Raw genomic sequence first — 72,089 nt, 5'->3', positions numbered from 1 at the left:
AGAAAGAAATAGTTGTGGTAACCAAGAGAAAAATTTAGCAATGCATTTCACATTTTACTGAGGATAATGACAACCATGGTAACAGTACACACAGGTCACATGTTATCTTCCTTCAGGAATAAACAGAGAGTCCCACAAGTCCAGCCCAAATCCAAACCCCATGGACCCAGAAACATCATTGCTTCTGCATAAAACCCCCTAGTCTCTTGACACACCTAGTCACTAGTCCTGGAAAAGCTATGACTAGACAATGGATTTTTGCCTTATAGAATACAGAAATAGGTCTCTATTTTTCTGAGTTTACGACACTTAAGGAAATTGTATTATATTTTATTTTATTTTCTTCTCAAAAGCAGACAAACATTACTAGAAGTTAGGAGATCATAAACTAATCTAATTGTAACATCTCTGTAGAAATATTTTCAATCGTCTACTAATGTCTCCTATCTCTATCTTTAATGTTAATAGTTCCAGATTTATTCTCACTGGTTTTCCTGGCCTGGAAGTTCACTATCTCTGGATCTCCATCCCTTTCTCCTCCATCTATGCCACGGTTTTCCTGGGAAACTGCATGGTGCTGCATGTGATCCGGACAGAGCCCAGCCTGCACCAGCCCATGTTCTACTTCCTGGCCATGCTGGCCCTCACTGATCTGTGCATGGGGCTGTCTACCATGTACACGGTGCTGGGGATCCTGTGGGGATTCGTTCGTGAGATCAGCCTAGATTCCTGCATTGCCCAGTCCTACTTCATCCATGGTTTGTCCTTCATGGAATCCTCTGTCCTCCTTGCTATGGCTTTTGACCGTTACATTGCCATTTGCAACCCACTACGCTATTCTTCCATCCTAACTAATGACAAAATCATGAAAATTGGGGTGACAATCTTATGTAGGAGTTCTTTACTCATACCTCCAGTCATCATTCGCCTAAAGTTCTTAAATTATTGCCGCCCCCACATCCTTTCTCACTCTTTCTGCCTGCACCAAGACTTAATTAGAATGGCCTGTTCAGACATCCGTTTCAACAGCATTTATGGTCTTGCCCTGGTAATTAGCAACCTGTTGTTGGATGCAGTGCTCATACTTATCTCCTATATTATGATCTTGCATGCAGTCTTAGCTATTGCATCACGGGAAGAGAGAATCAAGTCCTTGCAGACCTGTGTATCTCACATCTGTGCTGTTTCTGTTTTCTACATCCCAATCATTGGTCTGACTATGGTGCATCGCTTTGGGAAACACCTCTCACCATGGGTACATGTCCTCCTGGGCAACACCTATATCCTTTTCCCACCCTTGATGAACCCCATTATTTACAGTATCAAGACCCAACAAATACGAAGAAGAGTCCAGAGATTGTTTAATTTCAAAAAATTTTAAGTCTTGAGATCAAATGCGAATTTATTTAAAAGTCGACAAGTGGAGATCAAAAGGGGAAGGGTGAGTAAATAATTATAAATATATTTAATGACTTCTATTTGTATGTTTTCTATGTTACTCCCTCTCCATTTTCCCCACAACCATCGTAAGTCAGTGAAACTGATATGGGTTATATTGTGATCAGTTTTATAAATTGGAAAGTATATATAAATGGGCTGAGAATCATATTAATGAATAAGGCAGATTCACTATTAAAATGTATATCTCACTATATCCAATTGAGTGAAGATGGTTTGGCATCCACTCATTACAGAAAACATAAATTTTACTTAAGTAGTTTAATTACTAAAAGATCAACAATGATCTTAGTCCACTTCCACTACTCTAGGCAACATTCTTGTTTATTATTTAGACATTCTACCTGCTATACAGTTTAGCCACTGTACAATATATGGTCATGTAATTGGATCATGTAGAAAAGTAGTGAGGCAAACAGCAAAAAAACTAATCTTGGTGCCAGGTTATCTGCCAGCCAAACAGTCTTTCCCTACTCCCTTCCTACAATCAGTAACTGAACTAGGGATACTGACAAATAGTAAATACCAGGGTAGAAATAGACTTTTGTGATTAGTTTCTTTAATCATATAATATAAAACAAGTACCATTTGAAAATCATTTGAAAATGATTCCTATGAGTCCATATCTCATTTAAATTTCCTGTACTAGTTAAAAAAAAAAAGAGAAGGAAAGCATACAGTGTCACTATGGCCAAGTGATATAAATATGTTTCTAAGGTATCTCACCATCAAGAACCTATGGTAGACACTATTTTTGTTACATATATGAATAGTTTAAAACATATAAAAGTTAAATGATATGGAAGTAGTAGGTGATGGGATTTGCATATATTCTCTTGTTTTAGTTCAAAACACATGACATTTTTATTCTTATATTCTTTCTGTACTTTTTAATATGAAGTTTACTAAATGGTTATGCAGCCAACATAAAAATATTTATCTCATAATAAAAGTAGAAAGATCACCAAAGTAAATCATGGATGGTAAATAAAGTGTACATATTTGGACTGTTGGTATGTGTACATTTCCCCAAAATATTGTTGCTACCATTGTGTTTATACAATCTACTTAATATATGTAAGGTAAGTTTTTTTGAGGTATACTTACAAACAGTAATTCGCTGTTTTGATGTGCATGTGCAGTTTGAGGAGTTCTGAAAAACACTTCTAGTCATGTAACCACCACAATCAAGATGTGGAATATTACTGTCACTCACAAAAATTCCCTTTAATCTCTTTGTGTTCACTCTTTACCCACAACCCCAGGTTCTGGAAATCACTAAGTTGATCTGTCATTCAGTTTGTCTTTAAGAGAAGATCATGTAAATTAATGATAAACAATGTAATCTTTATGTCTGGATTCTTTCACTTGCAAAAATCCTCTTGAGATTCCCTCTTGTTATCTGTATGCACAGTTTACTTTTATTGTTGATTCTTACTCCATTTTATCACAGATAATAAGCTGTTTATTCATTTATTTGCAGATGGACATTTTAGTGTTTTACAGATTTGATTTTGAATAAAGCTACTATGAACATGTATTTTCCCAAAGTTAGACTTTATTTTTGATGCTTGCATCTTTACGTTGAATAATACAACACTCATCACAGTAATAATCGTTATCATAATCACCATAAAAATAATATTTAGTTTATATTTACCAGATGCCTATTTTATGCTGGGCACCATGGACACACTGCCTTCATAGTCATTCTCATTATTGATCTTCAGAGTCAATCTACAGGGTAGACCATAATTATTCAATTTTGCAGATAAGCAACTTAAATAAAGGCATTTTAATTTACTAGGAGATAACAGTAGGGAGAAATAGTTTCACACCACTTTTACCTCTATTATTTCAATTTCATTTGACATCACACTTATTTTTTTACTTGTTTTATTTTTTATTTTTTTTTAATTTACATCCAAATTAGTTAGCATATAGTGCAATGATGATTTCAGGAGTAGATTCCTTAGTGACCCTTACCCATTTAGCCCATCCTCCCTCCCCCAACTCCTCCTATAACCCTCAGTTTATTCTCCATATTTATGAGTCTCTTCTGTTTTGTCCCCCTCCCTGTTTTTAATATTATTTTTGTTTCCCTTCCCTTATGTTCATCTATTTTGTCTCTTAAAGTACTCATATGAGTGAAATCATAAGATTTTTGTCTTTCTCTGACTAATTTCACTTAGCATAATACTCTTCAGTTCCATCCACATAGTTGCAAATGGCAAGATTTCATTCTTTTTGACTGCCGAGGAATACTCCAATGTGTATATATATATATATATATATATATATATATATATCCATTCATCCATCAATGGACATTTGGGCCCTTTACATACTTTGGCTATTGTTAATAGTGCTGCTATAAACATGGGGGTGCATGTGTCCCTTCGAAACAGCCCACCTGTATCCCGTGGATAAATGCCTAGTAGTGCAATTGCTGGGTCATAGGGTAGTTCTATTTTTAGGTTTTTGAGCAACCTTCAAAACCTTGAAGGTTTTGAGGAACTTTCATACTGTTTTCCAGAGAGGCTGCACCAGCTTTCATTCCCACCAACAATGCAAAAGAGATCCTCTTTCTCTGCATCTTCACCAACATCTGTTTTTGCCTGACTTGTTAATGTGAGCCATTCTGACAGATGTAAGGTGATATCTCATTGTGGTTTTGACTTGTATTTCCCTGATGATGAGTGATGTTGAGCATTTTTTCATGTGTCGGTTGGCCATCTGGATGTCTTCCTTAGAGAAATGTCTATTCATGTCTTTTGCCCATTTCTTCACTGGATTATTTGTTTCTTGGGTGTTGAGTTTGGTAAATTCTTTGTAAAATTTGGATACTAACCCTTTATCTGATATGTCACTTGCAAACATCTTCTCCCATTCTGTCAGTTGTCTTTTAGTTTTGCTGATTGTTTCCTTTGCTGTGCAGAAGCTTTTTATTTTGGTGAGGTCTCACTAGTTCATTTTTGCTTTTGTTTCCCTTGCCTCTGGAGACATGTTGAGTAAGAAGTTTCTATGGCCAAGATCAAAGAGGTTTTTGCCTGCTTTCTCCTTGAGGATTTTGATGGCTTCCTGTCTCACATTTAGGTCTTTCATCCATTTTGAGTTTATTTTTCTGAATGGGGTAAGAAAGTGGTCCAGGTTCATTCATCTGCGTATTGCTGTCCAGTTTCCCCAGCACCACTTCCTAAAGAGAGTGTCTTTACTCCACTGGATATTCTTTCCTGCTTTGTCAAAGATTAGTTGGCCATACGTTTGTGGGTCCATTTCTGGGTTCTCTCTTCTGTTCCATTGATCTGAGTGTCTGCTCTTGTACCAGTACCATACTGTCTTGATGATTACAGCTTGGTAGTATAGCTTGAAGTCTGGAATTGTGGTGTCTCCTGCTTTGGTTTTCTTTTTCAAGATCGCTTTGGCTATTCAAAGTCTTTTCTGTTTCCATACAAATTTTAGTATTATTTGTTCTAGCTCTGTGAAAAATTCTGGTGTTATTTTGATAGGGATAGCATTGAATATGTAGATTGCTTTGGGTAGTATCGACATTTTAACAATATTTGTTCTTCCTATCCAGGAGCATGAAATCTTTTTCCATTTTTTTTTGTGTCTTCTTCAATCTCTTTCACAAGTTTTCTATAGTTTTCAGTATATAGATTTTTCACCTCTTTGGTTAGATTTATTCCTAGGTATTGTATGTTTTTGTGTGCAACTGTAAATGGGATCAATTCCTTAATTTCTCCTTCTTTCATTTCATTGTTGGTGTATAGGAATGCAACTGATTTCTGTGCATTGATTTTATATCCTTCAACTTTGCTGAATTCATGAATCAATTCTAGAAGTTTTTTTGTAGAATCTTTTGGGTTTTCCATATAGAGTATCATGTCATCTGCAAAGACTGAAAGTTTGACCTCCTCCTGGACGATTCGGATGCCTTGCATTTCTTTGTGTTGTCTGATTGCAGAGGCTAAGACTTCCAACACTATGTTTAATAACAGTGGTGAGAGTGGACATCCCTGTCTTGTTCCTGACTTTAGGGGGAAAGCTCTCAGTTTTTCTCCATTGAGGATGATATTATCATTGGGTTGCTCGTATATGGCTTTTATCATCTCGAGGTATGCTCCTTCTATCCCTACTTTTTTGAGGGTTTTTATGAAGAAAGGATGCTGTATTTTGTCAAATGCTTTCTCTGCATCTATTGAGAGGATCATATGGTTCTTGTCCTTTCTTTTATTGATGTGATGAATCACGTTAACTGTTTTGCAGATATTGAACCAGCCCTTCATCCCAGGTGTAAATCCCACTTGGTTGTGGTGAATAATTTTTTTAATGTATTGTTGGAGCCAGTTGGCTAATATCTTGTTAAGGATTTTTGCATCCATGTTCATCAGGGAAATTTGTCTATAGTTCTCCTTTTTAGTGGAGTCTCTGTCTGGTTTTGGAACCCAGGTAATGCTGCCCTCATAAAAAGAGTTTGGAAGTTTTCCTTCCATTTCTATTTTTTGGAACAGTTTCAAGAGAATAGGTGTTAACTCTTCCTTAAATGTTTGGTAGAATTCCCCTGGAAAGCCATCTGGCCCTGGACTCTTATTTTTTTGGCAGATTTTTGATTATTATTTCGATTTCCTTACTGGTTATGGGTCTGTTCAAATTTTCTATTTCTTCCTGTTTCCATTTTGGTAATGTATATGTTTCTAGGAATTTGTCCATTTCTTCCCAATTACCCATTTTGATGGCATATGATTGCTCATAATATTCTCTTATTATTGTTTTTATTTCTGCTGTGTTGGTTGTGATCTCTCGTCTTTCATTCCTGATTTTATTTATTTGGGTCCTTTCCTTTTTCTTCTTGATCAAACTGGCTAGTGGTTTATCAATTCTGTTAATTCTTTCAGAGAACCAGCTTCTGGTTTCATTAATCCGTTCTACTGTTTTTTTGGTTTCAATAGCATTAATTTCTGCTCCAATCTTTATTATTTCCTGTCTTCTGCTGGTTTTGGGTTTTATTTGCCATTTTTTTTCCAGCTCCTTAAGGCATAAGTTTAGGTGGTGTATCTGAGATCTTTCTTCCTTCTTTAGGAAGTCCTGGATTGCTATATACTTTCTTCTCATGACTGCCTTTGCTGTGTCTCAGAGGTTTTAGGTTGTGGTGTTATCATTTTCAGTGACTTCCATATACTTTTTGATTTCCTCTTTAACTGCTTGGTTAGCCCATTCATTCTTTAGTAAGATGTTCTTTAGTCTCCAAGTATTTGTTACCTTTCCAAATTTTTCTTGTGGTTGATTTTGAGTTTCATAGCACTGTGGTCTGAAAATATGCATGGTATGATCTCAATCTTTTTGTACTTACTTAGGGCTGATTTGTGTCCCAGTATATGTTCTATTCTGGAGAATGTTCAATGTGCACTGGAGAAGAATGTATATTCTGCTGCTTTAGGATGAAATGTTCTGAATATACCTGTTAAGTCCATCTGGTCCAGTGTGTCATTCAAAGCCATTGTTTCCTTGTGGTTTTTTTTGTTAGATGATCTGTCCATTGCTGTGAGTGGGGTGTTGAAGTCTCCTACTATTATGGTATTACTATCAATGAGTTTTTTTATGTTTTTGATTAATTGATTTGTATATTTGGGTGCTTCCACCTTTGGCACATAAGTGTTTACAATTGCTAGGTCTTCTTGGTGGATAGACCCCTTGATTATGATATAATGTGCTTCTGCATCTCTTGATACAGTCTTTATTTTAAAGTCTAGATTGTCTGATAGAAGTATGGCTACTCTATCTTTCTTTTGTTGACAATTATCCTGATAGATGGTTCTACATCCCCTTATTTTCAATCTGTAGGTGTCTTTAGGTCTAAAGTGGGTCTCTTGTAAACAGCATATAGATGGGTCTTGTTTTCTTATCTATTCTGTTACCCTATGTCTTTTGATTGGAGCATTGAGACCATTGACATTTAGAGTGAGTACTGAAAGATATGGATTTATTGCCTTTATGATGCTTGTGGGGTTGGAGTTTCTGGTGGTTTTCTCTGGTCCTTTCTAATCTTTGTTGCTCTTGGTCTTTATTTATTCATTTTTTTTTATAATGTCATCTTTCTCCCCTCAGAGAGCCCCCCTTAAAGTTTCTTGCAGGGCTGGTTTAGTGGTCACAAACTCCTTTAATTTTTGTTTGTCTGGGAGACTTTTTATCTCTCTTTCTCTTTTGAATGACAGCCTTGCTGGATAAAGAATTCTTGGCTGCATATTTTTCTGATTCAGCACATTGAATATATCCTGCAACTCCTTCCTGGCCTGCCAAGTTTCTGTGGATAGGTCTGCTGTAAACCTGATCTGTGTTTTCTCGTAGGTTAAGGACTTTTTCTCCCCCTTGTTGCTTTTACGATTCTCTCCTTGCCTGAGTATTTTGTGAATTTGACTATGATATGCCTTGTTGATGGTCGGTTTTTGTTGAGTCTCATGGGGTCCTCTGTGCTTCCTGGATTTTGATGTCTGTGTCTTTCCTCAGGTTAGGAAAGTTTTCTGCTATGATTTGCTCACATAACCCTTCTACCCCTATTTGTCTCTCTTCCTCTTCTGGGACCCCTATGATTCTGATGTTGTTCCTCTTGAATGAGTCACTGATTTCTCTAATTCTTAAATCGTGCTCTTTTGCCTTAATCTCCCTCTTTTTTTCTGCTTCATTATTCTCTATAAGTTCGTCCTCTATATTGCTGATTCTCTGTTCTGCCTCATCCATCCTTGCTGCTGCTGCATCCACCCATAATTGCAGCTCAGTTATAGCATTTTTAATTTCATTCTGGCTATTTTTTATTTCTTTTATCTCTGCAGAAAGGGATTCTAATCTATTTTCAACTCCAGCTAGTATTCTTATTTTTGTTATTCTAAATTCTGGTTCAGACATCTTGCATGTACCTGTGTTGGTTAAATCCCTGGCTCTTGTTTCTTCGTGCTCTTCCTTTTGGGGTGAATTCCTTCGTTTTGTCATTTTGAAGGGAGAAAAGGAATTAATGAGGTAGAAAAATTAAAGTTAAAAAAATTAAAATAAAAAAATATTAAAATTAAAAAATTAAAACATATACACACAAATCTAATAAATGATGCTAGATCCTAGGTGTGTTTTGGTCTGCATGTTGAGAATGGCTTGACAGAGTAGAGGAAAAAAAGGGGGGGGGGAATTAAATCATTTGAGAATTTGAAAAAATGAATACACTGAATTAGACTAAAATGAGATGATGGGAGTAAAATAGAATTTGAAAAAAAATTACACAAAAGTAAGAATATAGTAGAAAAAATTAAAGAAAAATGTTTTTAATAAAAATTAAAAATAAAAATGTATTTTTCTCATTCTTTATTCAAGAAAGAGAAAAGTTGTGTAAAAGGAAAAAAAAAGATAGAAAATTGAATAGATGGACCTGCTAAGAGATTGAAATACAACTGAAATTACTGTTTTCTCCTAGAAGTCAGACTATGTAGTGCTTTATAGTTAATAAACGAAGTAGGTGGTGAGACTTGTGCTCAAGAGCGAGATTGGCTCAGTTGGGCAGGGCTCAGTGTAACGGCTGTTCTCCAGTAGATGGTGCTGATAGCCTACTGGGGTGAATTGTTGCGGCACTTGTAGGTGCATATGCACATGCCTGGGATTGTTGAAAATGGTGTCACCCAGGTACCCTGTCTCTAGTATCGGAACTCAGTTCTCCTGGATCAGCAATCACGCACTGTCCTCTGTCTTCAGCTTTCGTCCACTCCACTTCTTCACTGTCCATGACCAAGCCCCAGGCAGCACCTCTTTCCCCAGTTTTGTCTCAGATGTGGCTGCTTTCCCTGGCCCCTTACTTCTGAGGGACTGTGGCTTTGACCTGTTCTTCAGGGTCTCACTGAGCAATGGCTGGATGAGCAAGGGCTGAATGTCAGCTACACCCGGGAATGCTTGCTGGACCCTGCTGCTGCCGGTGCCCAAGACTGCAGCCAGGTGCCAGGCCACCCCAGAAAAAGTTCACAAGATAGCATACTAGCAGCTTTTCAGGGATTATAGAAAAATCACAACACACATCTGGCACCAGTCTTCACCTTTAACCACCTTGTTCCAGCACCAGTGAATATGGCCATTTTCTGGGGTCTGCTGGGACCAAGTGGCTTCAACAGTCTCCACCAAATGTCCTTCCAGCAGTGGAACTGCTTTTCCCTGTGTGGCCTGAGAACCTCCTGGACACCACTCTGCTCCTGGGGTTCCACCCTTCTCGCCAGAGCACCACCAGGTATCGAGCTGCAGGGTTTCAGACACTGCCTGCCCCCTGTTTAAAGTCTGCATGGAATTTAAACCCTCTCCTTTCTCCTTTCTCCCTTTTTAGTTTAGTCCCTGTGGCTGTTTCCAATTTTCTGCTTTCTCTCCAGCTGCTTTTGGGAGGGGTGCTTTTCCCGTATTCTGCCCCCTTCCCCTAGTCTCCGTCCTCTCTCTGCCTGCAAAAGCAGCTCCCTGCCTGCCGCCAGCTTCTCACTCCCCAAGTTCACCTCTCCCTGCCACATACCTGCTGAATTCTGTGGTTCAGGTTGTGCAGATTGTTATATCAATCTTCCAATCAGTTTTCTAGATGTGTAGGATGGTTTAGTGTTGGTCTGGCTTTATTTCATGGATGCAAGACACACAAAAAACTTCCATGCTGTTCTGCCATCTTGGCTCCTCTTGACATCACACTTGTATCTCCATTGTTCAACTTGTTTTTGTTGGTGGTCATGTTCATGACATGGGTTAAGAATTCTAAATAGTACATCAATGTAAATTTAGGTTTTCAAACAATTTACCAGTTAAAACAATTATTTAATAGGCTGTTCTTTCTCAGCCAGTTTTGATACACAAAATCTTATGCAATAGGCTTTGTCTTGATACTCAAAAAGTCCAATGGTTATCTGAAACTCCAACTTCCCACTTACAGGTCAATTAAAGTTTTTGAGTTTAAGAAATATGCTTTCTGTGGCATCATGTAATCTGTCAGTAATTTTTCTGTCAATTTGAAATTGATATTCTCCCACACAATTCCCTTATCATCTGTTTTCAAGGGGAAGTCAACAATCCAGACAACACTGAGGGACTGGATGTGAGAACTGGATGGGCCCCTGGTCTATGTCTGTGTACTTAGCTGAGCCTTGTTGAATGAACCTTATCCTACCTCTTCACTCTGTGTAGGCCTCTATCCTTTCCGCAGCCTTTGCTGAAATTTGATTATTGTCTCTTGGATCCCACTTAACGAGGCATCTGAAATGTTGGATCTAATCAACAAGCCTTGAAACCTGACCCATTTTCTCTTACTTTGCTGACTCTAACATTTGTGTCTATGGCTCTTGGCTATGGAGCCACTTTTCCCTTAGCCAAAGCCTCTCCCTTTTCAACTTCATGAGTCAGCATTCACCATGATCTTTGTGTTTCCCACAGTGCCGTAAAGAACTCCTACATTCATCTGTTGCTTCTGTGGAACAAGAGGAAACCAGTTCACTGACTGAACATGCCACATGGTCATTTTTACTCTAATGCTGTTCTCCCATGTGGCATGAGACAATTTGTTAAGAAATCTCCCTCAGATACTTAAGTAGGAAATAAGGTATTCCTCTTCCACTGCTTTTCACTTTCTTCTCTAAATTCATTGGGTTTCTATCTTTTTATTTTGTATGCCCTGATACTTTGAATGAATACCGAGAATGTGCAGCTGAAACTTGGACTGTATCTTCCTTTTTCTCCATTCCTATCTGTGTCTCTCCCCCATCTCATGCTGTAAGGGGTTCTGCTACTCCTTTTTTGTTTCCAAAAGGAACTTCCTCTGCAGTCAAACCTTCTTCCTTACCATGTTCTACTGGTACTTTTTAACAGAAGCATTTAATGACAGTAGACTCTAGTGGAAGAAAATAAAAACCTATAGTTTTCAAAAGGAATTTTTGTGGTATTTCATATATATATATATATATATATATATATATATATATATGGGATATATTTCAATGTGTGTTATGCACAGTTTAGAAGCTTTGTGTAAATCATCTTATTTAATACTTTCAACAACCTTATAAAATATGAAATATTTTAAGCTCAATATAAAGCTAAAGAAACCCAGAGAGGGTAAATACTCTTTACAAAGATGAGACATCTAAAATTCAAATCTTGAACTTAGAGCCCAACTACTCAACTGATAGATCACAATGCTAAATATATAAGTATTATTTTATCTGAAATACAAAGATAATATAGGAAAATAGGCTGAAGACCTGTTAAGTTGATTTAGCAATTTGTTTTTTCTATTTTTTTAGTGGGTGGGTTGTGTTCTTACTTTTCCTGTTTTTCTGTATCAATATGAAATTGAAGATAACTATTGAGTTATTGTGTTTTAAGTCTGTTGTAACTGAGCTCACATTTACACAGAATCTAAAATGCCCTTGGTCTGATACTGTCCTGAACAAAAGCAGCAATTAATTAATTAATTAATTATGATGTAAAATTATCTCAAAAATTTACTGTTCTCATTCTACCCTAATGCTGGCATGATATAAGATGTCTGATATAATTTTAAGTACTCTTCAATTAGTTACATAGAAAAATGAAAAATTGAGCTGGATAGTCTGCATCAGCAGAATTTATTGCTCACAGAAAAGACATGGACAAACTTCTCCTGAACTTTCTTGGTCTTAACTCCATAAATGATGGGATTGAGAGTGGGTGGTACCACCACATAAAGATTGGCAAGGAGGATATGTACATGGAGTGGTATATGGTGGCCCCCAAATCGGTGAGCAAAGAATGAAAAAAAGGCTGGAGTATAGAACAGTAGGATAACACAGACATGGGAGCCACAAGTACCCAGGGTCTTGAGTCGGGCATCTTGGGAAGGAATTCTAAAAACAGTACAGAGTATAACGGCATAGGAGACAATGATAAACACCACATCCAGGCATGTAGAAAATAGGGCCACAATCACCCCATAGTAGATGTTGATTTTGATGCTATCACAGGCTAGCCTGGCAATGCCCATATGTTCACAATATGAGTGATGAATAATATTCCTCCCACAGTAAGCAAGCCGATAAACCAGAAAAACCAAGGGGAAGCAGATGAAGAAACTCCTGATCACAGAGGCAATGCCCATTTTTCCAATGACTGAGGGGGTTAGAATTGTAGTATATCTTAGTGGATGGCAGATGGCTACATAGCGGTCAAATGCCATGGCCAGCAATATGGCAGACTCTGCCACAAAGATGAAGTGGAGAAAAAACATTTGGGACACACAGCAACCGAAAGAAATACCCCCATCTTGGAACCAGAAGATTGCTAGCATCTTTGGTGTGGTGACTGTGGAGAGAAAGATATCTGCCAGGGCTAACATGGACAAGAAAAGGTACATGGGTTCATGAAGACTGCGTTCAGTGAAGATCAGGAATAATAAGAAGGTGTTGCCTAAAACAGAAACTATGTACGTGAAACAGATGGGAATGGAGATCCATATGTGTGCATATTCCAGTCCTGGGATCCCAGTCATGGTATACCAAATATCTCTAAGGTTGGTGTGGTTTGAAGAGATTGTCATCTTTTACTCTGTCCTCTGACACTGGACACTGGAATGGAAAAAGAGAGAGACAGAGTGAAAAATCATAGTTATTTCATCTGGTTTGAGTATGAATCTTGGCATTGCAATACAGTTGTTGCTTTAAGAAGGGATTGATAGTAAGTAATGGTTCAAAGATGACAAGCCAGCTAGGCTTCATTGACATGAAAGTTACCATGATCTTATAGAACTGATGCTACTGGTAATGCTAATGGTTTTAACTATAAGAACAACAACAGTAATGACAATAAACATTTTATAGGTTTATAATTTTGTCTAGACACTGTGGCAGATACATTGTACTTATTGACTTAGCATCATACATGAAAGTCTCTTATATGCTCTTGCACATCATGGTTTTCCTTCTTATATGACTGGTCATTTCCAGTGTTAATCACAGTTTCTTTCTGGTGATTAATTGCACACTCCAGTAACAAAGTGTCCAGAATATTGGTATGACCTTTTGAGAATTCAAATCTGTAACAACCATTGTTTCTGTAATTTAAAGACTTTAGCTTTTCATCACCAAGTGAAAATAACTTGGAGAGAAAGAGAAATAGAAGTCTAGGGAGTCCTTGCTTTGCGTAGTGCTGTATTCACTTAATACTGTGCATATTAAAAACATGTTCTTCCAACATGCACAGTATTAATACAGCACTGTGCAAAGCAAGGACTCATATAACATCATTCTAACTCAGCAGACCATGTGTCCTATCTTCCACATATGTTACATTCCTCCCTTCATTCTCTCTAGTCTCCACTGCCTTTTTCTCCAATTTATTCCTTCCAGCTTGTGTTCAAATATTTGTCTTTTCCTTCCCTTCTTTTTTTTCTTTTTCTGCTCAAACTTGCATACCATTACTGGAGAAAAGAGAAAGGCATCTCATAGGTAATGAAATAACCACAATAATAAAAAATGAGTTGCAGACACATGCAAGATTTAAATAAGTTAATGAATATTTCTTTAAGTACATTCTGTGATTAATACTATGCTAAAGAAGGAATTAAATATAAACTATACATATCCTCTATTTCAAGGATCTCCTACCCTTGTGAGGATCATGGGACATAGACACAAGTAAGCATCCTCTCAAAGCAGATCAAGATAAGAATGATGGGAGACATGCAGTCACGTGTGTATAATGTGAAAGAGACATTACTTTAACTAGGGGATGATACAAAGATTCATTGAAGTGTTGTCAGTAGATGTGTTTATCAGAAAGCCTTTGGCTTTCAAGAGACTATCATTGGAAAAAAAGAACCAAGACAAGTAAAAACCTAAAACAAGGACTGTAAGTCACTATAAAAATCAAATTATGTAGTGCATCAAAGGCTTAGAGACATGAGAAATATGACTGGACAAATAAATTGTGTCTTGAAGATTCAAAGTTTTAAAAGTCAAGCTAAAGACTTTAGGTTTAGGTCTCTTATACTGAGAATTGATTTCTTATTCAACAATACTTACTGAATCTCTAATATTTTACCACAGTTTTAAGGAGAACATAATGGGATCAAAATTTAAGATTTACCCTTTCAGAGAGGTCTTTGCTGATGGGCAATATGCTTATTTTTTATTCTCTACTTCCCAATAGCACACCGATACAATTCCTAATGAATAGTTTGTAATATTTTTCACCAATCTTTCTTAAGTTTCATGATGGCTATGAGTATATATTCAACATCTAACATAATATATTTTTGTTGAGTAAATATGGTTTAAAAGGCAGAAAGATAGATTGACGAGGGTGGAGGATTTACCTGATTTACTGTAGGAAGCTTTTCCAACAAACCAAAGTAGAACTAGGAACATAGTTTAAACAGTGAAAAAAGGGGATAGAGAAGAAGTGTGGGGCTTTTAAATGTTTATTTGTTTATTTTGAGAAAGGGAAAGTGAGTAAGAGCAGGAGAGATGCAGAAAGAGAGAGAGAGAGAGAGAGAGAGAGAGAGAGAGAGAGAGAATCCCAAGCAGGCTTCATGCCGTTAGCACAGAGCCCAGCTTAAGGTTCCATTCCACGAACTGTGAGATCATGACCTGAGCCGAAATCAAGAGTCAGACTCTCAACTGAGCAACCCAGGCACCTTGACAAAATGTGTTTAAAAATAAATAAATAAAATAGAGAATTCCAGGTGATAGGTTATATGAGGCAAAATGAAAGGCAATAGGACATTTTGAGACACACTGTCTAGAAAAATGCGATGCCACTAATCAACATAAGGAATAAAGGAGGAGATTTATTTTTCAGAGAAAGTTAAAACAATTGTTTTAAATTATATTAGTTTATGGCATGTCTATGGAACCACTAAGGAAAGAAATCTGGCAGACTATCTCAAACCTGTATAGTGCAAGGGAAAGAAAAGTGGACGAAGCATGAGGTTCTAGCCTGAACTGAACTGTAGTCTCAGCTATGCCATGAACCAACTGGGACCTTGGTAGAAACATTTCATCACTCCAAATTCTCTGTCCATATAGGTTGTAATGGAACTAGCTCATAGCTACTTCTCTTCTAGATACAAAAGACTAACATCCAATCATGGACCTAGACCTCAAAGCAAAAATACATACATATCAAGCTGTATATTTCAGTTTAGTTTACTATAAGTTATTCTATTAGTTTTAAAAAAGAAAGACCTAAGAAGAGAAGTTCTGGTATTAAATCTCTTCCCTAACTGTATCTCTAACATGTAGTTTATTTAATCACAGTGACAGCCCTCAAATAACACATTTTAGTCCCCACATTATTTATACTGTTCAACTAATTTTGAGTATTTACCATGAGTTATATCCTGTGTTAACCACTTATCTATAATTTAATGGTCACAAAATACCATTCAATTGCAATAAGAACCAACAGAATGACAGCTAGTATGGTCCACTTCACACTTTAGGACACTATGGCATGAGTGGTTTGAATAATTTGTCTAAGCTAGTATCTAACCAATTAGAGATTCAAACTCAAATTCTCTTGCTTAAAAAACCCATGTTTTTAACATATTGTTTCATTTGCCACTAGTGAGCAATCCCTTCTTCAAGCTTTCTTCTCATTCATTTGCCTTGATTTCATTACAGTCCTGTCTACCTACTACAATTTTCACAGTTCTGAGTCATTTTTTCAATGCTATTTTTTTTTTATTATTTCCAGTTTGGTGGTGGTGGTGGTGATGATGATCATGATCATGATTTATTGCCACTTCCCAGTTGTTGTGTTGAGAGTAGGATGTAGAATAAAAGTATTAGACTTTGGGACACCTAGGTGGCTCAGTTGGTTGAGTGCCCAACTTCGGCTCAGGTCATGATCTCGTGGTTCGTGAGTTTGAGCCCCACATCAGGCTCACTGCTTTCAGCCTGTCAGTGTACAGCCTGCTTCAGATCCTCTGTCCCCTCTCTCTGCCCCTACCTCACTTACTTTCTCTTAAAAACAATAAAAATAAACATTAAAAAATGTTAGACCTTCACTAGCATCTAGTGAAAAATATTAGACTTTCATTAGTGTCTAGTACAATTTCAAGGAATTGATGAGGGTGAAGTCTGATTCCAGATTGAAAGGCACTGGGTATAAAATAGCTGAGAATTCCAGTTCTGAACAACTGTTAAGAAGGTAGGCACTAAAGGAAAGGAAAACAGTAACTGGAAGGAGCAAAAGGTATTGGGAAATGTTCTTTGGAACATAAGAGACGAAAATGGCAGTTTATGTCAGAGGAGTTTGGTAGTAAAGAAGAATTTGAAGCAAGAAAGTGAACAATTTTGGGGATTAAGTACCCATGATTACAAAAGATAATTCAATCAGTTATTATATAGGTGTTCTGCTTCTTCCACTGAGGCAAAAGTAGTCAGAAAAATATTAAGGGATATATGGAAGATTTTCAAAAGACTCACATGATCCAGATCTTTGCAATAAAATAAAAAGCAATAATTATTCGAGTTAATGCCAAAGCTCATGTGGGAAAAAAAGGAGAAATCTGGAAGAGATACTATTTAAAAAAGATGTGGAGAACAGAAAATAAGAATGAAAAAACAATTGCCCAACAGTAGTGAAGGCTAGCGAGGTGAGAATAAAGAAAGATTTTATAGTAGATTTAAGGGTCTCCTGGCAGAAGAAGCCATACAGGAACAGAGGCTCAACTGATTTTTCACCAGGAAAGTTCAAATTTCATGATCAAGAATACTCAAACAGAGGCATGGGATCAAATGACAGGAAGGGCAAAGTTGTCCAGCAGTTGAAGGAAATGATGACTGAAAGAACAAGTTGTTCACAAAGACTGGTGACATGCCAAGGAACCAAGAAAGAAAGATCAGGTGTGGTCAGAGGGAATTGTTGCCTGCTTCATCTGATGCTAGTCAACCTTCCAACTCTTTCCTCTCTGAACCCAGGTCTGCAGTGACGTTCCCCATTCATATCTTCTTCTCTTATTCCCATTCTATCACTTTTCTTTCAGAAGTACTGAGGATACAACATTTTTTAAAGTTTATTTATTTATTTTAGAGATAGAGAGATAGACAAAGCATGCAAGCAGGGGAGAGGTGAAGAGAGAGATGAGAGAGAGAATCCCAAGCAGGCTCTGCAATGTCAGCGTGGAGCCTGATTCAGGCCTTAGATCATGACCTGAGCTGAAACTAAGAGTCAGGTCCTTAACTAACTGAGTCACCCAGGCACCTCTAGGATACCACATTTTAAATGAATGTGTACTAATAGATTAAAATCAATCCTATAAATACACAGAAATGTGCTTATTTTGAAAACCAGCTTAGATACCAACTCAACCACAGTTCATAAGATAAGCAGAGATGGCATGGCCCTCATAGTCTTTGGCTGAGGCTTCCTTTATCACTTTCAGCCATTCAGTTATGTTCCAAGAATCATCCAGAAACCCAGTATCTTCTATTATAAGTCACATAATTTCCCTTTCTAATACTCACTGCTTACCTCACTCAAAGCTAACATACTGCTGTTGTTGAAGGAACATACCCACAGACGATGGCAGGAGAGGCCACAGTGAGCCAATCGATCTGAGAAACCTGTAACCCTTTTCTCAGAGCTAGCCAGAACTTTATCACACGCATGCAGTCCAATGGGGCTCATGGGTTTGTTATTTACCAAGAAGGATGGTTCTCGTAAATGTTCTCCTTTTTTTCCATTCCTTCTTCCAAACCATCTATATCTTTCTCATACCCTTGACTTCTGATTTATGTCATATTTTAGCATTTCCATTTTATTTACCACCTTAATTCTTCTTTACCCCAAATATATAGATAAGCCTCTCCCCCCCCCACACACACAAATATCAATAAAACCCAGTAAGCAAAAGCTGCCATCAGAGACCCTTCTGAGCTAGAGCTCTTACTGTCCTGTGAAACTGGCTTCCACACCCACTACAGCTAGACTTGTGTCTCAACTCCTTTTCTGTTTTGGATGAAATGAGACAAACTCCTTCTGCACTAAATTGTTCCAAAAGAGTTTTAACCAGAAAGCTGAAAGTAAATAAAGAACCAAAACAGAAGCCTTTGGTATAGAACCTAAAAACATCTAGGGATCTCTCTTATAAAGGAATCTTATCTGTGACTGACTACAGCTGGGGCAACAAAGCCCCAAGCCTTTTTCTTCTGTTGGAAGAAACCCATTTTAGAATAGGTTTTGGAATTAACCCAACTTTCATATTCTGAAATAATTCTTCCTCACAGAGATTGGCTGTTTCAAGAGCCATAAACCACACTTCAATGAACTCTTCATTAGCTTGAAAGAGCATGGTCCAGCCAGGTAGTCAGATATTCATATCAATGACAAGTATCATTTCACAGGTATTGGACATGCCTCCATCACTACTATAGATCTTCTTAGGCCATGACCCTGGGGCAGGTGCTGTACATGGGCATATATGGCAAGAAAAAAGTCGCATATCCTTTTCTCTACCAGGAGTATGCCTAATCTAAAACCTGAGATTCACAGGACAGTAGCAGTCACTTACTGTCTAATATGGGATATCAGAAGCTTACTACCTCCTTTGTTCAGCAATTGCAGACTTCCAAGGCCCTGCAAGATAGGCTGGATGTTCTTGGTCGAGGTCCCAACCTCTGAACACTCTGAGGTTCGGAACCTGGCTCTATAGCTTTCTCTATCCTGGGAGACCTAAAACCCAGGAGACATGGGGAATCTAATAAAGCATCTGTGGTTTTCTGAGCTCTTTATCCTTTAGTAAGGCTAAGAAAGAACCAATGATGGAATAAGTAGGCTTATAGGAAGAGCATCCTTCTTAGACAATCTTGGGGAGTTAATGATGGCTCTATCAGGGGCAGTAGTCCACAGTGAGATTGCCTTCATAGACATGAACAAGTTATAGAAATACAGAAGTTGTTGAGGTTTCAACTTGTCAAATGCATGAATTTCTGTGAGAGTGTGATTGTCAGAGCAGAGGGTCTATTTTTTAGTGTCATGAGAATGTGTTCCTTAGGAATCTTCCACCTCCTGAAAAATAGCATAAGATCCATATGGGGGGGGGATTGAGCAATTTATCATGAAATATTTTGAAAACCATTTTTGTCCTATATTACATCTGTATCAAACACAAGTATATAAATTAATATAAAACCTGAAACCCCTGCTGTCTAGTGTAGGAAGGGAGATATGCATGTGGGGAAAAATGGTCTTTAATATCACTACCATTGCCATAAAACTTGCCAAGTTTAACACAAATTTCTGATATAACAATTCTTTTGTTTTGTAGTTTTTTTTGTTTTTAGTTTTTAAAATTAATTTTAGAAAGAGAGAGAGGGTGCACAAACAGGGGTAAGGGGCAGAGTGAGAGAGAATCTTAAGCAGGCTCTGCTTCAGTGCAGAGCCTGATGTGGGGCTTGATCCCACAACCCTGGGATCATGACCTGAGCCAAAATCAAGAGGAAGATGCTCAACTGACTGACTGAACCACCCAGGCACCTCTGTAAAAATTCTTTTAAAACCACAAAAATATCTGGTATTATTTTACTGTTGGCAAGATGAGGATATTGAAGTCCAAAAAGTTTAGTCACTTGGTTTACCTACACATATAGTAAGACATAAAACTGAAAATTAAATCAGGCTCTCCTTGCCAAATCTCATGCTCTTCTTAGATAACACTCTGTTATTAATACAAATTTAAAGGGATCAAGTAAAAGAAGTACTTCTCCAACAGAATTAAAACTATTCATTAGCAGCTACAAGTGTTCAGTGTAATTTATTTTTTGTATGTGAAATACTATGTGAATAGTATAGTCTTGTATGGATTATATTTACACTATATGGCAAAGATTATACACCCACCTAATAAATAATTATAAGATTAAAAATCACCCCATTTGAAAAGAGTGGGATAGGGGCACCTGGATGACTTAGTCGGTTGTGTCCAACTCTTGATTTTGGCTCAGGTCATGATCTCGTGGTTCATGAGTTTGAGCCCCACACAGGGCTCTGTGCTGAAAATGTGGAACCTGCTTGGGATTTTCTCTCTCTTCTTTTCTGCCCTCTCCTGTCTGTGCTCTCTCTCTCTCTCTCTCTCTCTCCCTCTCAAAATAAATACATAAAAACTTTTTTTTTTTCCAACGTTTATTTATTTTTGGGACAGAGAGAGACAGAGCATGAACGGGGGAGGGGCAGAGAGAGAGGGAGACACAGAATCGGAAACAGGCTCCAGGCTCCGAGCCATCAGCCCAGAGCCCGACGCGGGGCTCGAACTCACGGACCGCGAGATCGTGACCTGGCTGAAGTCGGACGCTTAACCGACTGCGCCACCCAGGCGCCCCCATAAAAACTTTTAAAAAATCAGTTTAAAAAAGAAAAGAATGGGGCAGATCAGTGTGAAAATGGATCTATCTGTACACCCATATAGCTATGTGACACTGTGTAGCATCACTCAGGGATTATTGGACAGAGATTGTCCCTGCCCCATACCATAACCTTACTCCTCATTCTTTCTGATGCCCACATGCTGTTTGTCCAGGAATCCAATACACTCCAGCAACACAGTGGATCATTCAGTCATGAGCAATGATTCAACCAACATTTACTAGTGGTTTTAGGGAGCGGAAAAGGCAACAAAAGCTAGAGTACATCAATACAAAGAGACTCTTTAAGAGTCATGACATGTCAAGTTAATTTTGTTGCTACCTTTCCTTTCTGTCACAGTGAAAGATAGGAAATTATCAAGGAAGAGTTCATGTGGCAGTAAAGAGATAGTTCTTGGACCTGAACAGAAAAAGACAGAGCTTAAACACGATGGAGAATGTCCACATTCACTGATTTGGAGGATAAATAATATGTGTGTTTTTTCTCTACCCATTATTCTAAATCTTCACTGTACGTCATATGGATCCATGGAATTTGTATTGCATTGCAGAATCAAATTGTTTATGTGGACAGGGCCCCACACCAATAAAATATACTTTCAATGGTCTTTCATATCTTGATAGTGACCCTTAGGGAACCCACAGTTACGGGGTTCATACCAGCCTCTAGTGAAAACCATAAATTCTCTGGACAGTATACTTCTTCCATACAGTAAGGTCAGATACAATGATGTAATATGCTTAGTTCATGCCCTGCAGAAATGAGATAAGGCTGTTGAGAAGTCAGATTAAGGTCTAGTTAGGGATAGAGAAAGCTCTGAAGCTCTGTCTTACATTCTTGACAAATACAAGTGTCTTCCCATCTGAAAGTTAGAGGGCCACCTGGTGGCTCAGTTGGTTAAGTGTCTGACTTCGGCTCAGGTCATGATCTCATGGCTCGTGGGGCTGAGCCCCCACATTGGGCACTGTACTGATAGCTCAAAGCCTGAAGCCTGCTTCAGATTCTGTGTCTCCCTCTCTCTCCACCCCTAACCTGCTCACACTCTGTCTCTCTTTCTCAAAAATAAATAAACATAAAAAAATTAAAATTAGAGCATTCCCATGAAAACTTTTGGAAGCCAAATGGTATAAAGCAAAAAAAGCAATTACTATTAATTTCATGTGAAAAAATTTTAATATTCCCACATCCAAAAAATAACCCCATTTAAACTATTCTGATACCTTAGGTTGCACGGATACTCAGAAGCACAATTCGAAGCCACAATGTCTTGATGCTGAGAGGCTGAGTGTGCTTCCTGAGGAAGGAGCCTGGCCAGGCCGCTCTCGCTGCTCAGGGTGTGAGCTGCCTCTACAATGACTCGCTGCAACACAAACACTGAACATTACTTCACTCTTCACCTTTTTCCATAAAAGTGAAAACCTTTTTCATATTTCTTTTGGTTAGCAAATACAGATACTAAATAGATCTTTTCATAAATGCAAAATTCTTTTTAACCTTATAAAACATTCATTTCTCTTCACAAGCCTGTCTTAATCCCCAGAAATGTACCATGATCTTCATAAAATTGCTTTCTGCATTAGAAAATCAGATGTCTTGTATTATTTCCTTATTTTATTTGCTCACTTAATCTAACCCTTAAAAATTTCTTTCAATGACTATATATTATTGGGCTTTCAGCAATATTGTTCCCAACAGTCAGGAATCTTTTCCTTCAAACAATTTCTAAAGCATTTTCTTCTTTGTCGTGTCTCTTACACGGAAATGTTTCTCTTTGTTCTAACATCAGCTCCTTCACTTCCTTCACCATACTACGTCTTTGAGGGATCTGCTCGCTCTCTAATGCAATTTCAACCCTTTGCAAGTTATGATTTCTGTGTTGATGGTAGATAAGTTTCATTCCCAGCCGTTATATCTCTGATGGAATTAAGTCTTCAATGTCTTTGAGTAAATGTGCCTTGTCACCTCAACTCAGTGTGCTACTCTGTCTGCTCTGAATCTGCTCCTCCTTTACGGACTCCCCTACTGTATGCACATATACATATACAGATACACATCCACATCCACAACACACATATTCACTCAAGATAATTCTTATTGATTTTTTCTGTGTGTGATACATTATTCTCATTCTGTATGTATTTCCCATCTGATGACTCGTATCTATACCTCCAACCAAAATCTTTCCTAAGCTAAGTACAAATATAGTTACCAAATGTACTTCCCCATCTATCTTCATATATATATATATATATATATATATATATATATATATATTTCAGACTGAGCATTAATTCCATGTCTCTATTTTATTTTTTGACATGTGGAATAGAGTTATAACAACTGTTTTAATGCCCTTGTCTATTTCCAAAATCTGTCAATTCTGGATCAGTTTCTTTAGATTAATTTTTTTCTCTTTCTTAGTGAGTCATATTTTCTTGCTTCTTTGTATGTATGTTTTTTTAATTTTTTATTTTTTTACTTTTTTAGAGAGAGGGTGTGTGTACATGCAAGTGGGGAAGGGGCAGAGAGAGAGAGGGGAAAAGAGAGAATCTTAAGTGGGCTCCACATTCAGTGCAAAGTCCAATGCAGGGCTGGATCTGACAACCCTGAGATCATGACCTGAGCCAAAATCAAGAGTCATACACTTAACCAACTTAACCAACTTAACCAACTTAACCACTTAACCAACTTAACCAACTTAACCACCCAGGCACCCCTGCAAGCGTGTTTTAATTAGATTTCAGATACTATGAATTTTACCTTGTTGGGTGTAAGTAGAATTTATATTTACTAAAAATTATATATAAATTTTATATTAAAGTTTATATTCCTAAAATTTATTTATATACTTATCAATATTCTTAAGCTTTGCTTTGATATGATTTTTAAATTATCTGGAATTTAAGTTTGATCCTTAAGTTCTTATGCTTAAGATTTATCAGGCATGACAAGTGAGCTTTTAACCTAGAATGAATTGTTCATTACCCCCACTAATTGGACATTATTTTTCTAAGTATTCTGCCCAATGACCTGTGGATTATGAGTTCTTCCAGTGTGGCTGGGAACAGGCACTTACTCAGGCTGTGTGTGGGTTATTAAACCTATTTCATTTTCCTCTTAGAGAGTTGTTTCTTTGGCCTCAGGTAAAGGCCACTTCTTTACACATATGCACCAATCAGGACTCTGATAAGTATTTGAGGGAAGCCTCTGCAGATCTTCAAGGATCTACCTTTGGTAGTTGTCTCCTCTTTGTTACTCTGTCTCATGAACTCTATAAACAATTTTGTCTTCTTGGATTCTCAGCAATGGTTCCTCAACTCAGGAAGTTCATAGGCTCTGTCTTGGTTTCTGCCTGGAAACTCTCTCAAAGCAGTGAGCTAGGGCCATTGTAGGATTTATTTATTTATTTTTAAATGTTTATTTATTTATTTTGAGAGGGGAAGGCAGAAAGAGAGGAGAGAAAGAATCCCAACCAGAGTCTGAGCTGCACAGCAGGGAGCAAGACACGGGGCTTGATCTCATAAACATGAGGCCATGACCAGAGCCAAAATCAAGAGTCAGATGTTTAACAGACTGGGCCACCCAGGCATCCCTGTGGGATTCATTTTGTATGTTTCCCTGACTCTCATAGATTATAGTCCTTTGTTGCCAGAGATTCATTGTCTTAAAAACTGTTACTTCATACATTTTTTCTAATTATTTTGGTTGAGAGTAGAAGATGAATTCAATTGCTCTTACTCCATTTTTGCCAAAAGTAGTCCTCATCATCATTTATTTTTCATTGATCAAGAATATATTGAATGCCTCTATATGATAGGTATCATTCTAAGCATTGTGAATGAAGTAGGAAATAAAGATTAGAACTTTAAAAGGAGAGGAAAATGTTACAATCACAGGAAAGACATAATAAAACTTTAAAAAGAGAGAAAGTGTCTAACAACTAACAGCTTTGCAGTAAGAAAAGGAAGGAAAACCCAGAAGTTTAAATAAAATCCTGCTAACTCATACTAATATAAGTGGTCCTATACCTCTCAGAAAAAACTATCACAGTACAATGTTGAGAAATAATATAATAATGGGTATTTATAACAATGATAGTGAAAGAAAGTGTCCAAACCTCAGCTTCTCAAAAACATTAGATTACAGTTCAAAATTATTCACCTCAGAAAATGATCCAAGCTAAGTATGGATACCTAAAGGTCACTTATCAGGAAAAATCACTTCTTGAAAAAAAGGTGTATCACATGTTTGTGGTGAACAGTAGAGATACAACTGGTTTCATGCTGGAATGTGTGATTAATTACAGGGACTCTGGAGTATTGAGAAAAGCAGGCTTGGCATGTCCTTGCTTCCAAAGACTTTGTTTTCTGTGACATCTCATATGTAGCACGATAAAACCACTATCTCAGGAGAATATTTTGATAATCTCCCTCTGGCACCTTGTGTCTAAGATCTTCTACTTGTGGCAATAAATAACTCTGGCTGCTGGGCAAATATCTCTATCAGTGGTTTCTAGCATCTTCTAAGAGCCCATCCATTCTCCATCTATGCCAAGGAAGGTGAGTCCAAGAGAACTGTGCTGCTGAGCTCACCTGCCAACCCATGCTGAGGATGCAGGTTGCATAGTAAGGAGGTTGCCTGGCACATAAAAAGAACTGTTGAAAGTATATTCTTTAAAAGAACAGAGATGAGGGGCACCTGACTTGCTCAGTCAGAGGAGCATGTTACTCTTGATCTCAGGGTCATGAGTTCGAACCCCAGCTGGGATATAGAGATTACCTAAAAAAATAAATCTTAAAAAAACAAAAGAAAGAAGATGGCGAACCCTCTTTAGGAGCTGCTTCATTGAAGTTTTCCATAGATTCAAAATGAAAGTCATGGAAGATCAGTGCCTTTAAAAAAGAAACCAAAAGGGAGTTGGGAAATGATGAGAATAAAGACACCTAATTGAGCAGCCAAGAAGTGTGTTCTGTAGTTCAAAGTTAACAGATGGGGATTCATAGTACATAAGTGAGAGAGCAGGGTTTTGTTGTGGGCTCTGGAGGAAGACTCCAGGAGTGATACATACATCTTAAAAGGAATTTTTTAGGAGGTTTGAAGGAGGGCTTATGGAGATGGTATTTAAATGTCTTTGGCTCTCCAGGAACAGCCAGCAAGATATCTCTCTGGCTAGGATGAGCAATCTACCAGAATTCAATGGAACTCTAGCACAAGGATAACTGGAAATCGAGCAGGTTGATAAATACCAGAATGAATATTCTTCATCTGATTGTCACCTCCTTCTCTGCTTCTAATTTAGTGGCATCTACTCTTCAGTTCTAAACGAGCCTCAGTGAGGAAGATGACCCCAAACCCTTTTTCTACATCAGTTTTTAAAAGGGAGCTCAGGACACCTGGGTGGCTCAGTCAGATGAGCATCAGACTCTTGATTGCAGTTCAGGTCAAGGTATCATGGTTGTGGAATGGAGTCCCACATTGGGCTCCATGCTAGGCATGGACTCTGCTTGGGATTTTCTCTCTCCCTCTCTCTCTGCCCCTCCTCCACACATGCTGTCTTTCTCTCAAAATAAATAAACACTTAAAAAATAATAACAAGTAAAAAGGAGCCTGGATTTCTTGTGAGTTTTAAATCTTTGCTAGGGGTTAGCAAATTTATACTACAGTAGGAACCTCTAAACAAGTAATTTATTTGTTTAAACAAAATTTACTATGAGCTTTCTGTGTCCAAACAGTATTGGACTGCAATATGTGAAGGGTACAATCCCAATCTTAAAGGTATTTAAAATCAAACTGCATAAGGAAAACTCCTTTAGGTTTCAGCTGGAAGACAATATGAAATTATATGTCATAAATGCCATCTATTGGGGGAAAAGTACATTCTGTATGGATTTGATGGCTTGAGGAATTCTTATAATATGAAATAGCATGAGAGGATTTTATAGAATGCTGGATATAGACTGGCTTTTATTTTTTTATTTTATTTATTTTAATTTTTTAAAAATGTTTATTTATGTTTGAGAGAGAGACAGAGTGTGAGTGGGGGAGGGGTTGAGAGAGAGGGAGACACAGAATCTGAAGCAGGCTCCAGGGTCTGAGCTGTCAGCACAGAGCCCAACACGGGGTTGGAACCCACAAATCATGAGATCATGACTTGAGCCGAAGTCGGACACTTAACTGACTGAGCCACCCAAGTGCCCCATGGCTTTCAATCAATTAACTTAATCACCATCAGTGGAGATAAAGCATGATCACATTTGGGATCCCATCAGAAAGTGTACAAATATTCTGATGTTGGAATGAGAAAGTCGTATGTGGTAGAATTAAGCAACCAATCAGACTAGAGTGGAGAGTGACAAGAAAAAAAATAAAATTAGTTGAAATAAAAGACATTCTCATGGAACAGGGTTAGGCACACCACAAAAAGTATTAAACTTGTAACGGCTAAAAAAAATTGAAACACTAACAATATGGCTGAATATATACTTGAGTTTCACATTGTTGGTGCAGTGATGTCCCTGGTGTATGGATGCGTGTGCTGGTAGTGCTTCATGGCTCAGTGACCAAAACAGAAGGGGGAAATGAGTATAAAAGAGAGAAGAATGAATTCCAAGGTATATTGGGAAATAAAGCAAAGGGAGGAAAGACGGTTATGTGTATATATGAACCTGTAGTATATGTATTTCTGTGTGTTTAAATGAGGTACATTGTGTATTGTGGTGAGTCAGAATTTTATGTCTGTTCCAGCTCTTACTGTGGTGGGATGCAGTGTGTTGAGTAACTGTGGGTGTGTGGTATGTTAAGATTCCCTCTCTATTATGGACTATGACTTTCTTCATCTCCCTCCTCCTGTTCCTCCTCCTTTCCTTCCTTCTCCTTCTTGACTCATGTCAAGGAAGACTGAGATAGTTCATGTATACAGCTTTTATATATATATATATATACATATATATATGTATATATATATAACAAAAAATAATAAATAAAACAAATAAATAAAATTAAAAATAAAAATAAATAAAAATAAATAAAAATAATATTTTAATATTAATCTTTTCTGTATAATATAATATTTATATATAATTTATAATATATAAAGCTCAGTATTCTAATTGCCTAAAGTCAGTCTTCTTATTAGGGGCCCTCCTTATGAGGTGCTGATTCACTCCCTCAGCTAAAACGACATGCTTCGTGAAACTCTTTAATAGACACTCTATGAAAGAATATAGTAGGATAGAGTAGACATTCACTACCAAGAATATGAGAGTAGGGGACTGAACAAGCATAGGTCTATACATCAATGCATGGAAATGTATATATTGTGATTCATTTGGGATCTGCTCCTCGAAAATATGTTTATATCTATAAAAAGATAACTTTGCTTACATTGACATGCTTTTAAAACAGCACAGTTTTGGCTGAGGGCAAAAAAAAAAAATGTCTCTTATGCTAATATTCCCCATCTTTAGCTTTTTTCCTGAAAAGGAATCCTTCATCGATCTCTGTTTAATTTTTCTTCTGGTTTTTCAATTTTGGGGCATACTTTTAAATGATATAATTTCACAAAAGACATTGTGTTTTGATTTCATGCTCTTCCAGGTCAGTTATATTACCTCCCTTCTTTCCCAATCTCACATATCCGAATGCAGTTACATCCCTGTTTTGTTTCCGCTTGCAATCGTAAACAAAAAACTTGAATCTAAGTGTATTCAACCAATTATTTGTAATCTCTTCCTACCCTTCTTTGTAAGATAAATACATAAGTGCTAACCTCATTTCCTCCAATTATGCTATTTTTTGTTTGAGCATAGTTGACAGACAGTGTTACATTAGTTTCAGGCATACTACACAGTGGTTCAACAATTCTATGCGTTATTCTACACTCACCACAAGCGTAGCTACTCTCTGTCACCATACAACACTATTACAATACCATTGACTGGATTCCCTATGTTATGCCTTTTATTCCCATGACTTATTCATTCCATGACTGGAAGCCTATATCTCCCCCTCCCCTTCACCCACGTTTCCCAAACCTCCAACTCCCTCTGCCATTTGTTTGTTCTCTGTATTTATAGGTCTCATTCTGCTTTTTTGTTTATTACTTTCTTTTATAAATTCCACATCAATTACGCTATTTTTAAGATACTTACTGAAGTATTGTTATTTACTTCCTAGTAAACGATATCTATGTTTTTAAATAGATGTATTTCAAATTTTATTAAATAAATTATTTGTTAATATTTGAAACTATTCTAGCATCAGCTAAGATATAATAACAGTATCCACTTTAATGATTTTATCACTCATATTTTGAAAAATCAACATATGAATTAATTGTAAAAATGAAGGATGTCAGGATGTCACATGGATTTTTTTAATGGTTTGAGGTTTATGTGGGTTATTGAAATATCCTATGCTTTATCCCTATAGGTAAAACGAACAGGAAAAATGACCAGATTTCCAGATGCTTGAATAGGTATGATGTTGATGTGGAGAAAGTGCAGGAATTTCTTTCAGAGTTTCAATTAAAGTGATTGAAAATAAAAATGGAAGCAAGCATAATTAAATAAATTAAGAAATAGATTCCTCACAATAATTTTTTCTAAGCACTGAGATAAAAAAGAAAATTATTTTCTTTAAAGAAATTTCAAGAAATTTTCATTGTCACTTGATCCATGTTGGAGTGTTCTAGGCCAAAGGAACTCTAGTAGCTCTTACCTTTTACTAGCAGTGATCCATTGCCCTAACTCCAGGTAGTTATTCAGATAAATTTGGAGACATTTTAAGGATCAATTCTTTGGTAGATAAGGATGTCTAGGATTAGTGCTGCCCCAGGGGAGTTAGGTACGCTATGTCCTCCTATCTTAAAATCTGTGTTTTTCTCCTAAGAGAAATGCCTAGAAGCTCATTTGGGCTGGATCCCAAGAAATATCCTTAGGGGTCCTATAAACAGTAGCTGGTTCCAGTCACCCACTCTTCTCCTAACAGGCATTCCTGGACTGGAGGCTGTACAAATATGGATCTCTATCCCACTGTGTGTCATGTATCTAATTGCTCTCCTGGGGAACTGCATCATCCTCTTTGTTATCAAAAACACCTCCAGCCTTCATGACCCTCAATACATCTTCCTATCGATGTTGGCAACCACAGATGTGGGTCTGTCTTTATCAACTCTACCTACGGTACTCAGTGTCTTCCTCTTGAATCACAGAGAAATTGAGTTCCATTCTTGTCTGACACAAATGTTCTTCATCCATACCTTCTCCTCCAGGGAGTCAGCCATCCTGTTGGCCATGGCCTTTGACCGATTTGTAGCTATTCGCAACCCATTGCACTACACTGTGGTCTTAACCTCTCCTCGGATCATGGGGATGGGAATTGCAGCCATGGTTAGGGCTGTGGTGTTGATGGTACCCTTGCCAATCCTGCTCAAGCGATTGTCCTTCTGCAGAGATGTTATTCTATCACATTGTTACTGCTACCACCCTGATGTTATGAAGCTGGCCTGTGGCCCTGTCAGAGTCAACATCATCTATGGACTGTCTCTTGTGCTCTGCTCCTTTGGAGTTGACTCTGTGTTCATTGTCATTTCATACATCCTTATTTTGAAAACAGTGCTGGGTATTGCTTCAGAAGATGGTCAGCTCAGAGCACTTAATACTTGCATTTCCCACATTTTCACTGTCTGCATCTTTTATGTGCCACTCATTGTCCTGGCTCTAATTCATAGGTTTGGTACATTCACATCTCCTCTTCTCCATGTCACCATGGCCAATCTCTTTCTCTTCTTGACCCCAGTCCTTAATCCCTTGGTTTATAGCCTAAAAACCAAACAGATAAGGTCTGCAGTACACAAGGTACTCAGGGCCAGGAGAAACTTGCTGAAGTAGTCAAGTTTGGCTTAGTGAAAGTGACATCCTGACTCTCTCTTTACCTTTCATCTGTCTGTTTCCCTCTGGGAAATACATCATCATTTCAAGGATGGTTTTGTGAGAGTGGAAGTATTTTCTTTTTGTCTGCCAAGTGGATGGTATTATTTTGGTTATTGTCTTGATATAATTTATTATTTACCATTTTTTATCTAATTTATCATCCATAAAAGTATTGTGTGAAAGATCTTACTGAAACAATTTTTATATCTCTCTTCTACTTAAATATTTGAGTTTAAATAATTAAGTGATTTACAATTAGGTATAAAATAAAGGTCAAGTTATTAACATATTTTAGAAAGTTTTCCATTTTCTTATCCCCACCTTTCTCTCCAGCCTCTGACTACACATTGTCACTTTTTTTCAAACTGGATGATTCAATGTATTTTTATACATATACACCAACCTTCCCAAGACGCTAAGCATTTACCAATTCCTTGGCTTGAAATTGCAACACCAATATTAAACAAAAATTTTTCTGGGGCACCTGGGTGGCCCAGTCAGTTGAACATCTGACTCTTGGTTTTGGCTTGGGTCATGACCTCACAAGCCCCACATTGGACTCCATGCTGGCAGCATGGGGCCTGCTTGGGATTCTCTCTCTTCCTCTCTCTCTCTCTGCTGCCCTGTTCATGATCTCTCTCTCTCTCTCAAAATAAATAAATAAACTTAAATTTTTTTCTGTGATGAGTTTTTCTAACATTTTAGTAGAATTGTCATTTCTCTTTTCCTCTCAATATAACCCACTAATAATTTTATTATAATACAGTACAATTTTACTTACATCTTCATGTCTATCATCCCCAATTAATTAAGAATTGTTGTGGGAAGGCATTGTGTTGCTTTATTCTAAATCTCCGGTATATACCTATTTAGTGTATATACCAGTGTATATACCAAGTGTATATACCAGTAAATCTCAATTGTTTTCTTTAATAAATGAATGAATGTCTGTGAGCATAAGTAATTGCATTTGGCAATCATGACTCTTACCTGCTAACATAACTACTGTTTCATTACCCTCCCCTTCTATATAGTCAGGGGCCATGTCTGTTGTTTCTGTCATTGCATCTTCAGTACATAGTGGAATATATGTAATATTGTATACAATGAATGCATACTAATACATAAACTAATAAATATGTCAATTAGAGATGTCATTGGTATTTTGTTGTACTTATAAAGGTATGACATTTACACATTAAAATGTAACTAGAAAACAAGTGAGGGAAATCTTTAAAATGATGTATTATTGAAAGAAGACAGGAAATTGAGTTATTGGATGTCTACTTCAAACTCCAAACGTTTAATTACATTACAAAAATTAGCCTCGTTTAAACCAAAGGAAGTAAATTTTATTAGCTCCATTTTAAAGGAAAGGAGACAGTTAAAAGATACTAAATAATATTTCAGTATCTCCCCAATCAAAAATTATTGGAGTCAGAATTAAAAACCACCACATATTATGTAAAATAACACATAAATCCTGCCATATCCTAGTGTTTTTTTGCCCTATATAAGATTTAAAGATATGTAGACACATAGGTGTCATTGAGACCCATGTATTTAATTGCAGTATGTTAACCTAATTTTATCTGTATTAATGTTCACTTACATCAGACACTACAAATTTCCTGATTCCAGTAAACCCTGTCTTGTTCAAAAATACACTATTTTTCTTGTCACACTATGTCTGCATAAAGCATACAGTGCCCAAGAAAGCTGCCCACTGTAGCAGTAGGACTTAAACTCACGTCCGTGTTCCTTCAAACATCATGCTCTCAACTTCACCACATACTGAAGTCTAAGAAGAAAATTGCCAAAATGTATAGCCTTACCCATTGTGAAATGTGAGTGTATGTGGAGGTCAATGTGTGTATATTTTTATTTGCTCTCTTTTTAAAGAAACATTGGGATATTCTATTTGAAAGACAGATGGATGAGGCAATTAACAATCATCTTCTGTAAAACATAAATTAACTACAATTAGCTAACACAATGGAAAAATTATCTTGTTCTTAGGAATTTCTACTTATCTATGAAAAGAATCATTCACGAACACAAGTGAAACATCTGATAATTAAGGAAGGGCTTCTTTTAGTGTTCATTAGACATCAGAACTTGAAAGTTGTCTCTTGTATAGAAGTTGATCATTCTGTTGAGAGTTGATCAATGGATGAAACGCATTGTAGTATATGCATACAATGGAATATTATTCAGCCATAAAAATGAAGTATTGACACACTGTAGCACAGATGCTCCTCAGAAACATTATTCTAGGTGAAAGAAACCAAACACAAAGTGTCACATATTGTATTATTTCATTTACATGACATATTCAGAACAGGTAAAAGCATAAAGACATGAAGTAGATTGGTGTTTGTGAGGGGCTGGAGGAAGATGAGAATGTTGATTAACTGCTTAGTGGATATGAGGTTTTATTTTGGAGTGATGAATATATTCTGGCACCAGGTGGAAGTGATGAATGTACAAGATTATGAATGTACTAAATACTATTGAGTTGTACACTTTTAAATGGTTGACTTTATGTATGTGAATTTCATTTCAATAAAAAGAAAAAAGGAAAAAATTATTCCCTAGACCAAATACGATTGATATGTTAATGTCCAAAGAGAGTCTGGGTCAGTGTCCTTAAAAAAAAGTGTTTATATTTGAAAAAAAAACCATCATTTTAGGAATGGAACGATAAAATATGGAATTTTGCTCACTGGAATAGACTAAACAAGAAGATAGTTCTGAGAAGCGGAGAGTTTTGGGTGATTATCATGTGTCAATACATATCCTTCAAACACCTGGCTCTCTTTTCTTTTTTTTCTTTTTTTAGAGTTTATTTATTCATTCTCAGAGAGAGAGAGAGAGATAAAATCCCAAGCAGGCGATTCCCTTAGCCCTTGACAAACTACCATTCTACTTTCTGCTTCTCTGAGTGTATTTTAGATTCCTGATATAAGTGGAGTCATGTATTATTTGTTCTTCTAATCAATATATTTCACATTTTCAGGGATTTAAGAGTATAACGATAATCCAGCCAATTACTTATGATTTGGAGAGAGTCTATTGGGAAGAAACAGAAATGTAAATTGATATAGTGTATATCATGATAGGGGTAAGGTAAGAGTCCTGTGGATTATATAAAAAAAGCAACTAGCCTAGGATTTAAGGGTCAAGAGAAGGTTACTGCAGAGGTTGAGATGAGAAAACGGGTATAAATGACAACAAACAACATTCAGTCAGAGGAAAGTAGATCAGGTATACTGGGAAAAGTTCACAGAATGTACAAACACATGGTAGTAAGACAAAACATTTTGCTTACAGGAAATGCAAGTAATACAGTGTAACCAAAGGAGATACTCTGGAGTAAGGGTGACAAAGGGCAATATGGCAATGTAATGTTAACTGATATATTAACATATTAATTCTAATAATTAATTAAGATTATCTATCTTTTATTAGCTGATTCTATATTTTTCCAGGGCATTGAAATGCTCTGCTTGGGATAGACTGATGCCCTCAGACTATTTTCACAATAACCAAGGTCACGCTGGTGATCTGTTAGGAAATAATTTCTCATACATCTTTTTGAAATTATTTAACAATTATTAGAGTTCCCACTGTCAGGCCCCTTGCCTTGAAATGGATAGGATTTCATGTAGTTATTTTTTCCTGTTATCTTTCATAAACCCCCACCTCCACATACACACACACACACACACACACACACACACACACCCCCCGTGATGCCATGCTCCCAAATAGGAATTCTTTAGTTTCAGTATGACCACTGCATTCCACGACCTATTACTGCTTATGTCTATGCATTGTATTTGGAAAAATAGATGTATGCAAAATGGGAGGTGGGTGAACACTGTAAATGTTTATATCAATATTCTGCACTCCCTTTGTTTTAGACAGTGTTAGGTGGTGAGTAATAAATGTAAAACACCTTTTTTTTTGGCAAAATTGGACTGGGTGATTTCAGACAGTTTGAGAGAGAAGCTGTGTCTTAATTTCATCTACACACTGCACTTAACTGATAATTTTCCTTTGTATTATACAGGTGATTTCTTCAATTGCATTTCCTTTCATCAACATAGAGCTTTTTTATATGAAGTCTATCAGTTGATTCCTGCCTTAGGTTTTCTCTATTTCATTTTTCCGTAGTTTCTTCTAACGAGATAGCCCTCAGTTCCATCCATACAATTCAGAGGCCAAAACATGATGATTTCTTGTTGCTGCCTGTGTGCGTGCTTGTGTATCAGTACTGCATGCACATATCTCTGTTTTAGACTCCAGATCCCTCTTGTACTACTGGTAAATGCATACACAATAAAATAGTTGGAGTAAAGAAGACTGCACATTCCTAAACTCATCATTAAACTCCACCATTTTTCACCTTGCACATCCCATTCATGATAAAATCTCTTTTTATTGCTTCTGCTATTGCAACAGAGCAAGACTTTTTAATCTTTAACTTAGAGTTGATCTTTACCAAGTAACTAAACTATATCCCAGAGCAAACCCTAAAAACATTCCTAGGAATGCAAAAATATACAGTAACCAGATTTAAAATGTTTAGCATTTAATTAAATAAATATCAGACATACAAAGAAGGGAGATGCAGCCTATATAATAAGGAAGAAAACATGAACCAAAATTAACCCACTTGGATGACTGAGAGGATGTCATAGCAGAGCTAAGCTTAGGAGTCAATAAGCCAATAGAAAAACTGGATTCATTGAATTTTTTGGTGTTATAGAATGTATAATATAGGAAATCATTATCTAGTTATTAAAAGATAAGCAAGGATTTCTCAGTTAAGGATGAAAAGCTTACATCAGGTATAGGTATTGGCAAGTTAAAAGCATTTTTGAACTAACATATAGTATTCAGAATATTGAAACTTGTTTCATAAGACTAGGGTACCAGAAAAGGTAGACAAGTCAAGGGAAGCCTAGCATATCATATACATTAGATTAAGTTTATCATATCAAAGCTGGATTGTATTGCAAAAATTCTAAGTAAACAGTCAGCATGACAGTATTTGCTTTACAAAGTTTATACAGCAGTGTAAATAGTTGAGGCATGGAGTAACATTACATGAAGAAAACTCAGCTATTGCAATAGATAAATAAAGAGATAAAAAAGCTTGAATTAGTGAAAACTACAGAGATAATAGATATATAAACCCATTTAACATATATTTAGGTGGTAGAGTGAATGAAATTAATGAAAATTAAATGTGGGTAAATGTAAGAGGACTATAGAGAGATAATAGGATCATTATCTTCTCTATAACAAAATAAAACTTCCAATTTATGTACAAAGGGAATTTAAAAGAAAGAAACATTTGGAGCAGAAGTTCATGAATTTGAAAACTGCTGTCATGATGAACATATCGACGTACATACGCTTATCTGGAGATCGAAAAGAAGTGGAAAACTTCTCAAAATGATTAATAAAATGTATTCAGTAATTATGTTAAAAGCAATATATAAACTAAAAATAGTAGAATCTATTGGAAACCAGGACAAACGTCCTTCTCTGCAGAGCCTGGATTTTCACATATTAGGGGGAATGGGAAGAGTTTTCTTGAATTGAGCCAATGCTTGGATAAATGAGCAATAAAAAAAAAATTATCTATGAACTTACTGCTATGATTCAGGAACTTGGCAATTTGACACAGTTAAAGTAGTGTAGCAGATATAAATATTCTCAAGGAGATTTCAGTGCAGGAGACAAGGACGACAAAAAGTAAAATGAAATTAATAAAACATAGTGGAAAGAAGAGAGATAAACTAGAAAGTTAGAGAATAGGGTGGGGGATTTGTCAAATTCTTTGGACTTCTCACAAACTTGCTGAGTTAGAAACTGCATTTGGAAGTGGAAGAATACCAGACTTGCCTGTGACAGTGGGGTTGTCATGAACACTGTCCAAGAATCCTTCATCTGTCCCCGTTTTCTTCTCAAGATGTTTGAAACCGCATGTGAAGGAAGAAGTGGGAACGCATAGTATATTATGACTATCTAATTTATATCTTTATTTATAAAGGCTATAATTTGTACCATTTCATTCTATATCCACATTCTACACCTAAAATTACAACAAAGGTCATCAATATTTGCAAGATCCTCCACCAGCAAAAAGATGACGACCTGCTGACACTCAGATAATGGTCAGCACTTTTTAATAATAAAATATTCTAAAATAATGTGTGTACATTTTTTTAGACACAATGCTATTGCATACTACAAAGACTAAGGTACAGTGTAAACATAACCTGTATGTGCACTGGGAAACCAAAAATTCTCTTGACTCACCTTATTTCAATATTCAATTTATTGCAGTGCTCTGGAACCAAATCTACAGTATCTCCAAGATATGCCCGTGTATTTTTTCATTATTTTCTATCTAAAATTTTATGTTATGCTATTTTAAATAATTTAAATATTCCATATAATTTCTTATTTTACATTAAATAGCTTAGGTCCATGAAACTAGTTTACAAAGTTTCATTTTTTCTAATAAAATATCACATAGTAAAAATTGTAATAAGTAATGACTTTATAGTGCTTAATACCTGCAATGAAATTTTCAGATACAAAACAAATTCGAGCTTAGTAAGGAATTTATTTTAAAGGATTATTGCAAAGGGAGGAGCAGACTGTTGCAAGAGGGAGAGGGCTGTGACTAAAACTGCAAGCATCTCAAGGATTAGTCAATATATTCTCTTTTTTAAAAAAATGAATATTTATTTATTTTGAGAGAAAGAGAGAGAAGGAGTCAGGGAGGGCAGAGAGAGAGGGGGACACAGAATCCCAAGCAGGGTCCATGCTGTTAGAGCAGAGCCAGACATTGGGCTCCATCTCAGGAACCATGAGATCATGACCTGAGCATAAATCAAGAGTCCTTCACTTAACAGACTGAGCCACCCAAATGCCCCAAGAATACATTTACTTTTCTTTTCTTTTTTTTTTATGTTTATTTATTTGAGAAAGAGAGAGAGAGGGAGAGAGAGAGCACGAGTTGGGGGTGGGGTAGAGAGAGAGGAGACACAGAATCCGAAGCAGGCTCCAGGCTCTGAGGTGTCAGCACAGAGCCTGATGCTGGGCTGGAACTCATGAACCCATAACGTCATGACCTGTGCCCACATCAGATGCTTAACTGACTGAGCCACCCAGATGCCCCAATACATCTTCTTTTATAGAGAGGAGTGAGCTAGACTAGGAAGACCGAAGTGTGAGGAAGTGCCGATGAAAATGTGGTGTGATTGGATAGGGAATCAGAAAGTGTTTTACCCTGAGGCCCACGTATTCTCCAGGGGGGCTATCAAAACTCAGAGGCCTGGGGGAGGAGATCAGCTTAACCACCATTTGTTGAACAAGCATTAATATGCTCTGATTGTTCGGTGGGGACAAAGCAGTTTAGCTAAATATATACGAGGCAAAAAAAAATGGACAAGGGGAATATGAGTGGTCTTTGTCTGGTCTTGTTATGGGTAAAAAGGGGGGCATCCATGAGTCTCATCTCTGTCATATGGGGAAGGGAGGTTGTTTGCAGAAAGCAGTTTTCCCAAATACAAAGGGTGTGGGGTAGCTTGATCATTTGTTTTCCTGGATGACGGGCTCAGGTACAGCTCAACATTGTCAATTGTGTTATTTTCTTTATATGTTTGATGCATTAATACAAATACCCATTTCATAGGCATGCAAATAAAGGCACAGTGAGCTTCAGCCATTTGTTAAAGGACACCAAAGGTGAGTGGCCAAGTCCAGTGGAGCTTTGTCTCCAGGCATTCTGACTGCAGAACCTTTTAGTCTTCACATTCAGTGACCCTTAAGCTTAAATACAGTAAAAAAAAAAACCTGGAATTACATTTTTTAATTTTTTTGATGTTTTATTTATTTTTGATAGGGAGAGAGGAAGAGAGAGAGAGCACGAGCAGAGGAGGGGCAGAAAGAGAGACAGACACAGAATCTGAAGCAGGCTGCAGGCTCCAGGCTCCAAACTGTCAGCACAGAGCCCGTCTTGGGGCTCAAACTCACGGACCGTGAGATCATGACCTGAGCTGAAGTTGGATGCCTAACCGACTGAGGCACCCAGGCGCCCTGAAATTACATGTTTAATTTCTGTATAAACATGTTGGATGAACCTTGACAATTCACACCCCTGCTCAGTGTCTCCCATCTATAAAATAATGTATCAGGATGGTCTTTATAATCCCTTTTCATTCCAGCATCTATGAGGAAGGGACTCATCAACAACTGAATTGACATATTATTTATTTGTTTTTGTGGGGAAGTGTTCTTTCAATAATCTTGCAGTCTTTTAATGTATCCAAAACTATAACAATATGCTTTAAATTTCGTCTCAGAATTGGTCTGGCTGGGCTAACATCTGTGTACTTGTGTTCTCTCAAATAGGTGACAGCATTTTTCTGTCTTTCCTAGGTGCCTTGGCCCCAAATGTGAACAAAGACTTTATTATGTATGGAGACCTGAAAACAGTAAGTTACTACAGCTCAAGATAGGTACAGGTTGGTTAACACTGGAAATAAAAACACTCTTATAGTGGTTGAATTTAAGGCAACCATGATGAGTATGATTCAGATTGACATTTTGAAAGTTAAAAAACAATTTTTTAACTAAAAATAATAAATTCCAATCCCTTGTCCTTATATTCTTCTAATAATTCACACACACACACACGCACACACACACGCACGCACACACACAAACACGCTCAGACATGACACTAAATTTTCAACAGAGAAAAGACACAGAACTGAAATAAAATGAAAGCATTTATTTGGGGGTCTCAGAATTCCAATTCAGGGAACCAAAGTCCAGGTTTTTTTTTTTAAAGACAAAAGGCAATGCCCTTATACATTGTTAAAGAATTTTTGTTGTTGTTGGAAGGAGAAAACTAATCTCTGCTAAACAATTGGGTGCTAAGGCTATCAGAAAGCAAAAGTCCATTACTGTGGCACTGGATTATTTTGGTTTGGCCCAGTTCAAAAGTTCGAGGTTCTAGTGGGTGAGAACGTGCATAAGGTTCACCTACCTCCTCAATGGCCTCCTGCCTCAATTTTCAAACCCCCTGACATAAGTTGCCCCATTTTATCTCACCTTTCACAAAAATCTCACTATGGATCTAGCTACTTCCATTATTTACTCACAAAAGTGGTTTTTGCTACAAATGACTCTGTACAAGGACAATGAAGGGACATTTTGCTGAGCTTTTTTGTTTTGTTTTTTCACTACTTACTTCCTGACCTTATTCCCTTAGGGATTCTGTGATCTAGGACATCACAGTCCTGGTCAATCCTCAAAGGAAGTGGAAGAGACAGAAGACCTTTTACTGCCTTTTAGCTATTCCACCTGAAAGAGGGAAAAATGCCCCAAGTATTATGCATGGTCCAACAGATGCTACTGTCTTTCCTAGGTGCCTTGGTCCCAAATGTGACCAAGGACTTTTCTGACTAGACTTTATGTATGGAGACCTGAAGGCAGCAAGTTACTACAGCTCAAGATGGGTACAGGTTGGTTAACACTGGAAATGAAAACACTCTAATAGTGGCTGAATTTAAGGCAACCAAACCATTAAGACTGCTAATTCTCTCTTTTGTTTATCAGTGTTAGCCTTTACTTTTCATTCCTTTCCATATACTCATTATCCATTTTCTCTTTCTCAAACAATTTTTTCTGATAGTTAAGTCTTTACTGAGTTAAATCATTTTACTAAATGATCTAAATGGTCAATGTCATACATAGTTTACAATAGTATGATTTATCCTCTTTTGTGAAACTAGAACAGAAACTAACCTACTTTATTTTGTTGGAATATTTGAAGAGAACATATGGGATGAGCGTTACTAGATAATTTTTTCTTATTCCTCCTCACACCTGATCTGTGGAGTCTTTTAACAACTAGCAAAGCATCCTCCCACCTCAACCCAGGAGTAATTAAGAGAGACTATTGTTCCACAGCCCTCAACTGACTTGCAAAAAAGAAGATTCCGTACCTGAGCAGCTCCTTCCTTGCAAGACTCTCTCACAGTGAGCATATGATCCACCTGGCAGTTTCTGAAAGTTCTTTGTATATGTATCATGCAGAGTGATGAAAAACAGTGTGTAACTTTAATAATGCAATTCTACAAGGGCACCTGGGTGCTTCAGTCAGTCCAGTGACCAACTCTTGATTTAGGCCCAGGTCAGGATCTCAGGGTTCAACAGGATCCAGCCCTACCTCAGGCTCTATGCTGACAGTGCGGAGCCTGTTGGGGATTCTGTCTCTCTCCGTCTTTCACTCTCTCTCTCTCTCTCTCTCTCTGTCCACCCCTCCCCCAAATAAATAAAAAAATAAAAAAATAAATAAATAAATAAATAAATAAATAAATAAATAAACAAACATTTAAAAAATAATGCTGTTCTACAGTTGAAAGAATGTGCAGACTTTGATCTTTGAAAGGTAGGTGCTCTCTTTCCAAATCCCCCACCCCCCACCTGATTTTCTTAAGACCTATCCACCTCACTCCTTTCTTAGAGTTCCCTACTTCCACTGGTGCACACTCTGTTGTCCTTTTATTTTGAAGTTTCTCCATCAAAGGCAGTGTGATAGATGGTAGTTAATCCATTCTACAGAACAGAATATTGACGAACAGAAAGGTTAAGCAATTGGTCCAAGATCACAAATCTAGTAAATTGGAGGGGAGGTGGTAGCAGGATTCTGATTTGAGTCTCTCTGACTCCAGAGCGTAAGGTCCTAAACCCCATTTAAAATTTTTTTTTTTCAACGTTTATTTATTTTTGGGACAGAGAGAGACAGAGCATGAACGGGCGAGGGGCAGAGAGAGAGGGAGACACAGATTCGGAAACAGGCTCCAGGCTCTGAGCCATCTGCCCAGAGCCTGACGCGGGGCTCGAACTCACGGACCGCGAGATTGTGACCTGGCTGAAGTCGGACGCTTAACCGACTACACCACCCAGGCGCCCCGGTCTTAAACCCCATTTTAAATCATCTTTCTCACCTGTTATTTTGTGAAAAATCTTATGCTATGTTTGTGTAACTTATATTTTTATAGATTTTATAAATATAAACATATAGTTTATATTTTTCCACAACCAGTTTCTCATTACCCATTGACTCCTAGATGCTTCCTGTCAGTCTTGCTTTCTGGTGATTGATTGATTGATTGATTGATTTTGAGACAGATAGGGGGAGAGGGGGAGGGCCAGAGAGAGAGGGCCAGAGAATCTGAAGTGGGCTCTGTGCTGACAGCAGTGAGCCAGATGTGGGGCTCGAACTCACAAACTGTGAGATCATGACCTGAGCTGAAGTCAGATGTTTGACCACCTAAGCCACCCACACACCTTTGGCGTTCTGTTCTTCTAGAACCACTTTTAACAACAACCTCTCTAATCACCAAGAACAACATAGGGGATTTTTCAGTTCTCGTGTTTCCGTTACAGAACATTTATTTACTTCCTTTGTCTATCTATTTGTTGAAACCTTCTCATTATTTTATTTCTAGGACAGTCCACTCTTCTGCTCTCTTTTTTTCTTAATCTACTCTTGTGTATCCTGTGCTTTCTTGCTTGTTTCCTTCCTCCAAGTTCCTGAGTATGGACATCAACTAAACCTCATTAGCTCTACACCTTTTGGCCATCCTTCCCATTACAGACATCATCTATTCCAAAGTATAGCTATAAACGAACTGAAATACCTTTTCCTGTCAATCTCTAAGCCAAGAACTCAGACTCAAAATCTTAGCATAAAATGAGAGTGGGTGACTTCTTGCTACACATCTAGTTAACTAAATCCTGTTTGGTTGTTTTTTTCCCCCCCAAAACACCCTTGCCTCCATTTCTCCCTAGTGAATCAAATATTCTTATTTAGGTTTTTACCACTTGACCTTTTAATGATTATAAGAATTGCCGAGGGATTTGTCCTGAGACCACACAGCCTTACATACTAATGTGTTTTGGGTTCTGATACTTGGTAGAAGCCTCATTATGCATACCGCATCCTCTTTACCACGACCTTATGGTTTCCAACAAGACTCCATTCTACCTGTTCTATCTTATTTAACTTTCCCTCTTTTTACAACTCTTCATTCTATTCAGGAGGATATTCTCGGTGCTCTTCCCTTATAAGCCTTATTCTGATTTCCACACCTTTGCTCTTGAAGTCAATCAGCCTGCAATTATTTCTGATTTTGCCTCTTCCAATTAAAGTTCTTCATCAGCCAATGACAAGTTACATTTCATTCTCTCCTTGAATCCTTCTATGGCTTTTCAAGTCCTCATTTACTTCTCTTTCAATGTATGCCTGCTATTTGCATATTTGTTTTATATAATTTAACAGAGGAGGTTGTTGAAAGAGCACAATAGGACAGAAAAATTAGGCTTTTCTAAGGGCTGACTGAAAGTCATGTGACCTTAGGAATTATTTACCCTTCCAAGCCTAATTTAAGGTTTAGTGTGCTTTTGGTTTTTGTTTCTCTTTGTTTTCTTTGTTTTGTTTATTTTGATTGTGTTTTTTTTTAATTTTTTTAATGTTTATTTATTTTTGAGAGAGAGAGAGTGAGTGGGGGAGGGGCAGAGAGAGAGGGAGACACAGAATCTGAAGCAGGCTCCAGGCTCTGAGCTGTCAGCACAGAGCCTGATGCGGGGGTCAAACTCATGAACCGCAGGTCATGACCAGAGCTAAAGTCAGACACTTAACCAACTGAGCCACCCTGGTGCCCCAATTTTGGTTTGGATATAGTAAGGCTGGCTTCCTCCTTGCTGGGGTGAAATTATAACCAAATAAAACAATGTTTGAGAAAAAGATAGTGAAGTTCTATTCATTGTGAGAGTTCATTATACAATGCCTTTCCTCGTTCATAGTTTTGAACTAATGTGCTTTCCACCAAATATATTGTACTCCATCAGGAACTTTAGAACAGGGATCATAAGTTGCATAGCATCTGTTATCAACTGCAAATCATGGAACAATATGTGGTACATATTAAGGGTTCAATAATATTTGGCAACTGTGTCTCACAGTTTTCTATTGTTCTGTCTCTCATTGCACTTGTACAAGAGTCTGGGTCACAATAATTGCCATTCTTCAGTTGTCCTTTATAAATTTCCTCTTTTTTAGTACTGATGCATAGGGGCACTTGTACCCCAATGTTTATAGCAGCACTCTCAACAATAGCCAAATTATGGAAAGAGCCTACATGTCCATCAACTGATGAGTGGATAAAGAAATTGTGGTTTATATACACAATGGAGTACTACATGGCAATGAGAAAGAATGAAATATGGCCCTTTGTAGCAACGTGGATGGAACTGGAGAGTGTGATGCTAAGTGAAATAAGTCATACAGTGAAAGACAGATACCATATGTTTTCACTCTTATGTGGATCCTGAGAAACTTAACAGAAACCCATGGGGGAGGGGAAGGAAAAAAAAAAAAAGAGGCTAGAGTGGGAGACAGCCAAAGCATAAGAGACTCTTAAAAACTGAAAACAAACTGAGGGTTGATGGGGGGTGGGAGGGTGGGGAGGGTGGGTGATGGGTATTGAGGAGGGCACCTTTTGGGATGAGCACTGGGTGTTGTATGGAAACCAATCTGACAATAAATTTCATATATTGAAAAAAATAAATTTCCTCTTTTTTAACTCCTTTTATTAATTACATTAATCTTCTATTATTGTTTCCTTTATTTAACATTCTACTTATATTTTTAAGCAGGAAGTTTGATGTAATATATATTGATGTAGGACACATGGTTTGAAAATGATTCTTAGCCGCTAGCAATTGATTCTTAAATAAGTGACTTCTACTTTCTATGCCTCTAAAGTGACAGGGAACTCTGTTTTGCTTCTAAGGTACTGGAGATAAATGCTTGTTTGGGAGCTATAAATAGCCAGTGGCCATAGCCATTAAGGCAATAGACTTATGTCAGATAATCCTGCCCAGCAACTCGTTGCACAGCAACTGTTGGTTTTATACAGACACACTTTTCCCCAAAATGCTATGAAAGCATTCTCATGGCTGTGCTTACAACAGAAATGTGTTAAGGTAGCTTGGTGTTCTGGGTGCCAAGTTTGTGTGGTTTATTTAAAAAAAATTTTTTTTACATTTATTTATTTTTGAGAGACAGAGTGAGACAAAGTGAGAGTGGGGGAGGGGCAGAGAGAGAGGGAGACACAGGATCTGAAGCAGGCTCTGGGCTCTGAGCTGTCAGCACAGAGCCGAATGCAAGGCTCGAACTCATGAACCATGAGATCATAAACTGAGCCGAAGTCGGATGCTCAAGCAACTGAGTCACCCACGCGCCCGTGTGGTTTATTTTAGCCTAGCGTGTCCTGTGTTGATTGTGGTCTGTCCCACACAATCAATTCATTATAATTATAATTCATGTATTAAGTTCTTGTTTTATTTATAGATATATTTTATATCACTCTTACTGTGTTACATATGTATTTGCTTATTTGTTCGTATCTGTATATCACACCACCAAACAGTAGCCTATATGTAGGCAGAAATCATATCTTAGTAAATTTTGTATCCCCAGAAGTAGTAATGTATATTTTTTGTATTACTTAAGAATATTTAATTTGAGTCCAAAAAACGAGATGATAAATGAAGTATAGATTAAGCTCATGAGATACATTAAACATAGATAGGGAGTAAATTTATAAGTAGCTTAGAAGATATCATATGACTAAGATATAGGCATCATTCATCAATTATGGTAAATATGGATAGTAGGTAAGGTATAGGAGCTATTGAACAACATGTTAAAGATAAAACATGGAATCTATGATAAACAAAAATTTTATTTATAGATAAGAAGAATAGAAAAAAAGTCATAAGGCATGATAATGCCATGTCTAGAATGGCAGCTGTGTGATACCTAAATCAGTCACCTATTAATGACATCCATTGTGGTTTTGTCCTGGTCCCACATGCTCTCAGCATAAGAAATACAGGTAAAATTCATAGATATTCCGTAGTCTTATTGATGAGCTACAGCTGTGGTCATGCATGCATGATGCTGTGTGCCTGATAAAGTGTGAGTTGACCCCAGGTACCTTTCATCTGTAGGATTCCCTTTGCTCAAACCTCAACTCTGGTGATCTTTCTAACATGATCAGCAGAGAGACAGAACAGAGAAATATTTCATAATCTAGCATTCAGATACTGTGGGCCTTCCTTCCTACTTGAATGCAATTCTATGTGTATTAACACAACCCCATTTCTGTCCTCCTGCTTCTCGCTGTGTGTTTTATTTTTTTTAATTTTTTTTCAACGTTTTTAAATTTATTTTTGAGACAGAGCATGAAGGGGGAGGGGCAGAGAGAGAGGGAGACACAGAATCGGAAACAGGCTCCAGGCTCTGAGCCATCAGCCCAGAGCCCGACGCGGGGCTCGAACTCACAGACCGCGAGATCGTGACCTGGCTGAAGTCGGACGCTTAACCGACTGCGCCACCCAGGCTCCCCTCACTGTGTGTTTTAAATTCACTAAGTTAATCATGTGATTTGTGAATATTACTTTGTTCTGTGAATGTTTCTGTTCAAAACTTCCTTAGTTTATCTGGTAGTGTTTTTGAAGGCTACCATTGCATCCACAAAATTGCCCACAGGATAGCAGTTACAAATCACCTAAAAATTACTCATATAGGCTTTTTGAATTAAACTACATTCTACCCTATTCAGTTTGCTCGGCATGCAACAGATATTTAGTTTGTTTCTGCCTCTAGACTCTCTCTTCAACCACTGAATGAACTTGAATTAATTTACCATTTGATTTTCCTACACGTATTCTCTTTTTTAGGTTTAGCATCATGCTTATGTTCAATGGCACCTACTACCAGCCACCCTTCTTCCTTATTTCAGGAAGACTCATATCTGAGTCTCCATCCAACTGAGCATCACATATATAATTGCCATCCTGGAGAACCGCATCATAATTACCATAATACACAAGAATCCCAGCCTTCATGAGCCTCAGTATGCATTCTTATCCATGTTGGCAGCCACCGACACAGGCATGTCAGCATCTACACTGCCTACTGTACCTAATATGTTTCTCCTTAACCACAGGATTGAGTTCCATGGTTGCCTAGCTCCGACGTTCTTCATCCACACTTCTCTTCTGTGGAGTCAGCCCTCCTGTAAGCCATGGCTTTTGATTGCTTTGTTGCCATATGCAACCCGCTGTGCTACACTGTGGTCCTGACCCATTCCTGCATTACTCAGGTGGGATTGGCTGCTATGGCTCGAGGAGTGGCACTGATGGCCTTCTTCCTCATCCAGCTCAAATGGCTTTCCTTCTGTAAGAACATCATCCTATCCCACTCATTCTGCTTCCACCCTGAAGTGATGAAGCTAGCTTGTGTGTCCATTCATGTGAACATCACCCATGGGTTGGCATTGGTTCTCTGCACCTTTGGCGTTGACTCTGTCTTTATTGTTTCTGTCTTATGCTTTGATCTTGAAGACAGTTCTTGGCATTGCTTCTGGGGAAGGATGACTTAAGGAACTCAACACACATGTCTACCACATTGTCATGGTCCTCATTGTCTAGGACCCACTTATTGGCTTAGTTCTGATCCACAGGACAGGCAGATACAACTCCCCTTTACCCCACATCACTATGTCCAACATTATCCTTTTCCTCACACCTGTCCTCAACTCTTTTGTTTCTAGTGTGAAAAGAAAACAAATTAGAAGTCCAAAATGTAGACTGTTTGCACTTAACTAGGTTGATGGAACAGAGTAGGATCCCTTTGAGGGACTGACTGAAAGTTACCAGGGATATTGAAAAAAGAAGAACCAACAGACATTATTTTCCTGTGTGCTGAGGTACTTCCTTTAGTACATCTCTGTATGGTTTTATTGTAATTTTCTATAAATATAGTATTCCTCTCTGGTTTTAAATATTTGATCAAGAAAGATGCCCAAAACCCCTTTCACCTTCACTTATGTTTTTCATTCCTGGTGTTTACAGCACTTACCTATGAGCCCATTTCAATCTAAAGAGTCCTACAGATACTTCTATCTGAGACTCCCACATGTATAGCTATATAGCTGAAATATTATTTAAAATAAAATATTTACATTGTTATACAGACATATACTATCTTTTGGGAGTTTGAGATATTATAGAGGGGAATATTCCAAATGAGAGAAAAGAAGGCTTATTTTCATTTTCATAATTTTTATTTAAATATGTTTATGTTTTATGATTCCTTTGCTGAAACCATCTCAATCTAAGCCTCATATAACATGAAAATTCAGTGAGAGATTAAAATGAAAATATAACAAAGCAGTGTGCCTAAAATCTGCCATTTATGTAATGTATCCTTGATTTTCTCAGGTTGTATTAATTTAGATTTCATATTTAGTTGAAGATATAAATATATACTGCTTAAGCTAAAATCAAGACTCTGAAACTTATCTGTTATGTATCCAGGGAACATGATGACCCTGATTTCTGTGCTTCAGTGTCTCTATCAGTGAAAATGAGTTAATAATGGTATCTACTCTGTAAGGACACTGTAAGAAGAAATGTGATAAGTTATATAATATGTCTGTAAAAATGAAAAGTATATTGCAAATGTTCAGTGAATATGAATCATTTTATTATAAACCAAAAATATGGTAGAGGACAAAGGCCAAGCCAGGATTTAAAGATAAATACAAATGAATAAAGGCTTCTGTCATTCAGATGGTGATATCAAAGGTGACCAGAGGATAATACAGTTTGTTCAAAGACATATTTAGAGTTCTCTTTTTATATATATTTTATAAAATGTTTGTTTGCAAATATGTAAAATGATTCAGACCAGGTTTATATATTTCATATTTGTGTATATCATATTTATATGCCCAATATTATCATTGCAGATCAGAGACAGGCACCAAATTCTTTATATATACTAGTGATGCCTCTAAATTAACTATAATACAGCAGAGCTAGACATTATTACTTCATCCATTTAAAATTTTTTTCATGTTTATTTATTTACTTTGAGAGAGAGAGAGAGAGAGAGAGAGAGAGAACAGGGGGAGGGGCCAAGAGAGAGGGAGAGAGAGAATCCCAAGCAGGCTCCATGCTGTCAGCACAGAGCCCAATGTGAGACTCTATGTCATGAACCTTGAGATCATGACCTGAGCCAAAATCAATTCAGACACTTAACCAACTGAGCCACCCAGGTGCCCTATTACTTCATCCTTTTTTAATCAAGTTATGTGGACATGAATTCATGGTTCATTAATTTATTGATTCAATAATAATATTTAATTCTTTTATTTTCACCTTTTGTCCTTTGTGACTCCTTATTATACATCTTCACACAACCATTCTGGGGTTCACTATATACCACACTGTATGGGACAGATGAATCAGACAAAAATGCCATCATTCAGGGAAGTACCACTTAGTAAGTGAGACAAGACAGGAATACATTGGCATACTTTAAGACAGAATCAAATAAAGTGTCCAATCCACTTCATAACAGACAGAATATGCCATTAAGTTACCTCATCATTTAATTTATAAGTGAAGAAATGTAAAACAAAATTACCAGGAAAGGTCACAGATTCAAAGGAAGGATCTCAGGGACTCAACCTTAAGGACTCAACACTGTCATGTCACTTTTCCTCTCTGGGGCATCCTCTTATATCTGCTTCTTTTCTCCTCCATACTCATGCTCTCCTAATGTAGACAGGTATGGCTTCCACAAAGCTATGGAACATGATGACCACATGTGATGTGATCTCCTTCCAGAAAGGAGACTCTTTCATGCCAACTCTAGCATAAAACATGAAGGAGATTTTCCTTCCTCAGTTTTTAATATCTATAGCTGAAAGATCAGAGGAGGGATATGGTAGAATTTTGTTATTATTGGTCTCATTCAAACTCTACAGACAAGTAAGTATTTCCTCAAAGGAAAATTGTGCAGTGTTTTAAGACAATGAAACAGTTGCTGAAAAATGATCCCCAGTTCCCTCTACTCATGCTCTGACTCAAGTCAGAGTTAGGAGGCTTTTGGCCAGACTCACAATAAAGAAGATGATTAAATCAGGCCTTAAAAGATGAAGAAACAGTTTAAGAATTAGAATTTTATTTAATTTTTTCAGCATCTTAATTATACTTCTCAAATAATCTCTCCATAAAGGTAAAGACCATACTTAAAAAAAAAATAACTCCCTTTATCTTGTTAATACCTAACAGATAGAGCTTACTGAATGCTTTTGGAATTGAGATACATTTCCAGCTTCCATAATACTTCTTCTCTTGATCTTCTCTGTTTTGCAGGCTGAAGTTCTTGGCAACCCCTGTCCTCACTAGCTTACTTTCCTCTGAATTCATATTAACAATTCAAAGCAAGTCTCAGCCTTACTAATTACATTATGTAACATGGTTTTGCTGCTATTTCCTGATTTCCATGGGTAGAATGTAAGCTATATGAATATTAAATCTATGTCTTTTATATGATTCTGGTGTCTACTGAATATGTCAGACATTAAAATATTTTCCAGTTGTTGCTTGAGCTATCCTTTAGAAATTCATTCAAAGCTCTCTTAAAGTTGTTTGAAATTCTTGCTAATGATAACTGCATGTTTATTCATTCCCATGGACAATTAAGTCTCTCTCTTTTACTTGCTTCCTATGCTGATCCTAGCAGGACAATTCTTCCTTTGCTTACTCTAACTTCAAGAGCTGACCCTAGAAGAGAATAAATGAATTTGTTTTTCCTCTTGGAAAGTTAGGAGAAAAAAAAAAAGATGTAGCCTTGCTTTAACAGGCAGAATATAACCCTATCTACCCTCAGTATGAAATGTGAAATAAAACAATATCCAAATAAAGCATGAATTCTGAATGAAGTAGCAAAATGAGTAAGAATAACTATTTCTCAGATCCTTATACATTATTCTTTTCAGAAAGCTCCTTTACTTTTTTTTTTTAATTTTTTTTCAACGTTTATTTATTTTTGGGACAGAGAGAGACAGAGCATGAACGGGGGAGGGGCAGAGAGAGAGGGAGACACAGAATCGGAAACAGGCTCCAGGCTCTGAGCCATCAGCCCAGAGCCTGACGCGGGGCTCGAACTCACGGACTGCGAGATCGTGACCTGGCTGAAATCGGATGCTTAACCGACTGCGCCACCCAGGCGCCCCAAAAAGCTCCTTTACTTTTTGTTAAAAGTCAGAAGGTTCAGACATTAGCTAGTATCCAACTACAAGAAGTAGTCAGAAATAATAAACATACCGTCATAAATTTATCATCAATTTTGAATTTTCGTGCTTCAGCTTAAACAACATTGCCACTCAAGAATTAGGAAACATTTTGTTTTCTCTATAAAATTAATCCCTCATTGATCTTTTACAATCCAGAGTTGGACTCCTCAGTTTAGCACCTGGAGCGATGTGATTTTCCTCCAACTCACACACCAAACACATTGAGCTTGGCTTCCTGTTGTCATTTCTCCTTACCACTACCAAAGTCATCATTCATGATCACAGTTATGATCTTTTATCTAAGCGTTTTGCTTCCCTTTCCCTCATTAGTTAGATTAAATATTTCTTGAGAAGACCTAAGTATTTTATTGTTTTGAATTCATGGTGCCTAACATACTACTTGGCACACAGCATATCCTGAATAGCAGTTTTTAAATTGGTTATCTCTTCTAATATAGAGAAAATATCATTCCCCAGCAATGACACGTTGCACCCAAAATCGCTTGCGCAGGGCAGCCTGGATCTGCCGGGATTTGAGACTATAGACGAGAGGGTTGAGCAGTGGTGTCATGAGGAGGTAGGCATTACTCATGGTGGTATACAGAATTGGGGAAGTGTCCTGGGTATAACGATGCAGCACTGCCAAGCTGATTAGGGGCAGGTAGAACACAAGCACCATGCATAGGTGACAGGCACAGGTGTGCAGTGACCTCCAGTTTCTGTCTTGAGTCTCCAGCTTCATAATGGTGTCCAAGATCTTCATGTATGAAGCTAAGATGAAGACAACATCCACTGCAAATGTGCAGAGAACAAAAACCAATCCATAGGCACTGCTGAAGGTAATGTCCCCACAGGCTAAGTTCAGCATATCTGGGTAGTAGCAATAGGAGTGTGACAGGATATTGGCCCCACAGAAAGGAAAAGTCCTAAGGAAAAAAGGCAGAGGAGCCAGCAGAGTGGCACCTCGTATGAGGGCAGCTCCACTAAGGCAGGCAACGGTGTAGTGGGTAAGGATCTTGGTATAGTTTAATGGAGCACAGATAGCTACCAAACGGTCAAAAGCCATGGCCACCAAGACACCTGATTCTACTGAGGAGAGGGTGTGGATGAAGAACATCTGGGTTAGGCAGGCGTTAAGGCCAATGTCATGGACATCAAACCAGAAGATAGCCAAAACACTAGGCATTGTTGACAATGAAAGGCCTAGATCAGTAAGGGCTAGCATAGCCAAAAAATAGAACTGAGGTTCATGAAGGTTCTTCTCTGCTCTAACTAGGATAAGAAGAACAGCATTACCCACAAGGGCTATGAGGTACAGGACACAGAAGGGGATGGAGATCCATATATGTGCAGCTTCCAGACCAGGAATACCAATGAAGGAGAAAGTGGGCCAATTAAAGAAAGTGTTATTAAAAGCCAACATAGTAAGATGCACATAGGACTGTAGTTCAGGATACTTGCAAACCTATAACAGAGAAACCATGTGTCAGGAAATGTGAAAGCCAAATTTAAAGTAAATAGGTTATTGATGCACAGAATATAAAATTAAAATATGGAGAACTGAAAAATTGAGTTTCTATTTTTAGCTTCATAACTATTTTGATATGTGGATGGCAACTAAGTACATGAAAAGATGTAGAACATCATTATTTATTAGGTGAATGTAAATAAATACAATAGGATACCATTAGAATGGCTAGAATTAAAAAGACTGAAAATGCCATGTGTTGATGAGGATATGAACAGCTGGAACTCTCTCTCCTGGAATGTAAGTGGTACAACTTCTTTGGAACACAGTTTGGCAGTTTCTTATAAAGTTATACATACACTTATCATACAGTTAGCATTACCCAGAAATTTCACTCTTAAAAGTTGGCCCAAGAGTCAAAAGACATGAATAGACGCTTCTCCAAAGAAGACATCCAGATGGCCAACCAACACATGAAAAAAATTCTCAACGTCATTCATCATCAGGGAAATACAAATCAAAACCACAGTGAGATACCACCTCACACCTGTCAGAATGGCTAACATTAACAACTCAGGCAACAACAGATTTTGGCGAGGATGCAGACACAGAGGATCTTTTGCACTGCTGGTGGGAATGCAAACTGCTGCAACCACTCTGGAAAACAGTATGGAGGTTCCTCAAAAAATTAAAAATAGAACTACCCTATGACCCAGCAATTACACTACTAGGTACTTATCCAAGGGATACAGGTATGCTGTTTCGAAGGGGCACATGCACCCCCATGTTTATAGCAGCACTATCAACAATAGCCAAGGTATGGAAAGAGCCCAAATGTCCATTGATGGATGAGTGGATAAAGAAGATGTGGTACATATATACAATGGAGTATTATTCAGCAATCAAAATGAATGAAATCTTGCCATTTGCAACAACATGGATGGAACTAGAGGGTATTATGCTAAGTGAAATTAGTCAGAGAAGACAAATATCATATGACTTCACTCGTATGAGGGCTTTAAGACACAAAATAGATGAACATAAGGGAAGGGAAGCAAAAATAATATAAAAACAGGGAGGGGGACAAAACATAAGAGACTCTTAAATATGGGAACAAACAGAGGGTTACTAGAAGGGTTGTGGGGAGGGGGGATGGGCTAAATGGGTAGCGGGCATTAGGGAATCTACTCTTGAAATCATTGTTGCACTATATGCTAACTTATTTGGGTGTAAATTTAAAAAATTAAATTAAAAAAAAAAAGTTGGTCCAAGAGAAATGAAAACTCATGTTCACACAAAGACTTGTACACATTTATCCATAATATTTTTATTCATACTAGCAAAAAACCCAGAAAAAAACCCAAATATACAACCACTGTTGAATGAATAAACAAACTGTGACAAATCCACACAATTTAAATCAAAGAGGGGGATGCCTGAGTGGCTCAGTTGGTTGAGTATCTGACTCTTGATTTTGGTCATGATCTTGTGGTTCGTGAATTCGAGCCCTGTGTCAGGCTCTGCACTGACAGTGCAGAGCTTAGTTGGGATTCTCTCTCACCCTCTCTCTCCTTCTCTCTCTCTCAAAATAAATACATAAATAAACTTTTTTTTAAAAAGGAAGAGATTACTGATAGATGCAACAGAATGAATGGGTCACTAATGCTATGTGAAAGAAGGCAAAAATAAAAGATCAAAGATGTATGACCTCATTTATATGAAATTCTAGAAAACACAATGTCATAGTGATATTTGCTCAGAGGTTTGAGAGATGAACAGGGAGTGTGAAGAGATTGGCTGCAAACAGGCAGAACTGTCTTTTTGGGAGATGAAAATGTCCCATACTGGGGTGCCTGGGTGGCTCAGTCAGTTGAGCGTCCGACTTCATCTCAGGTCATAATCCCATGTCGGGCTCTGTGCTGACAGCTCAGAGCCTGGATCCTGCTTCAGATTCTGTGTCTCCTCTCTTTGCCCCTCCCCTGCTCTGTCTGTCTGTCTGTCTCTCTCAAAAATGAATAAACATTTAAAAAAATTTTTTTAAAGAAAATGCCCATACCATGGCTAATGTACTGATTGAATGGTGTGTGTGTGTGTATATATATATATATATATTTTTTTTTTTAATTCATCATCTTGTACTATTAAAATGGGTAAATTTCATTCTAGGTAGTTTTCACCTCCATAAAGCTAACCAAAAATACAAGATTTTTGTCTAAGAAATAGCTTTTAAATTATTCTAATTCTGTACTTCATCAAAATGTATCTCTTCAGGATATCTTCTGCAAATCCTTCCTTTCAACTCATTCATAAAGAAAATGTCACTGTAGTCTGTGAAATTACTTGACCCCACTACTAGAAATTTATTGTATCTAGGATGAGTGCCAAGTTATATTTTTTACACATTTACCTATTTGACTCTGATCTAAATGGTGCACATCCACGCTGAAAAAAAAATCTCTATGTCCTCTTTTAGTATTTTTGTCAACAGTGTCTTTCATTTTTTCTCCATTTTAAAGAACTATAACACCCTACATGCATCCTATCTCTTAGAAATCTAAAGGTGGCTTTGAATAAAAGTCATGGCTTCTCTAGTTCAAATTGATTTACTTATCTTCTTCTCTTCTTTTCAGATTTATATAAAATTTATGGGCAACTTGAGTACTCTCAAGGCTTTAGTTAACTCCCAAATTTCCATATCCAACCCACATACCTTTTCTGAATATATATTCAGCTGACCCATAGATATCTCTACCCATATGCTTCAAAGGAAATTCAAATGCGTACCCTAAGTATAAGGGCTAATTTAACCCTTATCGATGCTTACAACTTTTTCTTGTGCTTTCTCCAGAAATATCCCTCTTTCTTACATACCTCATGAACTTCTCTTCAGTCTTAAAAATAAATCTCAAATTTATCTTGTCCAAAAAGTATTCCCTGACCCCTTTCAAAATAATTGAACAAACTTCCTTCTTTGGTACCTTTTAATGCTTCTATCATTACACCCATAAACTTTTGAATTTTTTATTATTTTTCTGCCCTGTCGACTAATCTACAAGTACTTGAGATTACAGGTTATTTCTCTAAATGAGATTTTTTACCTGAAAAACCTTATATATTATGATAAACAATTTGTATAGGTAAATGGCTGACTTGATTAATAAGGATTGAGGTAAATTGCTTGATTTCACTAAATTTCAGGGTTTTTTTTTTCAGTAAATTTGTATTAATGATACTTTATTAAGTAATTCTGTGAGGATTAAATGTATGAGACAGAGCAAAAGCACACTGCACACTCACTGCCTAAAACCTTACCAATCAACATTTGTTTCTTGGCCTTTATCATACTCAATTCAATACAAATGTATGTCTAAGTGAATTGCAAACATTATAAAAATCCTTATTAACTTCGCTAGGACACACACTGATTGTTAGGAAATATTAAAATATTTCTACAAAATAATATACTCTCACATTCTTTTACTCTAAGATTTCATATTAAAACCATGAATGGATTTTATTAAAAATCAAAGTATATGAGAGAAGTGATATGTATATATAAGCTGTTATATATACATATAGGTCAGAGTATCTATCTAGTTTGTCTATCAAACCTCTCCCATGTGTTATTTATATTTTTGAATACATTATAACAAAAAAAGTAAGGTCAAGTTGATCAAACCAGTATTCCAGGTCAATGAGGAGCTTAAATATGTGTTGGAGAAAGAAAAGAAGCAACAGAAACAGATATGGAAAGGCAGAAAAAGACAGTGGTACACAGGGAAAGAAGAAAGGAAGAGAAAAAGAGGAAGAGAGGGAGGAAAGAATAAAAGAAAGAGAATTCTAGAAAAAATTAAAGAATAGCTAATACCTGGCCCATCTTCAAATACTAGTGGTGAAGTCAATATACATTTCCTGGATCCTAGTACTTGAATTTCTATAAGAAAACAAACTAATTAATATAAATATTAATTCACCAAAATAATATACGGATATTGAGTGTGTTATATATATATGTGTGTGTATCTGTGTGTGTGGGTATTTTTCCTTCAAAGTCCAACCAAAAGCTATGTTCTTACACAAATTTCTAAAAAAGTTTCACTTTGATTTACTAAAGGCTCTATCTTAAACATGTATAAATGAGAAATGCCCCTGGTAGCAGTGGGCTAAAAACACATAACACATCTGATTATAAAAATATCCTGCAATTACACATACATAAACATAGTCATTCACATACATGTATCTGTTATGAATGCATCTTAGTTACTAGCATAGAAGCTTCTTGTTTTACTATAACTCCAGCTCCAAACAACAAATTGAATATAATTCATTCTATTCCATCCCATTAGCCCTGTTTCTTTGATTATTATTTTTACATATAAATATATCATATATGTAAATATTATTTATAATATTTTACACAGGTAATTATATAATATAAATAATTATTCAAATATATATTTAAATATAAATGCATTTATAATGTAACTATACATTATATATTATAATATGTTATATATGAATATAATAAATATTTTTTTGGTTAAAGAAATGATATGGCTTGGGGTGCCTGGGTGTCTCAGTCAGTTAAACTGAGTCCGACTCTTGATTTCAGTTCTGGTCATGATCGCATGGTTCATGGGTTCGAGCTCCACATGGGGCTCTGAGCTGCTTGGTATTCTCTCTCCCTCTCTCTCTCTGCCTCTCCCCAGCTCATGATCTCTCTCTCTCTCTCAAAAAATAAATGAACTTAAAGTAAGAAAAGATCTAGCTCTAAATCCATTCTTATATCAGCTGCTGAAAGGAAAATTTTATTTTACCTGCTTCCCCTTTGAAGTTACACTATGTCATTTTATGTCATGTCACATCATGTCATGTCATGTCATGTCATGTCATACTACCTTATATCAATTATGTACATTTTAACAAGAATGTTGTTTGTCAGGTATCATTCCAAGCATTGGAGTAAAGCATTAAAGTAAAACAGCATTATGAAAGAAACTAAATTATTATGGTTTAAAAATTGGCTTTGTCTTTTCCCTCTTATGTAATCTCAATGGTCATTTTACCTTTCGAAGAACTAATATTCCTTGCAGTCAAGATATGGGTAATCATACCTCTTAATGGGTATTTAGAAAGATTAAACAGAAAACAGTAAAAGAGCTTATTATAATGCTGACAGAATTGAAAAACAAAACTTGCAAAAGTCACTGTGTAGTACTGTGTTGAGGTCTGATTGAGAGGTATATATCAAATTTATATCCATATCTACTTCACTCTGTATAAATTTTAACTTAGGGATATTGCAGATGGTTCCAATGATCAGTTGAATTTAAGGAGGATTCTAAAGAAGCATCAGTTTGGTAAAAGCAAATATGTTTCCTGTGCAAAGGAACAACCTTCCTTGTGTAATTCTGCAAAATTATAGTGACTTTACAGAGAACCGAGATCAGGAATATTATGGCAGCTTAGTATTATCAATACAGCGTTGACGTTGCAGACTGACAAGTCTCTAAATATTAGCAGAACAGCTCTTCACCCAGGTCAAGTTTATATTTTATCTGAACACCTAAGTTTGGTTTTAAATGGTCATTTCCCCAAAACACATATCCTCATCTTGAAACTTGTAAAGAAGATGACTATTATTACCAGTAGGCATGAACTCAACATTTATATTGGGAAAAGCACTTTTGCTAAACAAGGTGGGGAGAAAAGTCCCAAAATTTACAAAAGCATTTGATCTCTCCATGAACCTAAAAACAGCACCTAAAAACAGAACATGCTGATTGAGACAAATCTAACTCATGTTGCAAAATATATTCCTGAGACACAGGTTTCAGGATTCCAGGGAAAGGTATCAAATCAAGAAATGCAGTCCATGTAATTTGGGAATCTAATACTAGCTGTGTAACCACAATATGCACAGGTAGCATTAACAGATACTCTTTAAATTGATCATGACTACACCAATTAGTTCTCAGAAGAAAATACAGATAAAATTCAAACAAGCATGTGACTTTAACTTTACATTTAACTTTAAAATGTTTGGTTATCAAACACAGGATTCTCTGAACAATTTAATCCCCAAATCTCACATACCCTCACTCAACACTAGCCACTCCTATGGGTCCCTTTACCCTGGAAAACTGGTTATTATTATATAAGTTTACTTTAAAGAACATTATAACCAATTTACTTGAAAGGACATTTACAATGGTAGTTGCTATTATTTATCTCTGAAATACTTCACTTACTACACGGCGAATGGCCTTTTCACTTTCCCATGTGTCTGTTGGCAGGACTGTCCCTTCCTGGAAGACACAAAACCCCACAGCTCTGTGTGCAGAAGCAGTTTTACTTCAAAGGCTTGGTTGTTTAATGGTAGCTTACAGGCCAACAAGAGAAGGTCTCCCAAGTACCCAGAAAGCTCTGCTGAGATTTAAAAGGCACTGTGGGCTCCCAACCCCTAGCTAAGAAGCTTAAATTTATTTTCACCCCAAGGGATCTGAGAAAGGAGGAAGCATCTTTTAGATATTGTACACCATAGAGCATCTTTTTGTACTGGAGAAACCAAAAGCTTTCATTTTTATTTGAACACAGTGGATCTGAGCAATTTCTTCCTTTGTTATATGAAAAGCAAGCTGGAGTGAGAACATGTAAACCAGAACTATGTTTAAACAAGATCAGCTGTTTAGGAAATGTTAAGCTTCTTAGCAAATAGAATAATAACTACTTAAAAGTATTTAATACAGAGGCTCCTGGGTGGCTCAGTCAGTTCAGCATCTGACTCTTGATTTTGACTCAGGTCATGATCTCACAGTTCATGGGTTCCCGAGCCCCACATCGGGCTCTGCGCTGATAGCATGGAGCCTGCTTGGGATTCTCTCCCTTCCCTCTCTCCTCTCTCTCTGCCTTTCTCTATCTCTTTCTCAAAATAAATAAACTATTTTTTTAAAAAAAGTATTTAATACAAATAAATACTTGCATGCTGTCAAAACTTTTTTCCATGTAATTTATTACAACAACTATTTTCCCCAGAGTTAACAAAACAAAACTGTCTAACTTTATCTTTCTGCATAAAAAATAAAATAAATTTCGGGATGCCTGGGTGTCTCAGTCAGTTAAACATCCAAGTTAAACTCAGGTAATGATTTCTAAGTTCACAAGCCCCGCATCAGGCTTCTGCTTCGGGTCCTCTGCCCAATATCTTTCTGCCCCTTCTCCACTTGTGTGCTCACATGGGCAAGTTCTCTCTCTCTCTCTCTCTCTCTCTCTCTCTCTCTCTCTCTCTCTCTCAAAAATAAATAAACATTAAAAAAAGAAAAGAAACATTAAAAAAAGAAAATATATTAAAGTTATTTAGCAAATGACTTCAGACTGTATCTTTCTGTATCTTGTGTTTTTTTTTTTCCTCAAGGATTTATCAAAGGCATATTTCCATGACAGTACAAAAAATGTCCCTCTGAGTTTTAAAACATAGTTCATATTGGGGACCCTGGGTGGCTCAGTAGGTTAAATGTCACACTCTTGATCTCAGCTCAAGTCTTGATCTCAGGGTCATGAGTTTAAGCCCTACACAGGGTTCCATGCTGGGCATGAAGCCTCCTTAAAAAATAAATAAATAAATGATACTTAATACTGCACAATAAGAATGTAATATATTAAGCACCTCTCTGATTTTTAGACTGCTTATGTTTCACAAATATGAATAATTATACCATCTTAGTACATATTTAATTCCTGTTTAGCTTCCTTTCAAAAATGTTAAATAAATATACATCCAGAGAAGTATAAAGATTTGACTTCTTTTCCTTCACACTTGCCAATCTCTTAAATTTCCTAACATACTAGACCAAATGGGAAAAAAAAGTGTATTGTTATTCCCTTAATTTGCATTGTTATATTGATTATTAGTAAGGTATGATCTTTGTTATGTATTATTGGACATGTGTGAAAATTCTTTGGTAAATTACTTAAATTCATATTTCAAAATATTCAAATAGATACTTTTAGAGTCCCTATTATCTCAGTTCTATCTTTATATTTAAAATAAAGGCAAACTATTTTTCAGAAAATTTGAGTCCATGTAGGCACTTGATTGGGGAACATCATTAAATCCAAATTTCTAAACCAGGACCCCATTCAGAGTCACCCTCAAAACCTTTTCATGTTTTTATATCCTTGTCCTGCCTCCACTGTGATTCTGCCTTCACTGTGTCAAAATATTTGCATCTAAGATTATTCTGGGTAATATTAGACAGTAAAACTCAATTTTTTCAAAATCAAATTTTTCAACTGTAATTTCTACCAATATATCAACTGATTGATGTATATGGGAGGACTAGATCATATTTTCATAAACTAAAGTTCTCTGTAAAATTTTGTCTACTTATTTATGCTAATAACCTAGTCTAACAATCCTGCCTGAATTCCTTTTGGAAGCTTCCTTAAACAAGTCACAAGTTCACATTTTACTTCTTTTTTATTTTAGGGCACTTCTCAAATAGACAATTTTTCACACTGAGACTTTCCCAAAGAGGCCAAAGTCATTATAAATTATATTTGGTATAAATATGCCATTTGAAAAGACAGGCGCACTAATGAGAGTTTTAGCACAGCTACAGTTAAGATGCATAATCTGTCATGGAGAGGAAAACACTTGGAATGAGACAAATCAATATATGCCTGATAATACTTGGGAAATTAAATTGTTCATGCACCTGGTGTCTTGGGTCCTTAGTTACTGGCTATCTAAACTGAAGATTTAATAAATATGCAATTCCTGGCAGATAGAACATTAAAAGAAGAGCTCTCTCTCCCCAACCAGATTCCCATGGTAAATAGGAAAAGAGCTGAGACAAGTTCTCCTAATCCTTTTGGTCACTCAAGGCAAAATTGCTCCTTTAAGTCTGCTGTACTGTGGAGGCCTTCTGTCTTCATCAGTCCTTGCAGCCATCTCAAGGACAGACTTATCAGTTGTGGATTTGCCTTCACCCACGTGAAACTTATTAAACACACAAATTAGCAATAACAACAGAAAGACAAACAAACGTATGTCTATTAATAAGGCAAATTTGCACCAACGGAAGCAAATGTGAAAGGATTGCATAAAAACAAGTGTTCCTTATTCATGATGAAATATAATCTCAGTAATTTGAAACTCGGTGTTAAGAAGTCGGAGACCAGGCACAACATGAGGTTTACCTCATGTTGCATCTTGGATATCTCCAAGCAGGAGATTCATGAATTATGGGGTCTTAAGCCATGGTAGGACACCAAGTATAAACTAGATCCATAACTTACTAATTGAACTAATAGAGAACACTACTTTGACATATTTCCAGTAGTACTTCAGAAGAAAGTGGTCAGGTTGGGATATTTCTAGGGTTTTGGGATCCAGACCCAAGATCTGAGATATCTTTTTGAAGGTTGAAACTGAATGGCAATATATAAATCTCATGGCATAATAGTTTAGGGTAGAAATAATGTGGTATGGAAAGTGAAAGCCATCTTGATAAATAAACTGTTGTTCGATAAAGGACCTAAGCTGTTTTTCAATGTGAGCAATCAATTTCTCTCAAATAATTTCCATTTGCCCAGATTGCCTATTGATTATTTGAATAAATTTATTTTCAGGAATTTAATAAAACAAAGGATGGGTTTATTTGCTGTTTTACATCTTTAATTCCTTGTGCAAAAGTGTTCCTGCAGAAGTAAGAGAGTTGACATAAGTATTCTCAGTTCACAGTCTGGATATGTTCTGTGTTTATTCAGGTGTTCTTAGTTCTGTTTGCCATTTCACTGATAGGAATAGTAGGAATTTTTACATTTAGTAAAGCTGGAGTTAAATGGTGTATACTACCTAGTACTCTGAGATTCTACACATCTTTATGTATTATCTTTAGTTATTCTCAAAGGCTCCTGAGAGGTTAAATTGATGAATTCTATAATGACATTTTATATAGTCATTTCTCACAGCTATATCTCAAGAATACAGCTACCGTCATTAACACATTAACACACAAAGTTGTTCAATGCATATCTTCAATAAATAGCATATTGCTGGATCTGTTAATACTAATGTAAGATTTATGTAACGCCTTCTCTGTGTTGGGCCTTGATATATCTGACAAATCAACAGGAGAATACAAAAAAAGAAATATTCTTTTTCCTGGAGGTGACTGAACTTTCAGTTTGAACACCTCATCTAAGAATCTGTCCTCACATGTTAGGAATCATTTATGCAAGACCTCTTTCTCTGGTTCCCAGTCCCACATTTAACATATACTTTTTCTCAAAGGTCATAGGTCTTCACAACTTTGAGTAGACAGGAAACTACCTATTTTATTTTAATCTAAGTCACACAAAAAATTTTAATGAGTAAAGGATTATTAATTATAATCTATATTTCAATATTTCTATCTTTAAATTAAAAAAATAATAATGACAAAAACACCCAGGGAAATAGGAAGCTACTTTGGGTAATATATCATTCTCAGTGGTATTTTATTTATATATATTAGTGGCTTCAATTCACAGCATTATTATGAATATAGAAAGCCTCAGGACAAGAAGAATCAGTGGAGATAGCTGATCAACCAATTTTGCACTTAAGTGATTTCCATTATGATTGCTTTTCTTCCATAGAAGGGGAAATAAACATTTTTCATCAGAGAAAAGATACTTTATCAATACAAGTCAGGTTTATAAAAATTATAACTTTGATGTTATTTTTGAAGTATATTTTGATAAAGGGAGAACATGCTGGGGACCATGAATTACCTTTGAATCCTAGATTGGCTACATATTAGTTGTCTGATGGGGGGGTTCGATAAATTAATATATTTGAATTTCAGCTTGTTCAAACTGAACATGATTTGCTAATTGAAGTGAGGAGAATATATGGCTTTTTATGTGAGAAAGTAAATAATAAAAGACACATAAAAGTGTTTTTTTTTAATTCCTTAACATGATTCATCACAAGGAGGGTCTAATGCTATTTTGTGGAATTTGTGGAAGTTTGACTACTGTTGAATGCCATTGAATCTGTGCATTCTGCTAGCCTGAAAGTCCATATGTTTATGTGAAACTACATGACAAAAAAAGGTCCTTGACATGCAGTTATGTGTAAGGTGCATGGTGTGTGTAGGGGTAGTGTGGAATGATGATGGGAAAGTTTATATAGTTTATAATTTCAGAATTCCAAGGTAATTTCTACATATATTCTATAGGGTTTCTGAAACATACAGTATAAATGGAACAATAGCAGAATTCAAACAGATGTCTGTGAAGCAATTAAATTTTGAGAAATCTCAAAATATATTGTAGAAGACATGAACAATCCCAAGATGTAGATACTACATTAAAACAATTCGCTTCAGAGTGAAATGAGATGACACCAAGACTTAATGAGAGGCTTTCAATTAACCTGATGCAAAAAAAGTACCCAGTACTTGGGCTATTTCTGGAGCTTCCCTAGGAAACAATGAAGAATGGACTTTAAATCAAGAAAAGTGGCACCTGGTGGCTCAGTCAACTGACTGTCAGACTCTTGATTATGGCTCAGATCATGATCTCACATTTCGTGGGTGCAAGCCCTGCATCGGGCTCTGTGCTGACAGTGTGGAGCCTGCTTTGGATTTTCTCTCTCCGTCTCTCTCTCTCTCTGCACTTCCCATGTGTGTGTGCTCCCTCTCTCTTAAAATAAATAAATTAAAACTTTCAAAATAAATAAATCAAGAAGAGACTAGAGCTTCCTAGGAGATTATATCCTCGTGAGATAGCTGCATGAATAATAAAGAAGCTCAAACCAGGTCATAGGACTCTTGATTTTGGACATGGAAGAGAAAGCTGCCCCTGCAGGACTTTAGCAAACACTCTACTTTGAGATGTCAGGTAAGAGAGAAGATATAGTTTACTTGCATTTGGAAAAGACCAAGAACAAAGAGACTATGGATAAATTAGTGAGTAGAGACACTCTAGCCTGTAATACGAGGAACTACAGGAATCTAGAGGTGTTTCTTTCTGTGAAAGTATCTCTAATTTGTTTTCCCTCAAGAACCTGAAACAGTTGGACAATGCTACTGAGCCAAAGAAAAGTGAGTGGGTTTAACGTATTCCTGAACTAGAGAAGTACACAACATATATGCAATATATGCATATATGCATATATTGCAAATACATGCAATAATAACCCTATTATTATATACTAATAATAATTAGTATTATTAAATTAAATTATTTAAATTAAAGCATAGATACATTATGTCAATTAACGCAAAAGTTTCTAAAGATTTATTTTACTTTTTTATTATTTTTAACTTTTTTAAATTATTATTTATTTTTGAGACAGATAGGGAGCAGGGAGAGGCAGAGAGAGAGGGAGACACAGAATCCAAAGCAGGCTCCAAGCTCTGAGCTGTCAGCACAGAGCCCACTGCAGCGCTCAAACTCACAAACTGAGAGATCATGACCTGAGTTGAAGTCAGATGCTTAACCGACTGAGCCACCCAGGCTTTAAAATAAACCTTTAAGTCAAAGATTTATTTAAATTTCTGCACTCATCTCACTGGAGAAGTAATAGGATATCAAAATGTGCCAAGAACTACAGTTTAAGTAGCTTTGTCTAATATGGATCAAGGTAGTCTAAGGCAGTAAGAAATACCCAGGAATGATGTACCACTGTAATTACAGTAACAAGTATGAATTTGCATGGATTTTTAAAAGAAATTTAAGGGGCGCCTGGGTGGCGCAGTCGGTTAAGCGTCCGACTTCAGCCAGGTCACGATCTCGCGGTCCGTGAGTTCGAGCCCCGTGTCAGGCTCTGGGCTGATGGCTCAGAGCCTGGAGCCTGTTTCCGATTCTGTGTCTCCCTCTCTCTCTGCCCCTCCCCCGTTCATGCTCTGTCTCTCTCTGTCCCAAAAATAAATAAACGTTGAAAAAAAAATTTAAAAGAAATTTAACTGAACATATCATATACTTTGGATTTTTTATTATTTATTTATTTATAACAAACATTATATCAGTTAAAGTACTTAGATAAACTAAATACCAATGATACTTTTTTTCCCTCATTTTTCCTTCATAAAGCTACAATATCTAGGGAATTTGATCAAAAAAAGCAGGTCTTGTTTGTTAGTCTAGAGGCTTAGATGCTCTGTTGGGAAACAGCATTTAATCTCATATTAGAGACAACTCAGGGTCAATTTAAAGTAAGATGTATTATGAGTTGTCAAAGGTTCAAGTCAAATTTTAACATCTGTGACTGAGTCAATAAATTTTGTTCTAGGAAAGGCATGCACCTCTGGCATTATATTGCCCACCAATAGCACCACATCCATAGTCTCCACCTTTGTGGTGACAGGCATACCTGGGCTGGAGGCTGTGCACATCTGGATCTCCATACCCTTCTGTGCCATGTTCTTCATTACCTTGGTGAGCAACATGACCATCATGACAGTTATCTGCAAGGACCAGACCCTCCATGTGCCTATGTATCTCTTCCTGGCCATGCTAGCTGTCTCTGATCTGGGTCTGTCCCTTTTCACTTTCCCCACAATGCTGGGGATCTTCTGGCTGGATGCTCGAGAGCTCACCTTCTCTGCTTGCTTCACCCAAATGTTTTTTATTCACACCTTCCAGGATTTTGAGTCAGCTATCATACTGGCAATGGCCTTTGACCGCTATGTGGCCATTTCTCGTCCATTGCACTATTCTTCCATTCTCACCAACGGTGTAATTGCCAGGATAGGTTTGGCCATTATAGTGCGAACATTCACTGTGCAGGTGCCTCTCCCCATCCTCTTGAGGACGCTGTGCTTCTGTGATTCCAATGTACTATCTCATTCCTACTGCCTGCATCCTGATATCATAAAGCTCTCTTGTTCCAACACCAGGATCAACAGCATCTTTGGACTGTTTGTGGTGCTATCCACTATGGGACTTGATTTTCTCTTCATCCTCTTTTCATATGTCCTGATACTTAAAACTGTACTGAGCATTGCATCCTATGGTGGCCGTCTCAAGGCTCTCAACACCTGCATTTCCCACATCTGTGCTGTGATTCTCTTTTTCACACCCATGATCTGCCTGTCCATACTGCACCGCTTCGGCCCCAAACTTCCCTCATGTATCTACGTGACCATGGCTAACATGCATTTTCTCATTCCCCCTGTGATGAACCCTGTTGTATATGTAGCGAAAACCAAGCAGATACGAGATAAAATTCAGAAACTCTTCACCAAAAGAAGACCAGGAGAATCCCAAGTCACATTTATAACATAAATGAGCACGATCCTAAGAGAGAAAGAATGCTTCATGAAAGCAAAGAACTGCTGATATTCTAAAAGCCCACAAAGATTCTGTTTGACTCTTCTGAATTATACAGTATATTGGTTTGGGTAACTTTTAAAACTGTTTCTATTCTATGATTTGAACAAATGTACACTGAACAATAAAATTTATTCAGGAAATAAAAATCTGAAATAATGAACTATTTGCATTATTTCTTTGTCCACTGGTTCATATATTTTAGTCAGAGAAGTTTATAGTCTTATAGTTCATCTTGGACAGAGTGAACAAAGTACTTGGTCTTATCATCTGTATCTATACCTTGACATGGTGTTAACTTTTTAGTGAATACCTACTTTATCCTTGACTTTTTGAGGAGCTGAAGATATAATATGAATTAAGCAAAGTTCTTGCTTGCATAGTGCTTTGTTTTATTGATGATATTGTTGTTGAAGTAGGGAGTAAAGGAAAGAAGGAAACAAGTGAATATCTAATATTGCTACTAAAAAAACTATAAAATCATGAAATTTACAATACCAACAATCTCTACCTAGATTGGACGTACGAAACTTCTCTTGCCACACTCTAAAAATCATCATCATTTGGAAAAAGTATAATGTTTAAATCCAGTATGTCAATCTGTAGTATCATATTCTGTCTTTCAAGAATGTTCACTCCTTGACTTCACCGCATTTGGACTTTGGGCTTGAGATCTTTAGTCCCAAATCCCTCACTTTCTCTAAGTCCAGGACAGCCATCATTTTATCATTGACTTTCCTATTCACTATGGACCACACATATTCCAGGAAAAGCTCCATCAGCACTCATTTTTTTTTCTTTTAATACTTGTCAACTGTAAACTTAACTTTGGAATCAATTTAAATATTTTGTATTTTCTAGTCTTACATCTGTGCTTTTGAGTTCTCCCTAAGAATAACACTAGAGTTTTCATACTGTAATGGCTACAAATTAATGATCTTCAATTCATTTGGTTTTTCAGTGTCTGGATGCATATTTTTGAAACCCTCGGTGACATTTTTCATGATCCACACTTGCCATTTCAAATACCTGCAACTTTCTTCCAGTCACTTATGCTTCACACCAGACCCTTTCTTCACTTTCACATACATAAAAGAATCTATATCTAGAAATGCCATCAAAATTCTTCCTTCCAATATTAGAAAAAGAATGTAATCTCTTTTATTCAAAGATGGTCGAACATGTCCATCTCTAAATGTGTTTCTTTTAATATTATCTGAGACACTCCATTTTGCCATCCACCTTACTCTCTTTCCCCTTTTGTTTATATTATAATTATGATTATTATGAAATGCTTCAAGGATGAAAAGATGCAAACAATAATACAAAAAACATACAGAAGCCATACAATTTCTATATGGTTCTATTGAATTATAATATTTTGCCTCAATTGAGTCAGAATTTTTTAAGTAAAACAAATTACAATAAAGGCAAAATTTCTTTGCATCTCTCTGAATCATAGATGTTAAACTCAATATCCAAAAGTAATCATACAATTTTACTCTGTTCCTTATCTTTCTTTTCCATGTTTTATTATGTTAAATGGATGTGTGTGTATATAACAAGCATACACAAAAGTGTATGTGATAAGCATGTATGTGCTTTATAGCACTGTTTTAAATCTTCTCCAAAAAAAAAAAAATCACTATTCTTTGTCAAAAATGTATGCTTTTGAGATTTGCCCATATAGTTACATGTTATTTGGATATATTTATTTTCACTGATGTAAAGATTCCTGTGTTGTTTAGGAGATAAAAGGGAGCTCCAGAGATTCAGTTCCTCCAGGTAATTCTGCCTGTTGCTTTACCTACATATTATCATTAATAGTATTGCAGGGGTTTCTAGAATTCTGCAAATACTTCCCATCTCCATAACATTGTCAGACTCAGCCCCAATCTCTGTAAGAAACCTTCTGGGGTAATTTCATTATACATGCTATCCTTATTTATATAAGACTCTTATCTCATCCCTTGACTTCCATTCAATAATATTCACTTCAATAAAATTCACTTCAATAAAATTTTTTGGCATAAATAAGCTACTTGAAAAAATATGCATTAATTGTCTTAATTTTCTCCCCCTTGTCAAATTTAAATATATTTTATGGTGGAATATAAAGTACATATAGAAAGTTGCATTGAAATAAATGTGCAATTCAATAAATTTTTATTAAATGAGCATCTGTATAAATATCACCTAAGGAATGAAATAATAAATTATCAACACCTAAATTTTCTCTGCAGCCTTTCCTGAACATAACCTCACCACTGTCAGCACATTAAACCAATATGCTGACTTTTGTACTGTTCATTTCATTGTTTTTCTTTATAGTGGGGCTATTTAAGTATGCATCCTCAAACAACATAGTTGCCAACAATTTAACTGAAGTAGAAATCATTTCCTCTTCAACGCCATTATAACAAAATTTTGCCTCTACAATTCTATTGAAATTGCTTGGGCAAAAGTCATCAAGAAATCTAAATAACAAATCAAATAACATATTTCAAATCTGTCTTTTCAGCCCCGGACCTCTCATCAATTATTGACACTGTTGACCACTCACTTGTTATTCAATATCTGTACTTTTTGGCTTCTCTAACACCCCTCATTTCTGCTTATTTTCTGATCTCTCTGAATAATTTGACTCCTTGCATTTTCTGTGTTCACTTCTTTTGCTAACCCCCTGAATATGAATGTTGCCATATCAATCTCAAACTCAGCATCCCTCCTGAATTTCAGGTACGTTCACATGTCACTCTGGGATAATTCCCTTTGTATGCTACATGGAAATCTTTTTTTTTTTTTAATTTTTTTTCAACGTTTATTTATTTTTGGGACAGAGAGAGACAGAGCATGAACGGAGGAGGGGCAGAGAGAGAGGGAGACCCAGAATCCGAAACAGGCTCCAGGCTCTGAGCCATCAGCCCAGAGCCTGACGCGGGGCTCGAACTCACGGACCGCAAGATCGTGACCTGGCTGAAGTCGGACGCTTAACCGACTGCGCCACCCAGGCGCCCCGCTACATGGAAATCTTAAACTCAACAAGGCCAAAGAACTTACTCATTCTGCTCCAACCTCGATTGCTACTTCTTCCTGCTTCCACTTTTGTGTTCTCCATGTATGTGGGTGGAATTTCCTTTACTCCCTCACTCTAGCCAAAAATGCAGACCAAGTGCCACACATGGTTCTCACTTTCTCTCACTTGTAATTTCCAATCCCTTATCAATATTGTAGATTTAACTCTCTTAATATTTTTCACCACTTTTACATTTCCACTCCTCCTGCCTCAGTTTAGACCTTAATGATTAAGTAGATCATTTAGCCATCCTGCTACTTGGCTTCCCTGTCTTCATTCTCAAACAACTCCAAGCAGAACTGAAAATAGCTCTCAAAATCTAAAGATTATGTTGCACACTCATTTAAACTTTTCCATTGCTCCTCTTCACTTGCAGGTTAGTCTTTACTTACAGCTACCACTATTATTTTTTGATAATTTTCTAGCTTAAAATTTTTGTCGCTGATTATATGCTCCATGCCCTAAAATAAATGACCTTCTTACTTAACCACCTGCTGTCTCTCTAGCAAATTATTACAATTGTTCCAGCTATATTCTCTTCCTTAAATATTCTCCTTGTCACTTAAGGATCCACAATGGGAATCCACCTAGTTTTGATTTAATATTTCTAGTCTTTTTTGTATTTTGTCATCTAGGATTAGAATTATGTTTAGGTCACATTAAAAGTTATTCATATTTCACACATGCTGAATGAAAACATTTCCAACCCATGTTCAGTGTGATCACGGTCATGACATACTCCTGCAAATGCACAGAAGATCCCTGCAAGAAAAGAGTTAATGCAACAGATCCATTTTACTCAGTTCTTGCATATCTCTGTAGACATGTTGATGAGTGGTCCTTGACCAAACTCTAAAAATAATTCTCCAGAATGTTCACATAGTTACTGAGTAGTAGTGTTATTATGTATGCCAAAGCAGTAGTTCAATATGAACCAGGTTGGTAGCATATGTTAGACAAATATAGAATTTATTATGTGTACCTGTTGCCTGATTTGGGGGTCTACACACACTGGTCATGCAACAGATATGTACCTATGTAACTGGCTTGCTTTAATAACACTGGACTCCATAACTCAAGCAGGCTTCTCTGGACAGAGGCATCTCTCATGTGTCCCTGAGGTTTGTGGCTACAGTGACCTTTGCAGAAAGAGAAGAAACAGTTGGAAGCCTGTATGTGGCCTCTCTTGACGTCACAATGGACACCTTTTTCCTGCTGTTCCTGCACAGTGTCTTTTGTTATGTCAAATCTTAGCCGTGAGTATAACTTTCTGTTGAATTGTATGAGTGCTTTGGTGAACCACTGAACTAGCAAGTGGTTGTGGTACCCCTGGAGGTTTCCTCTGCCTCATGCCCAGTTTGGTCCCTACTTCAATTTCCCAGGCCACTCCTGACCAGCTCCATGACTACTATGACCAAACTTTGCATCTTATATCACTCTTCTTTTTACCTTCAAAACAAAATCCAGGACCCTTTCGTATGTTCCTGGTGAATCCTTTTTAATCTCCTTCACCCATTCCACAGTAAGTCTGAAAACTCACTTTGAGGAAGTAGGGAGGAGGAAAGGGGGAAGCACTAGGGAAAAGTTAGCTGTATGTTATTGTAACAAAGACCGATCAGTGCAAATAATCTTGGTCATGTTATCATTCATGAAAATAGTGCTGCAGATATTCAACTCTCACCACCCAAGATATATACAACTGAAGGGAAAAAAACCTGCTGAATTGGGGGATCAGGGAGGATATAAAGATTGTATGTCCTGGAGATCAGAATATGACACAAGATGTTTCCATGACCAAAAAAAGCTAGGATCAGTGTGATAACTTCTACTTCTAAGGGGCTAAGACACATGGGTGGCTCAGTCAGTTGAGCAATCGACTTTGGCTCAGGTCATGATCTCACGGTTCAGTTGGGGAGTTCGAGCCCCACATCGGGCTCTGTTCTGACAACACAGAGCTTGGAGCCTGTTTTGATTCTGTGTCTTCCTCTCTCTCTCTCTCTGTGCTCCTCCCCATCTCATGCTCTGTCTCTCTCTGTCTCTCTCAAAAATAAACAAACATTAAAAAAATATCTTATAAGGGGCTAAGGATGTCTTAGAGTGGGAAAAGAAGAAAGGAAGTTCAAAGAAGGACTGGCTCCATGTTCTAAGTGTATAATCATACCTCATCTAGA

General features: G+C 36.9%; 5 protein-coding genes and 1 pseudogene across 6 annotated transcripts; 4 read left to right on the top strand and 2 right to left on the bottom strand.

Annotated features, from left to right (window-relative positions):
- Nucleotides 1–436: 436 nt before the first annotated feature.
- LOC122482554 (olfactory receptor 51V1-like) lies at nucleotides 437–1,381 on the top strand. The gene has a single exon (XM_043578862.1). The coding sequence runs from the start codon at nucleotides 437–439 to the stop codon at nucleotides 1,379–1,381; it is 945 nt and encodes a 314-aa protein (XP_043434797.1).
- A 10,677-nt stretch (nucleotides 1,382–12,058) lies between these two features.
- Nucleotides 12,059–56,470, bottom strand: LOC122483466 (olfactory receptor 52Z1-like). Of its 2 annotated transcripts, none has more exons than XM_043580470.1 (2): nucleotides 56,383–56,470; nucleotides 12,059–13,052 (listed from the first exon to the last, which is right to left on the bottom strand). In XM_043580470.1, exon 2 carries the CDS (start codon nucleotides 13,022–13,024, stop codon nucleotides 12,068–12,070), a length of 957 nt encoding a protein of 318 aa, XP_043436405.1. In that variant the 5' UTR covers nucleotides 13,025–13,052; nucleotides 56,383–56,470; the 3' UTR covers nucleotides 12,059–12,067. The 2 variants fall into 2 exon arrangements, with proteins under 2 accessions (XP_043436405.1, XP_043436404.1); XM_043580469.1 differs by lacking the exon at nucleotides 56,383–56,470 and adding an exon at nucleotides 22,074–22,213.
- LOC122484261 (olfactory receptor 51A4-like) lies at nucleotides 27,380–30,743 on the top strand. Its single transcript, XM_043582249.1, has 2 exons — nucleotides 27,380–27,464; nucleotides 29,743–30,743. The coding sequence occupies exons 1-2, from the start codon at nucleotides 27,380–27,382 to the stop codon at nucleotides 30,741–30,743; spliced, it is 1,086 nt and encodes a 361-aa protein (XP_043438184.1).
- LOC122484260 lies at nucleotides 46,645–47,564 on the top strand (annotated as a pseudogene).
- Nucleotides 51,007–52,559, bottom strand: LOC122483467 (olfactory receptor 51I1-like). Its single transcript, XM_043580471.1, has one exon. It carries the CDS (start codon nucleotides 52,467–52,469, stop codon nucleotides 51,513–51,515), a length of 957 nt encoding a protein of 318 aa, XP_043436406.1. The 5' UTR covers nucleotides 52,470–52,559; the 3' UTR covers nucleotides 51,007–51,512.
- A 7,932-nt stretch (nucleotides 56,471–64,402) lies between the features above and the next one.
- On the top strand, nucleotides 64,403–66,855 carry LOC122484259 (olfactory receptor 51G2-like). Its single transcript, XM_043582248.1, has 2 exons — nucleotides 64,403–64,409; nucleotides 65,803–66,855. The coding sequence occupies exons 1-2, from the start codon at nucleotides 64,403–64,405 to the stop codon at nucleotides 66,795–66,797; spliced, it is 1,002 nt and encodes a 333-aa protein (XP_043438183.1). The 3' UTR covers nucleotides 66,798–66,855.
- Nucleotides 66,856–72,089: the final 5,234 nt, after the last annotated feature.

This window comes from Prionailurus bengalensis, chromosome D1 (assembly GCF_016509475.1).
Source record: "Prionailurus bengalensis isolate Pbe53 chromosome D1, Fcat_Pben_1.1_paternal_pri, whole genome shotgun sequence".
Classification (NCBI taxonomy): domain Eukaryota; kingdom Metazoa; phylum Chordata; class Mammalia; order Carnivora; family Felidae; genus Prionailurus; species Prionailurus bengalensis.
Note: the sequence above shows the minus strand (reverse complement) of the source record. Positions and strands in the feature narration are given on the sequence as shown.

What these genes read in the sequence shown, in the direction of transcription:
- LOC122482554 (XM_043578862.1), top strand. Translation starts at nt 437, where the DNA reads ATGTCTCCTATCTCTATCTTTAATGTTAATAGTTCCAGATTTATTCTC.
- LOC122483466 (XM_043580470.1), bottom strand. Translation starts at nt 13,024, where the DNA reads ATGACAATCTCTTCAAACCACACCAACCTTAGAGATATTTGGTATACC.
- LOC122484261 (XM_043582249.1), top strand. Translation starts at nt 27,380, where the DNA reads ATGCGTGTGCTGGTAGTGCTTCATGGCTCAGTGACCAAAACAGAAGGG. An exon ending in AGAGAAGAATGAATTCCAAG is followed by an intron (nt 27,465 to 29,742) that starts GTATATTGGGAA and finishes TTTTCTCCTAAG; the next exon opens with AGAAATGCCTAGAAGCTCAT.
- LOC122483467 (XM_043580471.1), bottom strand. Translation starts at nt 52,469, where the DNA reads ATGTTGGCTTTTAATAACACTTTCTTTAATTGGCCCACTTTCTCCTTC.